The sequence below is a fragment of the Geotrypetes seraphini genome, chromosome 2 (genome assembly GCF_902459505.1).
Source record: "Geotrypetes seraphini chromosome 2, aGeoSer1.1, whole genome shotgun sequence".
Lineage (NCBI taxonomy): Eukaryota > Metazoa > Chordata > Amphibia > Gymnophiona > Dermophiidae > Geotrypetes > Geotrypetes seraphini.
Genome location: NC_047085.1, coordinates 79,931,663 through 80,003,751, shown reverse-complemented (window position 1 = coordinate 80,003,751; position 72,089 = coordinate 79,931,663).

Sequence of the window (72,089 nt, the reverse complement as noted above, 5' to 3'; positions counted from 1 at the left end):
TCTGACAATTTTCTGCTAAAAGCTATCATTCTGCTGTATTATGTTGCATTGTCTTGGGTAATATGGAATCTACAATAACTGTATAAAATGTGAACTCCAAGTGATACAATTCAGCATTCAGCAAGTGACTGGCAACCACTCAAAACATTATTATGCCACATAAAATGTCAAGCTGCAATGTTATTACATTGTATGAAGGTACAGCTAATGGCTGCATCGCAGATTTTACCATACAAGACATTTTAATCAATGTTGTCACTTCTGAATTACACCAACCATTTTAGCATGATTCAGATGAAAACTGGGATAAATGTTGCGGGATTTAGTAATCATGCAAGGCAGGAGGCGTATTATTATCCCACAATGGCACACCTCAGGTGTGTTATAAGACAGAAACCTTAAGGCCAAGAGCCTTCAACCAACTGAGAAGTGCAATTGTCTTGCCATGATGTGTGTTATGGTTATTATAAAATTGATCTGTATTAAAAGTGAAAGTTTTTCCTACTTAGGCATACTTTTAAAACCAGTAACATAGAACTTTCTTAAGAGATCAGATTCCACAGGTGACCCTTGAGGGGAGGAATGCTGGCCTAGTACCTAACCCTCAGTAAGCCTGGTTCTAAGAGAGAGGTTGTAGAGGATCTATATTAAAGACAGTTTTCACAGCAACCTGTGAACTACTTTCTGCCTCTGCCCACCCACCCTCTCCACATCCCACCCATCCCTAGGCTCAAATTACTCTTATACTACTCCTAAATTACCCTTCACATTCCTCCAGCTGATCCTAATAAGGATAATCTGCACAAACCTGAAATACCTAACCCCCAAACCCTCTCACCAGATCTGGTAACTCACCCTTTTCCCCACACTTGAAGAGGTACTGAGATGATCTGCTCTGCTGAGAGAAAGAACCCTCACAAACAAATCATCCATTGGAACATCTTGTCTGGTAGTATTCAAACTTGGGAAAGGTAAACTTAGATTTTAGTAGGTTATATTTTTGCAGTTCTCTTTTTTTATCTCAGCAAAATCAGTCAGGAAATAGTGTAACCTTTAGAGTCTGTTAGGGTTTAATACAAAACAGAGTTTTAGCCTAGATTAATGATTTAGGTTGCATCTCAGGGCATATCATCAGATTAGGGCACAAATAGCTGTTGAGGAAAGGCTCTGGTGTTAATTTAATTCTCTCCCATCCATCCCATGGCAGTGCTTTTAGATTTATAGGATCTCCAGCCAACCAGGAACTGCTTTGGTAGGATTTTTCTGCCCTTTCTTTTTTTTTTTCTTCCAGGTGTAAGTACTTCTGCACCACAGTATGGCTGGGAAACATCGTATCACCAAAGTTGCCCAAAACTTCACTAAAGCTGCACCAAAACTTCTGTCTCTGTGCAGACAGAAAATGTTACCCAGGCAGAGGGAGTAGTTCCATGTACAAGCTGTCTTCAGCTTGAATCCCTCATGAAGGAAGTAAAAGAACTGAGAGAGGAGGTGGCATGACTAAGAAACATCTGTGAGAATGAGAGGTATATCAATGAAATGGTTCATGAGGCATCAAAAATGTCCAGCAGTGGGGAAGAAGAGGCTGAGGGAAGGCAGCTGGACTCAGATTATGGAACACTGCAAGATTGGTGCTGTGACTTCCCCCATCCTTGAACTGAAGAACCGGTATGCTGTCCTGGAAGTGGAGAAGATGAGAGCATCCCAAGGAGAGGAAGAACCAAAGCTTGAGATCCCAAAAATTACTGGATCCGTGACCACTAGGAGGTGTAAGGTAGTGGTAGTTGGCGATTCCCTTCTGAGGGGTACAGAAGCATTCATCTGCAGATCAGACATGATGTCACGAGAGGTATGCTGTCTACCTGGTGCCAAAATCCAAGAAGTTACGGAGAGCTTGCCGAGACTCATCAAGCCTAATGACTACTATCCAATGCTGCTTATCCACATTGGCACTAACGATACTGCCAGGTATCCCTGTGAACGTGTCAAAAGAGAGAAGGTGAAGCAATCAGGTGCACAGATGGTATTCTTGTCCATCTTCCCTGTCGAGGGTAAGGGCCAGGGCAGAGAAGCTCACATCCTGGAGATGAATGTGTGGCTATGTGGATGGTGTCATCGAGAACGTTTTGGCTTCCTGGACCATGGGATGATTTTCCAAGGGCTGCTGAGCAGGGATGGTGTGCATCTATCAAAGAAGGGAAGAAGTGTCTTTGCTGACAGGCTGGCTAATCTACTGAAGAAGACTTTAAACTAGAAGTGATGGGGCAGGGTGATCAAAGCTCCCGGGTGAGTATAAACCGTCAGGTAAGTAAATCACTGAATATCTCTACACAGATGGGAAAAGGGGGCAATGTCTTGAAAGCAGTATATACTAATGCTCGGAGTATGGGAAACAAGATTCTGGATCTAGAAGCTGTGATGGGTGAAGAGGGGTTGGATATAGTGGCGATCATGGAGACGTGGTTCACGGAGAACCATGACTGGGATGTAGTTATACCGGGCTATAAGCTGTTCAGGAAAGACAGGGTAGGAAGAAAAGGAGGGGGAATAGCGTTATATGTTAAAGATCATATTAAAGCCACACAATTGCAGGATCTGAAGGGCAAGGAAGAGGCATTGTGGATCAATTTGGAAAGAGGGAATGGTGAATATATTTACATTGGTGTGATATACAGGCTTCCTTCACAGACAGAAGAAGTAGATAGAGATTTAATAGTAGACATTCAGAATATTTCTAAAAAAGGTGAAGTCTTGCTAATAGGTGATTTTAACATGCTGGATGTTGATTGGGGTATCCCTATTGTGGGGTCTTCTAAAAGTAGGGAGATCTTGGATTCTCTACAGGAAGAACTGTTCCAGAAGTTGGTAATGGAACCCATGTGGACTTAGTGCTTACAAATGGGGAAAGTGTTTCTGATGTTACAGTGGGTGATCTGGCATCCAGTGATCACTGCATGGTACGGTTTAATATTAAGATGAGTACAGAGAGGGCTAATTCAAAAGCAGAGGTTCTAGACTTTTAAAAAAATAACTTTGTTCGGATGGGGGTTTACGTCAAGGAATTGTCTGGGTGGGAATGTCTGGAAGAAGTGGAAATGTGGTGGGCAAAACTGAAAGCAGTGCTTGTAAGGGCGATAAACCTTTTTGTGAGGCAAGTAAGTAAAAGTAAGAGGAAAAGAAGGTCGCTTTGGTTCTCAAGAGTAGTAGCTGAGAAGGTAAGGAATAAGAGGTTCGCTTTCATAAACTACAAATGATAGCATAAAGAGGAAGACAGGCAAAAATATCTGGAAAATTTAAGAGAGGCTGGTCGTGTAGTCAGGAAAGCAAAGATGCAAATGGAAGAAAAAATAGCTGACATAGTAAAATGGGGAGACAAGACATTTTTTTTAGATATATTAGTGATAGGAAGAAGTGTAAAAGTGGAATTGTGAGACTCAAAGGTGAAGGGGAGGAATATGTAGAAGCTGATAGAAAAGGCTGAATTGCTTAACAAATATTTCTGTTCTGTGTTCACGGATGAAGTGCTGTGAGTGGGACTGCAGAAGACAAACATGAATAGGGATGGAGAAGTAATAGACCCTGATCGATTTTCAGAGGGTTGTGTTCGTGAGGAGCTAGCTAAAATAAAGGTAGACAAAGCGATAGGGCCGAATGGTGTACATCCAAGGGTGATGAAGGAACTTAGGGAAGTTCTGATAGCTCTGCTGACTGACCTTTTCAATGAGTCTCTAGAGTTGAGAGTGGTACTGGAGGACTGGAGAAGGGCGGAATTAAGGAAAAAGTAGGGAATTACAGGCCGGTAAGTCTGACTTCTGTGGTAAGCAAATTAATGGAAACACTTTTAAAACAAATAATGGTCAAGTTTCTGGAATCCTGTGGATTACAGGACTGGAGGCAACATGGATTCACTAGAGATAGGTCTTGTCAGATAAATCTGATCAATTTCTTTGACTGGGTGACCAGAGAATTGGATAGAGGATGTGCACTAGATGTGGTGTATTTAGATTTTAGCAAAGCCTTTGACAGTGTTCCACACAGACGTCTAATAAAAAAACTGAGTACCATCGGGATGGGTCCCAAAGTGACGGGCTGGGTCAAGAACTGGTTGAGTGGAAGGCGACAGAGGGTAGTGATCAATGGAGATCGTTCTGAGGAAAGGGATGTTACCAGTGGTGTGCCTCAAGGTTCTGTTCTTGGGCCTGTTCTTTTTAACATTTTTATAAATGATATTTCAGAAGGGTTGTCGGGTAAGATTTGCCTCTTTGCGGATGATACCAAAATCTGCAATAGAGTAGACATGCTGGATGGTGTGAATAACATGAAGAAAGACCTGGCAAAGCTTGAAAAATGGATTGAAATTTGGCAGCTAAAATTTAATGCTAAGAAATGCAAGGTCATGCATTTGGGCTGCAAAATCCAGAGGAAACGATACAGTTTAGGGGGTGAAGAACTTATGTGCACGACGGAAGAGCGGGACTTGGGTGTGATTGTATGTGATGATCTTAAGGTGGCCAAACAGGTTGAAAAGATGATGGCGAAAGCTAGAAGGATGCTAGATTGCATACAGAGAGGTATGACTAGTAGGAAAAAGGAGATATTGATGCCTCTGTATAAGACTCTGGTGAGACCTCAATTAGAATATTGTGCACAATTCTGAAGACTGCATCTTCAAAAAGATATAAAAAGGATGGAGTCGGTACAGAGGAAGGCTACAAAAATGGTGTGTGGTCTTCGTGATAAGGAGTATGGGGAAAGACTTAAAGATCTAAATCTGTATATTTTGGAGGAAAGGAGGGAGAGGAGAGATATGATAAAGATGTTTAAATCCCAAAAATTACTTATGGTTATCCTTGCCGTTGGAAAAAGAAGAAAAAGTTTGCACCGGTGAATCCTTTCCTGTTCTATCCTCTGGCGCCAGAGCTAAGTATTTTGCTTCCTTTCTCAGCAATTTTGTATTTGGAACTTTACATTTCATATATTTATAAAAACGTATTATAAAAATTTTAAATATATAAATATATAAAAAGAATTAAAAATACTGTGCACAGTAGTGGGGTTTTCCCCTTTTAAGATCTTTTTACATTGTACTGAGGGTGTGAATCATCAATGATTGCTGCATGCTAAAAACGTTTTTGAGGCTTTTTCTTCACTCTGTTTTTGAATTTCAATGTTGGATCTTAAAGAGGTGTCCCACTGCTGGTGAGTGACATTTTTTATAATTTTTGGGGTTTTACTGTCACTATTTTTTTGATCTTGAGAGGTTTAAATACCTACATAATATAAATGTGCATGAGTCGAGTCTATTTAATTTGAAAGGAAACTCTGCAATGAGAGGGCATAGGATGAAGTTAAGAGGTGATAGGCTCCGGAGTAATCTAAGGAAATACTTTTTTTACAGAAAGGGTGGTAGATGAATGGAACAGTCTCCTGTAAGAGGTGGTGGAAACAGAAACTGTGTCTGAATTCATGAGGGCCTGAGATAGGCACGTGGGATCTCTCAGAGAGAGAAAGAGATAATGGTTACTGTGGATGGGCAGACTAGATGGGCCATTTGGCCTTTATCTGCTGTCATGTTTCTATGTTTGTAGATAAAGACCCAAATAGTCCATTCAGTATGCCCTGTAATCACATGCATTAAAATTTCATGAATAAATTAAAATAATAATAATAATTTTATTTTTTATATACCGCCTAAGCAGGAATGGTCATACAGCGAAGAATACAACTTAAAATGGAAGTACATCAGATAATAAACATAAGAAATTCATAAAATTTTAAAAATACGACAGAATACAATTAGGATACAAATTTATCAAATAATTGGGTCTTCAATAATTTTCTAAAATCAAGATAGGAGGTAGCTCCTAGCATAATTTTTCCAAACCAACCATTCAGTTTAGCAGTCTGATAAGAGAGCGTTCTCTCAAGAAATCTTTTATAACAACCTAATTTAACAGAAGGAAATGCAAACAAACAAACTCTACAATAGTGTCTTTTTATCTTTGTTATTTCTGGACCATAGATCTTAGACTTCTACCTGGTACTGTCCTTAGTTTCTAACTACTGGAGTTGCCACTGAAGCTCACTCCAGCCCAGGGTTACCATATGGCTCCAGAAAAAGGTCTGTGATTAGTGTTATATCAAGTTATTGAAAATAAAATAAATAAATAAAAGTGGGTTACCGTTAATATGAGTTATTTTACCAGAAATTGTATTTTCTAATTGCATAATATGGAACCCTGTGCTAAACCAGACTGACTTGTGGTAAAATAACCCATTTTAATGTAGCCCATGTTGATAACATCCACCCTTATTGCAGTATCTTAAATGTTTTGGAAGCTTCATTTACTTAGATGAATTAGATCCTAGTTCCACAAAAGTCAATTTAATTATTGTTTCAATCTCATAAGTCAGCTAGACTATTGTAATGTATATATATAAGTTTGATGGCAAAACAGTAAAATAGATTTCAGTTAAAAGACACAGCAACAAGACTGCTTTATAAGTTGAAGAGATATGAGTTTAACTGTTTTCAAAATGTGGTATGGCTTTAGCACCATCTTATGCGACTTTTCTGCCTTTTTCAAATAGAGCATTGTATTCTAATTATTACCTAATTCCCCCCTCCCCTTTTACAAAACCAGGAAAGTGGTGTTTAGTGCAGTCCAGTGCGCTGAAAGCTCTGCAATATTTGGTAAAGTAGAACTCTATGATCATCGGGAGCAGCACAGAGCATTCAGCGCACCAGCCAGCGCTAAAAACCACTTTTGCGATTTTGTAAAAAAAGAGTTTTTAGATTTCCCCAAAATTAGAGGAATTAAATCTAAAAACCTACTGACTTGGATATCAAGCAGGACAGATCTGGAATTTTTTAAGGACTTCAACAATTATTTCTTGTTTCATTGTGCTAGGAAGACATCTTTTATTAACATTTTTTTTAAAATGAGCTTTAGTTATTCTTAGTTAGATTTTATATGAATAAATTTGGTTGTAACATCATAGAAAAGCCTAATTTGATTCTTTTGTAATCTGCCTTGAACTGGTACGGTAAAGACCAGATAATATGTATTTGTTATTTTACTGTTAGTAACTAAGGGGAGAATTTTTCAAAGTGTGCTACTGTTAAAATGGGTTATTTTACATGAAGTCATGCAATTTTAGCACAGGGGACCATTTTATGCAATGAGATATTGTGCTAAAATAGCACAACTTGTGGTACAATAACCCATCTTAACAGTAGCACAGATTGATGAATTCCCTCCCAAGTCTCATTGCATGAAATAGGTCTCGTGCTAAAAGAGCATGTTAATGTTGAAATAACATGCCTTAATGGTAGCCAAAAGTTGATAATTATGCCACTTAAGGTCTATGCCCCACTTCTACGACAGCATGGAATGTTGCCACTCCTTGGATTTTGGCCATGTACTGGGGACCTGGACTGGCTACTGGGCTAGAAGGGCCATTGGTCTGACCCAGTAAGGCTATTCTTCTGTTCTTACAGAATGAAGGATTGCAAACTAGAAACAGATAAAAACAGAAATGGAAACCCTGAGAAGACAGATGCTGCATGTTGTCTAGCACCAAAGACAGAGAAGAGATGGTTGAGGAAAGATATGATGGAGGTCTCCAGAATTATGAGTGCAGTAGAAAGGTTAAATGGCTAAATGTAAATTGATTGTTTAGGAAAGTATAAAACTAGGAGGCAGTAGTAAATTTAAAACAACCAGAGAAAATGTTTTAACTTCATGGATAGTTAAGCTCAGTTTCTTGTTGCCAGAGGATATGGTAACAGAGTTAATGTAGCTGAGTTTACAAAGGTTTGTACAAATTTCTAAGCTAAAGTCTATAAACTATTACCATAAGATAGACCTGGGAAAAGATGCTACTTATCCCAGGAAGAAAGTAGCCTGATTGTAAATCTTTAACCTCAGCAGCTGGTGAAAGATATTTCAGTAACCCAGTTATATGGTCAGATCATAGTAAAATGAAGTTTATTTTCTCTCTTTAGGAAAAGAGAGAGATTTAGGCCATAATTCTGCAAAGCGTGCCTAAAGTTAGATATGGCTTGGGTGTCCAAGATAGGCATGCTTTGTAGAATCGTGTTCAGCACTGTTTAGAAGTCTAATTTTTGAGACGTCCTTTAGAGAATCGGGTTTTAGGCAAGAGTTAGACATTCAAACAATGTCCCTAATGTTATAATATTTTATTATTATGATGTTATTAGAATGGTGATTTTTATGGTGTTTTTCATTATAATTGTGATACTGGGAGTTGGATCTGTTTAATGCTTTTATTTATTTCTCTTCCATCAGAGAGAGTGACTGGGAGTCAAATCAGCCACATTAGGGTAGAAGGCTATATGTTTAACCAGTGTGCTACTAAGTTACATAGCAGTTATAAAACTAGGTACTATAGGCATTGTAAAGGAAGTCTACTTTTCAACATAGTTTGGGCTTCAGATAGACCCGAGTTCTATGGACAGAACTAAGGCCCAGTTTGGATGTCCTTAATACGATCTGCTAAATAGCTCTCTGGGTTTTTATTTTTGCTTTATTAAGCTCAAAATATATTTAACTTCGAATGTCACCTAGTCTTTGTAATTTTTGATGGAGTGAAAAATCAATCCACGTACCATAAGAACATAAGAATTGCCACTGCTGGGTCCATCCTGCCCAGCAGTCTGCTCCTGTGGCAGCCCTTAGGTCAAAGACCAGTGCCCTAACTGAGTCTAGCCTTATCTGCTTATGTTCTGGTTCAGCAGGAACTTGTCTAACTTTGTCTTGAATCCCTGGAGGGTGTTTCCCTCTATAACAGCCTCTGAAAAAGCATTCCAGTTTTCTACCACCCTCTGGGTGAAGAAGAACTTCCTTACATTTGTATAGAATCTATTCCCTTTTAACTTTAGAGAGTGCCCTCTCGTGCTCTCTAACTTGGAGAGGGTGAACAACCTGTCTTTATCTACTAAGTCTATTCCCTTCATCATCTTGAATGTTTCGATCATGTCCCCTCTCAGTCTCCTCTTTTCAAGGGAGAAGAGACCCAGTTTTTCTAATCTCTCACTGTATGGCAACTCCTCCAGCCCCTTAACCATTTTAGTCTCTCTTCTCTGGACCTTTTCGAGTAGTACTGTGTCCTTCTTCATGTACGGCGACCAGTGCTGGACGCAGTATTCCAGGTGGGGGCGTACCATGGCCCGGTACAGCGGCATAATAACCTTCTTCAATCTGTTTGTGATTCAATTTTTAATCATTCCTAGCATTCTATTCACCTTTTTCGCCACCGCTGCGCATTGCGTGGACGGCTTCATTGACTTGTCTATCAGTACTCCCAAGTCTCTTTCCTGGGGGGGTCTCTCCGAGTACTGCACCGGACATCCTGTATTTGTGTATAAGATTTTTGTTACCGATGCATCACCTTATACTTATCCATGTTAAACCTCATTTGCCATGTCGCTGCCCATTTCTCAAGCGTGTTTATGTCACGTTGCAGGTCTTTGCAATCCTTCTGTGTTTTCACTACTCTGAATAACTTTGTATCATCTGCAAATCTAATCACCTCGCTCGTCGTACCAATTTCCAGGTCGTTTATAAATATGTTGAAGAGCACAGGTCTAAGAACCAAACCCTACGGCACTCCACTCGTGACTCTTTTCCAGTCCGAGTATTGTCCATTTACCCCCACTCTCTGTTTCCTATCCGCCAACCAGTTTTGAATCCACTTGAGTATTTTACCCTTGATTCCATGGCTCGCAATTTTTCAAAGTAGTTGTTTTTGCGGGACCTTGTCGAACACCTGAAAATCCAGATATACAATGTCGACTGGGTCACCCTTGTCTATTTGCCCGTTTACTCCCTCGAAGGAATGCAGTAAGTTTGTCAGGCAAGATCTTCCTTTGCTGAAGCCGTGCTAGCTGATCCTCATCAGATTGTGTCTGTCAAGGTGATCAATGATGCGGTCCTCTACCATCTTTCCCGGTACCGAGATCAGACTCACCGGTCTATAGTTTCCCGGAACTCCCCTCAAACCTTTTGTAAAGATCAGCATAACATTCGCCACTTTCCAGTTTTCCTGAATCCTTCATGATTTGATCGACAGATTGGCTATTAGTTGGAGCAGTTCAGCTATAACCCCTTTCAGTTCCTTGATTACCCTCGGATGGATACCATCTGGTCCAGGGGATTTATTGTTTTTAAGCCTATCAATCTGCCTGCATACCTCTTCTAGACTGACCGTCAACTCTGTCAGTTTCCCGTCTTCGTTTCCTGTGTATAACCAGTTGGCTTCCGGTATGTTGTGTATATCCTCTTCGGTAAAAATAGACGCAAAAAATGTGTTTAGTTTGTTGGCGATGGCTTTGTTCTCCTTTAGCACTCCCTTTATTCCATTCTTGTTCCAGGACGCTTTTGGACAACAACTGTCCTCTTAAGGACAAAATTAAATCAAATTGTTACTTTTTACCCAAACCTACTGTACTTTCCCTTTATGTTGCACTCTCCTTTAATAATTGTAGTTCTTCCCCTCTTTCCTATTGTTTTAAGTAGGTCCGTAAGACTTATCAGTGCTTTATTTTGACACTTGGATTTTATTCAGTATCCCCTGTTTTAATGTTTTTATGTAATTTTATATTGTACACCGCTTAGAAACCTGATTAAGCGGTTTAAAATTTTTTTTAATAAACTTGAAACTTGATGGTCATCCAACAGCCCCACTACTTCCTTCGCAGGTCATTTCCTCTTAATATATCGAAAGAACAGCTTGAAGTTTTTTGCCTCCTTGGCTATTTTCTCCTTGTAGTCTCTTTTGGCCTCTCTTACCGCCTTATGGCACCTGCTTTGATGTAGTTTGCGCTTTTTCCAGTTTTTGTCCATTTTTGATCTTTTCCATTCCTGATCGCTTCCTTCACCACTGCAGTGAGCTACACCTTGTTCTTTTTCCTCTTGGATCCTTTGTTGATATGCGGTATATATAGATTTTGCACCTCGGTGACTGTGTTCTTAAAAAGGGACCATGCTTGCTCTAGCGTTTCTAGTGCTTATCCTCTTAATTTTCTTCTGCACCATGAGTCTCATCCCTTCATAATTCCCTTTTTGGAAGTTGAGTGTCATGGCCGTTGCTCTGGATCGATGTTTTGCCTCTGTGTCCAGGTTGAAGTGGATCATATTGTGATTACTGCTTCTCAGCGTCCCTTCTACTTCTACAACTTGCGCCAGTCCTCGTAGTCAATTTAGAATTAAGTCCAGAATTGCATTTCCTCTCGTATTTTCCTTGACAAGTTGTTCCAGGAAGCAATCACCTACAGCATCCAGGAACTTGGTCTCCTACTGCAGCCAGAGGTGCCTAGGTTCCAGTCTATCCCAGGATAATTGAAGTCGCCCATGATAACTGCGTTGCCTCCCTTGCAGTTGCGTTTAATCACGTCCGTAATTTCTCCATCAGTTTTTTCGGACAGCCCTGAGGGTCGGTAGTAGATGCCACTCTTCGTTTCTGTTCCATTTGTTCCCAGAATTTTGGCCCAGAGACTCTATCTTATTTTTGTTTCTGGCGTGTTCTCTCCAGTAGACTCAATTCCCTTTTTGATGTATAGGGCAATACCCCCACCTTTTTGACCTACTCTGTCTCTGCGGTATAGTTTGTATCCGTTTAACTCATTCCACAATGTTTCCGTGATGCCGACAATGTCATGGTCATCTTTTTGTGCCATAGTTTTCAATTCCCCCATCTTATTCCTTAGGCTCCTTGCATTCATGTACATACACTTGAGTTTGCGGCCTGTTACTTTCTTGCATTTCCTTCCCTCTTGTGTCCCTTTTGATCTGTCAGGATTTCTGTCTTGCCTATGATCTGGTGAGTCTTCCCCGAAATCTTCCTGCATTGTTTCCTCTGGGAATACTGTTTCCCAAACCATTGACTCTTGGTCGACTATCGGCTTTCCCCTTCTTCCTAGTTTAAAAACTTCTCAATTTCTTGTTTGATGTTGCTTGCAAGTAGCCTCGTTCCGTCTCCGCTGAGGTGGAGTCCATCCTTCCTGTATAGCTTGCTCTTCCCCCAGAACGTCATCCAGTTGCGCACACCACTCAGGATATTGTAGACTTCAATCATATCTCTGGATGTCTTAACTTTTAGTATGCGCTAAATAGGTTAGCGTCCCTTGATGAATTCCCTCCTAAATATCTTTTTCCCATTAAAGTGAATAAAAAAACAAACAAGTTTCAAAATGGAAAATCTTGGTGGAATGACTAAGGAGAAATGTTTGGTTTGAATATTAGCTTTGGAAAGTGGCGTGTGGGAAAGATCTAACAGTTCCTTATGCTTAAAATTGGATTAAATCCATTAATCAGTGCCACTGCTGAGCTTAAGCCTGCAGTGACCAACAGAAAGTTGTTTGATTTGAAAGTGGTGTAATCAGTGTGAATTGGCTCAGTGACTGGCTGTGGGAGAGATATTTTGGCTGAAGTGCTAGATGAGAGGCAGCAGTGTTTAATTTGGGGAAGAGTTGCTTATCTGGAGGGGGAAGGGGGTTGAGAAGGCTGGGTCTGCAGCATTGGCAAGACTCCTATAGAGCAGAGAAAATAGTAACAGAACAGGAACTCATTGTTTGGAACAATAATTTTTATAGAGTTAAATAGAGAGCCCACATTATTCAGTCCCAGGAAATCTGTGTCTGCTTTAAGGGAAAAGGGAGTTAGGGTTTTCCTTCTCTTTTAATTATTTAAAATAACAGAAAGTCAAACTTCTGAGGTTAGCAGCTGAGGCATCGCCTCTTTGGAGCAGCAAGGACCCCTCCTTCATGAAATACCAAAGCCTGTGTCAAGAGAGACTTTACCTGTATTAGAAAGATAAGGTATATTATCAGAAGAAGGCCACCAGGAGGGATGTGGTCAAACAGAGCAGAGGCCCATTGATGCAGTCACATGGCATCAGAGAAGTACCCTTGAACCACAACGATACAGATGCTTGCAGTACTACTTGTCTTATACTGTATATGGAGTCAGGCCTGGGGTGGGTTAAAGCCAATATAGGTAAGACAGGGTTGGAAACTAGGACATATCACCTTGCTCAGTCCGTTAACCCTGTAGTGCCTCAATGCAGTCACGTTCTAGAGTCACTGAGGATCTGCTCCAGTCCTATCAATTTCATACCCCATACACAGCAGACTGGAATAGGAGGAGATGCTAACAGGTCATGGAAGGAGAAAGAACAGATAGAAGACAAGGAGGATACAAATTATGAGACAGGAAAAGGAAGGGGAAAGGATATGTGATGGGGTCATTAAAAACCCTAGTGCTACATATAATAAGTCTCTGAGAATAATTCAGTATACAATGGCAAGCATAGTAACTAGCTCCATAAGATGCTGTGGGTGATTGATTGCCCCCAATATTGAGCAAACTCCGTGTGTTCAGAAAGGGGTGATTTCCATTGGGTTTAGCACCCCCAATCATTTTGAAATATTGGTTCCTGTGATGGCAAGGTATTTGTTGAATGTTAGCTGGGTGATGTATACCTTTGGAATGTACAGTATATGCAGTTGGCTTTCCCATTTGCAAAGTCATGGGAGAGAGAGATAGTATTGAGAGAGGGAATATTGTCTGTGTCTTAGGATGAAGAAAAAAAAATGCAAAAGAGCTCAAATAACCCTGGTCTCCAAGCTTTGATCGATTAAGCCAGGAGTCCCTAAAGTCCCTCCTTGAGGGCCAAATCCAGTCTGGTTTTCAGGATGTCCCCAATGAATATGCATTGAAAGCAGTGCATGCACATAGATCTCATGCATATTCATTGGAGAAATCCTGAAAACCTGACTGGATTCGGCCCTCAAGGAGGGACTTTGGGGACCCCTGGATTAAGCCCTGATTAACAAATCTGTTGGGGTTAACAGAGGTCTGGAAGGAGGAAGACTCAAGAGTTAAGAGAGAAGATTCCTAGTTATGATAATCTGCCTTTGTGTGTTTAGTATACAAAGGTCAGAGTGTCTGACAGTCAAGGGTCCTGAAAAACTGAAGAAGCTTAATGACGATCCTAACCAGCAATGATTCTATGCCATGACCTGTCCTAAATCTGGACTAGTAAAATTCATTAATATTATTTTCTTGTGAAAAGACATGGGACTAGACTAGGACCACCTTAAAAAAACATAAAGAACTAAAAATCAGTTAGAAACATAGAAACATAGAATATGACGGCAGAAAAGGGCCTACGGCCCAACAAGTCTGCCCACTCAAATAACCCTCCCTTCTAAGTTCCTCTTTGAAGCGAGCCCACGTGTTGATCCCATTTGATCTTAAAATCAGTCACGTTACTGGCCTCAACTACCTGAAGTGGAAGATTATTCCAACGGTCAACCACTCTTTCAGTGAAGAAGTACTTCCTAGTGTCACCATGGAATCTCCCACCCCTGATTTTCAGCGGATGCCCCCTTATCGCCGTAGGGCCTGTAAGGAAGAAGATATCTTCTTCCACCTCAATGCGGCCAGTAACGTATTTGAACGTCTCTATCATGTCACCCCTTGAGAATTTTCTAACAAAGCAGTTTGCATGTGTGTGTATAAACTAAGCTGGGAAATGAACCAGTGTTTGCTAGAGCAGGAGTAATATATGTACATAAATTCCATCAGGTAATTTTTAAAATGGATATAAAAGCATAATCTGTTTTGAAAATTTGCTGATACACCAACAGGGAAAATACACACACACATATTATTTATGTTAGTGCTCAGTTACACAATTACTCGCTATATAGTTGTAGATTTTAAAAAGCAATAGCAAAGATCCTACTGTACTTTTAAATACATTTTTGGAATACTTCCCCTATACTTGGTTCATAAGTATAGTATCAAAGAATCCCTACAACTCTTTTAGTCCTAAAATATATGTTCTATATTAGAGCTGGTCTATTTGTTAGTTTTCTTGCATATTTTATCCGACTCTCAAGATTATAACTCAAACAGAATTCAGCTAAGCATTGATTTGTAAAGCTGAGTGCTTAAGACTATTTCTTTTAATGATCAATAGCAGCCTCAGTTTTCAATTCCACAACTCAGCTAACTGACTTACCAAAATGACTGTTTCCTACTGAGTCTCAGTAAAAAAAATAAAAAGTATACTACACACAGTGAGGCCTAAATTCTCTATTACTGCGTTTAACTTAGGCGTGCTTTGGACGTCCGCTGCAAGTGAATAATTACGGAGTTAAGGGTCTTAATTGATGTTAATTGGGTAATTAACGACACATAGACGTCCCTAGGTAGTACATAACGAACTAACGTCTATTGAACGCATAGTCCCGTCTGCAGCTCTGGACGTGGGCGTTCCATGGGCGTTCCGTTGGGCGTGCCAAGTGGGGACGCTAGATAGGCGCTACTTGGGCGAACGCGTGCGTCTAAATCTCGTGAATTATGTAGACGTAAGAAACCCTGGTCTAGCTTGGATTTCAATGCCGTTTCAACTATCGTAATTGCGGCTCTTTGTTAGACGCGAGGCAGACGTCCGCTGTGTTTTTCATCAATAATTCCAATAGTGAATTTCAATAGGTATATTTCATCTTTTCTCTGTCCGAATAAATATAATGACACCATAACAATGGAACACATTATATTGCATGGATAACAAACCACATTTCATCCCAAACCATAATATAATTTTCACATGGCTTTTACAACCCCCTTTTTTGTCTCAACAAACAGCACTGCAATCGGCTCTCTTTTGAAAGCAAAGAAAAACCAGCACACATTATCAGCACTTAAAAAGAGAATAAACAGATACACACCTTAACAATCCAGCTTCCCTCATTGCAAAATGGAGGTGTTCAGTTGCACAAAACTGACCTCATTGTGACCTCATCAATCTGCATCTTCCAGTAATATGCCACAATTAAAAGACGTGGTGGGTGTTGAACCCACAACTTCTGGATGTTAGCAGCACAGGCTGGGCTCCTAACCGATAGAGCTACAGCTGCTTGACTTAACTGTCCGTGCTTCATTAGGTATCATGTCAGGATGAACTCAAATAAGTTTAAGCAAAGGAATGGCTAAAGATTTGGAACGTTTTCAAGTAGAAAACAAATATGAAATATGTATTAAAGAATTGCAGCACAAAGAACGCCTAAACGGAACCGATTATTTACAGTCCTATATGCATTAGTACAGTGCTTAGAATGAAGATTAGCGTGTGAGAAAAACGGAGCTCCACCTCACATGCATTCAAGCACACTTGGGAATATGGGTTTGGGGCTCAGTGAAAGCAGCCTACTATGACATTATAGCTAAACTCCTTTTCCCTTAGCACTTCACTAAGATATGATATGACAAGGGAACCAGAGGAATTGGAGCTGTGGGTCAGTGAGGAAAGGCACTCTCTACCAATTGTCCGGCCTTTGAGGGTTCAAATCCCAGCCTGTATTTTACTTGTGGCGTATCTGCCTTCCAGGTGCACTTTGATGATGCTTTCCACTTCTTATAGGAGTTGAATATAACATTTCTCCATTTAAACATGGCATACGTTGTTAGTTTTTATCGTGGTAAAGTATACATTTCTGAAATGGTGAAGAAATGGCAGAAAGCGGTATAAGCAAATCCAAACTGCTATAAGCACAAGAAAGCATTTGTAGCTCAACACGCTAATGCTCCTTTTCTGAGCTTTGCCAACTAAAACTCCCCAGTTCGACTCCCACCTTTGCTAATTTTAATAAGGTCCTAGTTTTTTGCTATTAGCTCTTATAACATTTCCCTTTGCAGGCAAACCTATTTTCAACTTACCATGGCTCGGACATCCTAAGCAGTGATGAGAGCACATTAACCAGGCGATCCACAAATGTCATCTTGCTGTCAGAGGAAAGGTGTCTCTCATCACTGCTTAGGATGTCCGAGCCATGGTAAGTTGAAAATAGGTTTGCCTGCAAAGGGAAATGTTATAAGAGCTAATAGCAAAAAACTAGGACCTTATTAAAATTAGCAAAGGTGGGAGTCGAACTGGGGAGTTTTAGATGGCAAAGCTCAGAAAAGGAGCATTAGCGTGTTGAGCTACAAATGCTTTCTTGTGCTTATAGCAGTTTGGATTTGCTTATACCGCTTTCTGCCATTTCTTCACCATTTCAGAAATGTATACTTTACCACGATAAAAACTAACAACGTATGCCATGTTTAAATGGAGAAATGTTATATTCAACTCCTATAAGAAGTGGAAAGCATCATCAAAGTGCACCTGGAAGGCAGATACGCCACAAGTAAAATACAGGCTGGGATTTGAACCCTCAAAGGCCGGACAATTGGTAGAGAGTGCCTTTCCTCACTGACCCACAGCTCCAATTCCTCTGGTTCCCTTGTCATATCATATCTTAGTGAAGTGCTAAGGGAAAAGGAGTTTAGCTATAATGTCATAGTAGGCTGCTTTCACTGAGCCCCAAACCCATATTCCCAAGTGTGCTTGAATGCATGTGAGGTGGAGCTCCGTTTTTCTCACACGCTAATCTTCATTCTAAGCACTGTACTAATGCATATAGGACTGTAAATAATCGGTTCCGTTTAGGCGTTCTTTGTGCTGCAATTCTTTAATACATATTTCATATTTGTTTTCTATGAGTTAAATCAAACTTCAGAGGGCTTGGACAGGTGTTGAAGAATGATCCAGTTAGGGGGGGATGTTTTTGGTGGGGGGAGGGTGTTCAGCATGAGAGAGAACAGGTTGCATTAACTATTAGACAATGGGCTGCACATAATAAAAGCTGAAGCAAAATATTGATATGTAAAGGCAAGGCTAAAGAGTTACCAGGTGTCCTGGCTGAGAAATGAATATAACCTATTTGCTAACCTTACTCAAGACTTGAACCCCCTGATGTATGGACGATGAAAAAAAGCAATGCCTTAAGGCATAGAGCTATAGAGGTAACTTTGTTTAGAACATAGAGCTTAGAGATGTGAAGGAAATGACTACAACGTCACTACAGCTGTATATTGCAAAACCACATCCAATGCACATCCAATTAGATTTGAATCCTAACGGTTTCTATGACGTCCGCCGCTAATTAGGCGTGCTTAGTATATAGAAAGCTTTGGCACAGCCATTTTCCCTATGTAAGACCCCCTCATGTGAGTTGGTGTTTGTGGTGTTCCGTTTCCTCAATGATGAAACTTTGTGCTATGAAACTTGCCTGTTCTCCTTTATACTCCCTTCTGCCTTTGACACTCCTCCCCACCCCCATTATCTGTATTTCTTTCGTTTATGGATTTTTCTGGGTGTTGGTGTGAGGGATTGTTGAGGACTTAAATTTTGTGTTAAGTGTGGAGGGGAATCAATTGTTAGGGAAAAGAAGGGGCCAGGCCAGGTTACACACAGATGCCTACACCCACCACTCTCCCTGCTTTCAAAATGTCATGGTCTGCCCCACTTCCATTTTCCATATCTGCAACTCTCCATGCAAGAAATTCGATTTCCGTTTTGGAGCCATGTTGTAAGGTGAAGATATCTTTTCAGGCTACTTGTAGAACACGTTCAAACACACCCCCATTAGAATAGCCAATGAGGTGTGATAGGCGTGGTTAGGAAGCGGGCCAAGGAACCGCACCCGAACGGTGCCCAATAGGCATTGAGAAACCTTTCCCGTCCTACTGACGTCAGACGTTAATTAGGCGTGCATGGGTATAAGAAGGTCCAGGTGAGCAGTGTTTCTTTTCTATTCTGTTCTATTCCTTATGCAGATGTTTGAGACTTTACTCTGTCTTAGTCTTTTACTTTTTTTTTTCCTATCTCTGCCTCCCATTTCTCTCTATTCCACAGAGCCATTAACAAGCTACATGTCATTCTAATATGTTGTTTTATCTTTTCTAGAAGTAGCTCAGATAGTAAGTCCAGGTGAGAATGATATTTTGTAAGCTACTTAGGTGTCCTTATGATAGAACTAAAGAAACCAACCAGCAAAAACTGACTTCTCTTTATGGGCTTTCATTGTGTGCTATTGTTTATAATAGTTATTTTATTTCTGATATCTCTTACTCTTCATTCCACAGGGCTGACAAAAATGACTGAGAAGACTGATAAAGACCATGCTGGTAGAAATTTTGCTGGTAGAAATATGGATATATAAGTAAAATGGATGTGTTCATACATCTGAGAGGGTTTACTCATAGAGCTAAAGTTAATTCTTTGTAGAATCAAATTACAGGCAAGTTAAAATCAGGTGAGGAATGGTTCTGTGTACTAACTCATTGATAAGAACAGGTTGGGTGTGTTGGGGGGGGGGAACACTGCCATTCAGTGGACATCCAATCAGTGTACATGGTTCAGGTGGAAAACTCCTAATGAGTGGCTAATGGCTGCCATTTTTAATAAGGAGTCTAAAGGTATGTTAGCACTTCTGTTACTTCTAGGTGTGTGTTCTGCCACAACTTCAGTGTTTCATTTTGGAGACATAGATCTTTGTTAACAGTTTCTCTATTCTTCATTTCAGGTTAACTCTGCTCATCAGCTCAGCACACCAGCTTGCACCTAGCCAAACAGTTGTAGGTGAGAATGATACTCTACTATTCTTCACTTGAGTCACTCTTCTGATGAGTGAAATAAATGTTTCACACTTCTATTGTTCTCTTCACACAGGTATCCTTGATGACTTTCAGGAACAATAGTAAATTGATAATGTTGGCCTCATAGAACACCATGGCACGCATTCCTGCTGTTATATGCACACAAACAGCAGCTCAACATAAATGAGGTTAACACATTGCTTCAGGGAAGGGAGGATAGATATGGACCTTGGGGTTGAACCCCCTGTTTGTGAACCTTGTGTAAACCAGCTTCTCCTCTTTTCTGTTTTCAGGTGTCTTAAACAGGCAACTGCAGTATTGTCAGATGGAGTTTTGTATTACTGAGAGCAGTGCAGCTGTGAGCATCTTTGTGGTTTCCACACCTGCTTAACCAAAATAGTGCAGCTCAAGAACCAGGAGGATAGATTGAGGTATGTGGCCTTTACTTCCATCACCTTCCGTGAAAGGAAGAAAAACCCACATGTCTCATTTGGATTCTCCTGGTGTGGAGCCAACTCTTAGTAGCAGTAACCCTATTCCTTAACAACAAATCTACCACAGTGACTTATATTTTCTTCCTTATGTAGCCATTTACTTTGGAACAGGGACTGCCTTATTTTGCACATCATAGCTGAGATGTCGTTATCTACCTATAGTTGCATATACCCTTGCATTCACTTACTTTTTTCCTAGATTCTGCAATGATTTGACATCAGAGTGGCTAGCAGGTAATAGAATGAATGACAGACCCCAATAAAGATTGTCAAACTTTCTATATGTCACCTTCTTGTATATTGAAAAGGGCCCATTCAGCAGTCCCTCCTGAACCCCTATCTACCTTGGACTCTGTCCACTAAACTGCTGATGCTACATGGTTAAAACCACACAGGAAAGTTTAAACTATAACCAACTTTTTTATTAAAATATAAACTTTTTAAAACTTTTAAAAACTTAAAACTTTTTTTTAAATAACTATTTACATACACATAACACAGGGAAAGAGGGTAGGTGCCCCCCAAGAGCAGCTTGAGCTACCTCAGGCGAGGGGGGCGGAAGGAGGTGCAGTCAATGAGAGGGTGTATGGCTGCTGGCACCATGCCCTCTTTCGGCTACCAGCCGCAAGAGGGCATGTTCCATCCTCTCCACACACCCTCTCATTACCTGCACCTCCTCCAAGATGGCAGAGTAGGCCGCCATCTCCCTGGCTGCCCCCTCCTGAGGCTGGTCGGGCTGCTCCTGGGGGGGAACAGCAAGGAAAGGGGGTGGGATGGGAACAGGAAGGGCAGGAGAGTGAGGGGAAGGGCTGTGGGTGGGGGAAGGGGAAGGTCCAACAGGGGATGGTGGTGGTGGTCCAGGAGGTAGTGGTGGGGCAGGCGGTGGGGGTCCAGGGGGCAGTGGTGGGGCAGGCAGTCCAGGGGGCAGTGGTGGGGGCAGTGGTGGAGGTCCAGGTGGCAGTGGTGGAGGTCCAGGGGGCAGTGGTGGTGTGGGCGGTCCTGAGGGCTGCCAGGCCTCCTCCTCCTCTTCCTCCTCCTCCATCTCCTCTTCCTCTGCTGAGGACCAGGGTGGGGCTCCCTCCATCACCTGCGGGGCCTCCTGAGGGGGTGCCTGCGGTGCTGCTTGACAAGAGAGAAATAGGATACAGTCAGATATGTCAACAACACTTTTGAACATGACATTATTTACTACGTTATTTTCTTCAAATGCTAATAACAGGATGCAAAGCACCTACTCCACTGTAAACATCAAAATGTAGCGTAAGTAAGTGAGGCAAGTAGAACACCATAAAGCCATTGTGACATGATATCACAATAGCAGCTTTACTGCAGATTTTATGATTAAGAATGGTTGACAGCTACTCAAGCATTTTCATCTATTTATTCTGGTAGGCTGATCACAAAGAAACACACGCTGGACTCATTACTCACCGGCTTCAGCGCGCAATTCCTCCCTCACCCCCTCAAGGAAGGCCCGCTCCTGGCGCCTCAGCAGCCGCCCCCTTTTCCTGAGATCCTCAACCTAGATAATAGAGAGAGAGAGAAAGAACAGAGAGGGAGGGATATGATGAGTGCCATCTAGCACTGTGGCATAACATGTTTACTTAAGTATTGACCTCTATAAGCACATAAAAATGGAGCACGCTGCCCTCCAAGAGCCGCTATCCGCTTTGCTGCCTGCCTCTACCCCCTTCTGCCACATGTTTTACATGAATGTATTCACGTACTCCAGCTCTTTCCCCTTTCTGTGCTGGAGGCATCGCTATCTCTCTACTGTACCTGGGACAGTGGGGGGGGGGGGGGGGGGGGTTTGAGGTGACATGGCCAGCATCACAAGGAGGAGTGTGGGATTGAACTCACAACCCCAGGGTGCTGAGGCTGTAGCCTATCAGCACTGCCCCACATTACAGCATGTCCTGGTGAGCTTACAATCATACAGCAGGGGCAATAACATAGTTTGGTCAGAAGGAGCAGCGTGGCTTGAAACCCCTGACGTCAGGGTACTGACGCTGTCACTTTAAACGTCATGCCACTATCTCCCTAGACCAGCAGATTGATCCAGGAAAGGTGAAGGTATTTGAAATGACATAGCAGCAATTTGGCAAAGTTGATTTCAAGATGTTTCTATTACAAATGCGAAGCTTGTGACCCAAAAATTAGTTGTGTGCATGTTGTGAATGGAATAGATGCCTTCTAGGAGCTGAATTTGACATTTGAAATCCTACTACTGCTCCTTTGGGATGTGCTTTAATTTCAGTATTCAATGTAAAAGATTTATTATGCACAATTGTAGTTTTTAAAAGGAATCAAAATTTGCCCACAAAAACATGAACAATTTGATTGAGACAGGTTTCCATCATTACATTTTACATGATTATTTGTGAGGGCCTGACTTGGAATACTTACTTCCCTGGGACAGGAGGCTCTACGATTGAACCGCCGGGTCAGGCGGGTCCAGGAGTCCCTGAACTGCAGGTATGACCTGCGATGGCCTGCCACTCTAAAATAGTGGTGCTCATGTCCTAAAAAGAGCCTGGCCAGCAGCCTGGAGTCCTCTGTGGAGAAATTTGGCTGTCTCCTAGCTGCCATTTTAGAGGAAATAACTGCGTATGAAGAACAGCCGATTCTATGATGTCACAACGCAAAAAAAACGCGATGACGTGTTTGTGCCGCTTGGGCGTGCTTACGGTGGCAATTCCGCACTACATCAACACTGTTAATTACATCCTAAACCACGCCGATATCGCTGTTATACAAAAAAGTACAGCAGAATGAACCACCTCCACCAAACACAATGACAAATTAAATAAGTGAAGATTGGGAAGTGAGGTTCACATGCATGTTTGGGTGGGTGGAAAAAAAAAATATTATGTCTTTGGTAACCTTAGTCAGGACTTGAACTCCTGACCTTTGGAAGATACAGGCAGTGCTTTTAAGCACTGAGCTATGGTGGGGACTTGGGAATGGGAGTCTCCAGAAATGGCTTTAGGTACAAGATTTGACAAGGGGTAATCATTGCATCACTAAGGTATGCTTTGACAGGGGAACCAGAGACACAAGTGTAGGTTAGTGAGTAAAAGCACTATATTGATCATCTGTAGGTTGTGAGTTCAAGTCCCGGCTTGTCTTTTACTTGTGGTATATCTACCTTCCAGGTGCACCTTGATGATGTCACAATGAGATCAGCATTGTGCTGCTTGCTATTTCCTCTTCCTGTGAACTGGAAGCCACATTCAGGTTTAATCTGTGTTTTGATTCTGTTTCTTGTTGTGAAGAATGAGCTGATAGTAGGAATGTTTTAAGACCAGGAGAGTGTTCTTTGGAGCAAGATATCACTTCTAAACTATCCTCTCTGAAATAATGTCTCTGGCAAATCGAGAGAAAGCTTATTGGATGACTTAGGGTGCCTTTCCTGCCAGTCTTTGTGGAAGTTAAACGAAGTTTATAAAAAGTCTATATGGTGTTCAAAGTCCTATCCTTTCCACTTCTAATATGAGGTGAGTATGACATTCTTGTATAGCTTTCTGTGTAGCACACATCTACTGGTTCCCACCTTCCATTACTGATAATGTAAGTTCAACACCCACTCGGTACGTTTCATTTTCTAGTTTTCCTTTGAAACATAACATATTTCTTTTCCTTGTATTAATGGTAAATTGTACAATTCTGATACAGTGTTTTAGTTATGTTTTTCATCATCCTATACTTATCAATGCTGAATGTGTGATAATAAAGAGTATATATAAAGTATAATTTTTAAAAAAAACAAATAACAAATTAGAGACGGTTCAGAAACCTGCGTCTATTTTGCGCACGTCTATTTTGAGGGACGTCTATTTTGCGCGACGAGGGACGTCTATTTTGCGCACGTCTATTTCGCGGGACGTCTATCTCACGCCTAAATATAGTTAATTGGTATTTACGTTTACCGGACGTCCAAAGCACGCCTAAGTTAAACGTACTAATAGAGAATTTAGGCCTGAATGTCCACTTTGTAATTTCAGCTCCACTTAGAATCCTTTACTTATGCTTTGACCCACTGTAGCTCCATGCAGCAGTTAATACTCAAAAGTTACATATTGCTTGGAACAGTGAACTCAGTGGAAATACAAAAGCATTCCTAATAATGTCTTTTCAATTCATCCTTTGTTTCTAGGGATTCATGTTAAGCATGGTCAACATTGCGATTAACATATTATTTATTAGTTGTGATTTAAAAAATTTAAATGTATAAGCCATGATTAATCACACTGCAGTGTGCCTCCTCCCATTGTCTCTTTTTCTCTCCACTCCTACCTTCAGTGTGATCTGGCATCTGTGTCCATGATTCAATATTTCCCTGTCTCTCAAACCCCCCCTCCCCCCCCAATGGGTCTACCTTAAAGCTGATCTTCTGTTCATCTCCAGGAGCAGTGATGCACATAGACTGCCTGCAGCTTGCTCCAAAGTTTTCCTTCTGACCTGCCCCGCTCCAGAGGAGGCAAGATGGATCAGAGGGATAGCTTCAGAGCAGGCTGCAATCAGCATATGTGCATCACTGCCACGGCTGAGGATGAACAGACCATCTTTAAAGGTAGGCCAGGGGAGGGGGTTGGAAGAAGAGATGCCACACTGCAGTGTTTCTCAACTCATTTATTTATTTAGTTGAATTTTTAGCCTGTCCTCCCAGAAAAGCCCAGAATGGGTAGAAGGTTGAGCAACAAGGTTACAACTTTCCATACCGCAGGGGAGTGTGTGGTGCAGTGGTTAAAGCTACAGCCTCAGCACCCTGAGGTTGTGGGTTCAAACCCATGCTGCTCCTTGTGACCCTGGGCAAATCACTTAATTCCCCCCCCCCCATTGCCCCAGGCACATTAGGTAGATTGTGAGCCTGCTGGGACAGACAGGATAAATGCTTGAGTACATGAATAAATTCATGTAAACCCTGGGAGAGCGTTATAGAAAAATAAATAAATATACAGAACATATTAAAAGCAGTAGTAGAAATTTCTATGTACATGTTTTAGGTACTGAGGACGGTAGCGTGGGAAATGATGGGCAACAAGAATGCAAATTCACATATATGATATACAGAATAACAGATTAAAGGGAAGAACAGCAACAGGGGGATAGTTCTTATGAACTGCATGGAGAAATGAGTACATGCTTTGGGGGCTGAGCATAGTAACATGGAAAACGATAGGCACTATAAGTATAGGAGCTATAAAAGGTAGGTTTTTATTGCTTTCCTGAAGTTTAGTAAACCTGTCAGTGATCTGATAGGTAGGAAATAGGAGTAGGAGTGTTTGTGGATACTTTCCAGAAGGAAGGTTCATGCTGGTGGGGTGGACAATCTTCTTTCGGCTTGAGATAGCAGGGGTCGGTTGTGGATGTAGATTGTTAGGGGGTTTTTTTGCCATGTAGGATGGGACCATTCTGTCAAATAATTTGAAAGCTTTAAAGCTTTAAAGATGCAACGTTTCTGGATGGGTAGCCAGTGTACAGCAGCCAGTGGCCAGTCCTGAAGTACCCTCTTGCCAGTCAGGTTTTCAGGATATCCACAGTGAATATGCATGAAAGAAATTTGCATATAATGGAGGCAGTGCATGCAAATCAAGTTTATGCAGAAAAGGTTCAAAGAAGAGCGCCGCTGCTTACACTGAGCCGTGTAAGCAGCGGTGAAGAGGCAGGGGAGCCGGCGAGAGGAGCAGGAGGGCAGGAGAACCGGTAGGAGATTGATTCCAGCGGCGGGTAGCGGCGAGAGGAAGCTCCGCCCACCCCACCGCGTCAGCGTAGCGTCATCGCCCGGGCTCCCCCTTAAGAGGAAGGGAGCCAATGGCGCTCAGCCGTTCGGCGCGCGACGAAGGCGAGCGGCAAAGGCGCTCGTCTTAGCGAGAGCGCCTTTGCTAAGGGCCTCAAGAAGGGCATTAAGGGAGGGCTATCAACTTTAGCCGGTCTCTCAACTTTTCCTACCAGCTAATTAACCAATTGACTTCAATCTTTCCTAAACTTTCTTCTAAATCCTTCCACTTTCTACCTAACCAACAAGCAAGCTAATCTTTCACACTAAACAGGTGGAACACACCAATCACTCTATTCCCAAACCTTTTTAACAGGCAGACCACGCTATCCTCTATCATACTCTCACATTTACTCTCTCTCATTCACTCTCTTCTTTTTTGTTATGGCAGGGCGGACAAGGAGTGTGAAGCCTACAAGCAAGATTGGCATCCCCTGCACTGAGGTGATCTGGGAGTTGAACTCAGCCTACGCGCAGACAGAGGAGAACACAGCCCCGGGAATGGACGTCTCCGTGCAGACCGAGGCCATCCCACAGCAGTACATTATGGCCTCTACACAGACAGAGGAGGTCGATCAGAGGGATGAAGACATCATGCAGGAACTAAGAAACCTCAGGGAGGAGGTGAAACGTCTGAGAAGCATTAGAGAGGATGAGGCCTACATCGATGGGATATTGCAGGAACTATCCCAAGTTACAGAACGGGCCCGTGACGGATCTCCCATGATGACTCCAGGGCCACCGACAAAGAAACCAACTGTTGCAGTTCAGAAGATGGATGGAGACACTGACTCCTGGCAGTTAGTGACCTCCTCCACAGGTAAATGTAGGAGACCCCCCCCCCCATTTACAATATACTCACCTTCTCTCTCTTTCTCTCAACAAGGCAGCTCCACATCAACTCCACAGCTGAGCCTAAAGAACAGATTCCAGGTCTTGCAGGAAGAGACTACCGACGTGGAGATGGACCAGGATCAACGCATATCTCCATCTCCGGGGATGATGGATCGACACCCCCAAAAGAAGCGTAGAGTAATAGCCATTGGGGACTCCATGTTGAGGGGCACTGAGGGACCAATATGCAAACCGGATATGCAGTCGAGGGAGGTCTGCTGTCTACCCGGAGCCAGAATAAGAGATGTGACCACCTGTCTCGATAGACTTCTCAGGCCCCAAGACCACTTCCCCATGTTGCTCATCCACGTTGGAACGAATGACACTTCCAAGAAAACCCTGGAGGACATAGCTAGAGACTTCAGAGCTCTGGGAAAGAGGCTGAAGCAGATAGGAGCACAGGTAGTATTCTCTTCCATTCTTCCTGTTAGGGGCAGAGGAAGGGACAGGGACGATTGCATCCTGAAGACGAATGAGTGGCTACAACGATGGTGCCAGGAGATGAACTTCGGATTCCTGAATCACAGAGAGACACTGCAGGGACTACAGGGACCAGACGGACTCCACCTGACCAACAGAGGTAAGAATGTGTTCGGACACAGACTAGCCCGCCTACTTCGAAGGGCTTTAAACTAGGTAAGTCGGGGGTGGGTACCGGAGCAGTAAGTAACAATCCTGATGTGGAGAACCAACACTACGCTTCTAAGTCTGAGGTAAGTACTGTGGGACCGGGATCCTGGCGAGACCTAGTAACTCCACAGAATCCCAGTCTTGGCTCGAGCGTAACCGTGGTGGGCCACAGCTGGCCTGGTGCCTCCCATAAACTGCACACCACACTGGCCGGGCTTTTTGTCCAAATATATCACTTTTATTTATCCACAAGAAAAGTTTCAAACAAAAAAGGTCAAAATTTGGCATTCAAAGTAAAAACCCAAAACATTCCAATTTTCTCTTGTTCTGCTTTCTTTCTCTCATGTGCCAGTTCTTTTCACTGCACCCTCAGTGCTGGCCAATTCAAGTTCCCAAATTAAGAACATAAAATACAGATCATGTTAGGGGTTATTTCCCCAAGCAGTGCTAGAACCGTACCTGCCTTGGCAATAGTTAGGCTACCTGGTTCTAGGCACTAATTAGGCTTCTGGTAGATTTGAGTGGCAGTTCCCTTTTCCTAGGAGCAGAGAGACTTGTACTCCCACAGGTGTGGCCCCTGTTCCACTTATCTAACCCAACAGTAAATTCAGCAGCTTCCAGCCCAGGTTGAAACCAGGATACAAAATCCTTCACAAGACATAAAACTCAAAAAGGAAGAAACAAAAACAAAACCCTTTCACCAAGGAAAAAGGACATTCAGGCTTTCCTAAACCTATTCCCATTCCATAGGGTGTTCTTCCCCAGAAGACATAGCATTACTCTCTAACCAGTCCATGTCACAAACCTCAGATTGTGTTTCAGGGTTTTGCATTTCCCTATCCTGGTGAGAACTTCTGAAGGCTGGCCAAAAGTTAGCTGCTGTAGCTGGTTTCCTTCTCAGCTTCCCCTGAGCTTCCAGTCCCAGCTGTCCCTCCTCTCTCACTGACGAGGGAGCTTCAGAAAAAGGGAGACTCGGCACATAACCACGCCCCCTCACAGCAGCTTTAGCTAATTCCTTAAAGAGCCCTGTCCTTTCCGTTCCAGCCTGAGCTCTGTGAGCTATTAAAGGGACAGGCTCTCTCTTAACCTTGTGCTCAGGATTTTCCCTATATTCAGGATATTTCTTCTCCTTAGTCCCTGGCACATTATCAATGCTTCCCTGCTCTTTTCCCTGGGCTTTTCCCTGGGCTTTATTAGGACTAGCCAGATCCCTGTCACATTCCCCCACCCTCAAAATCTTACCCCGGGTAAGAGAAGGATTCTGTGACGATAGTTCCGACAGACGCGAGAGAGTGTCTACATTGGTATGCAGCTTCCCTGGCCTGTGAATCACCTGGAATCGGTATCCCTGTAAAGCTAAATACCATCGCGTGAGCCTAGTATTGTTATTCCTCATGGAGTCCAACCACCGTAAAGCAGCATGATCCGTGACCAAGGTAAAAGCTCGTCCACTGAGGTAATGGTTGAGACTGGTCACTGCCCACTTTACGGCCAAGCACTCCAATTCGACCGTAGCGTAATTACGCTCGTTTGGTAGCAACTTCCTACTAAGGTATAACACTGGATGTTCAATGCCCCCTCGTTCTTGTGACAATATAGCTCCTAAACCTGACCCCGAAGCATCAGTTTGGAGTACAAATGGTTGTCGGAAATCAATGCCCGCCAAAACGGGCTCCTGACACAAATCATTTTTGAGGCTTTCCCAGGCTCTTCTCCCTTCAGAATCCCATTGTAACTTCTCAGGACAATTCTTTCGGAGCATGTTGGTCAAGGGTGTGGCCCTGGTAGCAAAATTAGGAATGAAACGCCGATAATATCCTACCAGACCCAGGAATCCCCTCAGCTGCCTTTTGGATTCAGGAATAGGGAAGTCCCGTATGCATTGCACTTTGTCCATTAGAGGGCGCACCTGACCATTCCCTACCACGTAACCCAAATATGCCACTTCTTTCTGCCCAAAAGCACATTTCTTCGGATTCACTGTGAAGCCTGCCTCCCGCAGTGCTTCCAAGACCTCCCGTAAGTGCTCCACGTGCTCTCCCAGGGAACCCCCTTCCACCTCCTTCCTTACTTCTTCAGGTGCACCTCCCTGCATACCCGAAGAGCCAAATCCGTTTTCACCCCGAAGTGTTGGGGATAAATGAGGCCATTCTTGCAAACGGGGTTTACATAATCGTTCACATACTAACTGAGCTACCTTGTCCCCCGCCTGTATAGAAAAGGGTTCAGTGCCAAAATTAAATAACAGGACTGAGAGATTACCCCTATAATCAGGATCGATAACTCCCGCCCCTACATGAATCGCATGACGGAGCGCTAAGCCCGATCGCGGGGCAACCCGTAAATACGTCCCTGGTGGAGGTGACACTTGGAGATCAGTTTGTACTAAGCTTCTACCTCCAGGAGGAATCACTTCCTTCTGAACGGCATACACATCATATCCCGCTGCGCCCTCATAAGCTTGTGTAGGTGCTCTAGCCTGGGCAGACATACGTGCATACCGCAAAACAGGGTGTTTGTTCTCCCTTCGTGCTTGCTGTTTATAACGTTGGTGGATTGTTCTAACCCCCATAACTACCTGTGGGTCAGGTCTCTCCCTCCTCTGGGGTCTTGATATCTTTTTACCCCCTATTCCAAGTCCCCTAGAGAGATCAGGCCAGTCTCTGCCCAACAGTAGCGTAAAAGGCGCATCTTTAATTACCGCCACTAGCAGAGAGTGCCTTCTGCCTTCATATTCAACTGTGAGCAAATGCTGCGGGCAAGATTTCGTAATCCCATGAACACACATAATAGTCGCCAGTGTCTGACTTTGGTAGGGATTTTTATTTCCCCGTATCTTTTGCCAATATGTGCTTGATATCAGGGTCTGATCTGCTCCTGAATCTAACAGAGCCCATACCGGGTGTCCCTCCAGAGTCACTTTAAGGAGATACTGATTCCTCCGCCCCGTACCCCAAGTTGTTTGGGAACTAAATTCTTTCCGGACTCTACACTCTCTTTGTAAGTGTCCTACTTTTCCACACCTATAGCACACCACCTCCCTCTTAGGCCCCCCTCGCTTATTAGGCAAGGTTTTAGGCACTATACCGGGAGCTGCTATTCGTCTGATCTCATTCTCCATATAAGCACCCCTTGAGGTTTTAGCCCCACTTTCTGTACCAGGGTAGGAAGCCGTGGCATCCATAAAGTGTTCTGTTGCTTCCACCACTTGTGCCAACTCATCTCCTCCTAGCTTCTTGACCCAGCCACGAACCATCTCTGGTAGTGCTTCAATAAATTGTTCCTTTAGGATCTCAGCAAATAATGCCTTAACGTCAGTTAAACAAGACTGTAGCCACCTCTCCGCCATGCGTTGCAGGCGCTGCAGTAGTGTTTTAGGGCGCTCCCCTTCCAACATATGGGAACCCCGGAATTGCTGACGGTAATATTCCTTCGTGAGACCTAAAGTTTCCAAAATATGGGTCCTAACTTGATTATAATTGGTAACATATTCAGGATTTAAAGTTTGGTATGCTGACAAAGCTTTCCCCGCCAGACAAGGTGCTAATCTTACGGCCCACTGGCTCTCTGGCCATCCAGCCGCCGTAGCAACACGCTCAAAAGTATTAAGAAAGTCATCAGCCGCATCCTGCGGACCCATTTTACATAGCGTTAGAAATTGTAAAGGTTGAGGTCCCACCAAACTCTGAACCCCAGCACCTGGCATACTTGCGTCCATAGGTGTCTGTCCACCCGCAGGTCCCAGACTAGAAGTTCTTAACTGTGTTGAAAGTACTTTCACCAGTTCCTCATGCCGGTGTTGTGCCGTCTCCTGGGTAGCTCTCCATATTTCTTGGTTCGCACGAATCACCGCACGCAAGTCCTCAGTCAATTGTTGTCTCCCGGCATCCATTACCGCCGCCAACTGCTTGACATCCATCCTGAAATAAACAAAAGGACAGGAAACACCAAGTGCGGCTCCTTAAATCAGAGATTCTCCCTCCCTGGCTAAACTGGGAGACCACTTCCCTTTAGGAATCCTCTTCAGTTTCCCCCCTAGGTACCTCTTACCTCAGGGACTGAAGAGTCTACGCCTTTGGGATCTCAGGGCGTCCCAAAACCACAATCCTGTCGTTCCTCCGTCTCCTGGATCTGCACTCTCGATCATTCACGCCTCAGCCTGCTGTTGTTCCCACGTTGTGATTCTCCACCGACTCCGCCCAAGCGTTGTTTCCTCATGAACAAAATCCTCTTAGCCGATAGTTGTTAGGCCCCAGCAGACTGATCGCTCCTCCGAAGAGTAGCAGGAGAGAAAAGAAAGCCAAAAACCAAAAAAAAAAAAAAAAATTTTCTGTGTCCACCTGGAGGCAGTATAATCCCCTCTGATACCACTTGTGGGACCGGGATCCTGGCGAGACCTAGTAACTCCACAGAATCCCAGTCTTGGCTCGAGCGTAACCGTGGTGGGCCACAGCTGGCCTGGTGCCTCCCATAAACTGCACACCACACTGGCCGGGCTTTTTGTCCAAATATATCACTTTTATTTATCCACAAGAAAAGTTTCAAACAAAAAAGGTCAAAATTTGGCATTCAAAGTAAAAACCCAAAACATTCCAATTTTCTCTTGTTCTGCTTTCTTTCTCTCATGTGCCAGTTCTTTTCACTGCACCCTCAGTGCTGGCCAATTCAAGTTCCCAAATTAAGAACATAAAATACAGATCATGTTAGGGGTTATTTCCCCAAGCAGTGCTAGAACCGTACCTGCCTTGGCAATAGTTAGGCTACCTGGTTCTAGGCACTAATTAGGCTTCTGGTAGATTTGAGTGGCAGTTCCCTTTTCCTAGGAGCAGAGAGACTTGTACTCCCACAGGTGTGGCCCCTGTTCCACTTATCTAACCCAACAGTAAATTCAGCAGCTTCCAGCCCAGGTTGAAACCAGGATACAAAATCCTTCACAAGACATAAAACTCAAAAAGGAAGAAACAAAAACAAAACCCTTTCACCAAGGAAAAAGGACATTCAGGCTTTCCTAAACCTATTCCCATTCCATAGGGTGTTCTTCCCCAGAAGACATAGCATTACTCTCTAACCAGTCCATGTCACAAACCTCAGATTGTGTTTCAGGGTTTTGCATTTCCCTATCCTGGTGAGAACTTCTGAAGGCTGGCCAAAAGTTAGCTGCTGTAGCTGGTTTCCTTCTCAGCTTCCCCTGAGCTTCCAGTCCCAGCTGTCCCTCCTCTCTCACTGACGAGGGAGCTTCAGAAAAAGGGAGACTCGGCACATAACCACGCCCCCTCACAGCAGCTTTAGCTAATTCCTTAAAGAGCCCTGTCCTTTCCGTTCCAGCCTGAGCTCTGTGAGCTATTAAAGGGACAGGCTCTCTCTTAACCTTGTGCTCAGGATTTTCCCTATATTCAGGATATTTCTTCTCCTTAGTCCCTGGCACATTATCAATGCTTCCCTGCTCTTTTCCCTGGGCTTTTCCCTGGGCTTTATTAGGACTAGCCAGATCCCTGTCACAGTACACTTATTGCAAAAGAATCGCTAGGAGACACCTTGACTCAAATGGGGGGCTCACTACAGGAGGTTAGTAAACAGAAAGAGTGGAGAGCTATGTATGTTAACGCACACAGCCTAGGGAATAAATTTCTACAACTAGAAACAGAAATAGTTAATGCAGACCTAGACATAGTAGCAATATCCAAAACATGGTTCACAGACTCTCATGGGTGGGATATAACTATACCAGGGTACAACCTGATTCGACAAGACAGAGAGGGTAAGTTAGGAGGTGGGGTAGCACTTTACATCAAAGAGAACATTAAGACAACCAGGATCACGGATGTCAAGTATACTGGGGAATCTATCTGGGTAAACCTGGCCAGAGGCGGAGAAAAATGCCTGTACCTTGGTGTGATATACAGACCTCCAAGACAATCGGAGGACAAGGACGCAGAATTAATTGAAGACATTGAGAATATCACCTTACGGGGGGAGGCTGTACTATTAGGAGACTTCAACATGCCTGATGTAGACTGGAACACACTATCAGCGACAACTTGTGATAGCAGGAGGATATTAATGTCCATGAAGGGAGTACGGCTCAAACAAATGGTACTAGAGCCCACTAGGGCCCAGGCCATCCTGGACCTGGTACTTACGAACGGGGAAAGCATCTCAGAGGTCTCGGTGGGAGAGACGCTAGCCACCAGTGACCATAACATGGTATGGTTTAACCTTAAGAAAGGCTTCCCTAGATCACAAACAAAAACAAGGGTACTCAATTTCCGGGGCACTGACTTCGCACGCATGGGAGATTTCGTCTATCAGACGCTGCAGGTTCAAGAAGTAACTAATAATGTGGAAGCTATGTGGTCAACCTTGAAATCGATCCTTCATGAGGCAACTATCCGCTACATAAAATCGGTAACCAAACAACAAAGAAAAAAGAAACCCCAATGGTTCACAGATGAGGTATCGTACCTCGTCAAGGAGAAGAAAAGAGCATTTCTTTCATACAAACGCACGGGGGAAAAAGAAGCAAACATTGAATACAGGAAAAAGTCTGCAGCGGTCAAAACAGCAGTCAGGGAGGCCAAAATTCATATGGAAGAAACTCTAGCAAAGAACATTAAGAAAGGGGACAAATCCTTCTTCAGATACATTAGCGACAGGAAAAAGAACACAAACGGGATAGTACGCCTTAGAACACCAGACGGGAATTATGTAGAAACAGATTCCGATAAAGCCAAACTACTGAATGATTACTTCTGTTCAGTCTTTACCTGCAAGGCACCAGGGCACGGGCCTCGGCTAGAAGCAAAGCAAAGCATGGAAAACCCATTTCAGAAGTTTGAGTTCACACCAGCTGATGTTTACAGAGAACTGTCAAGACTCAAGGTGAACAAAGCCATGGGACTGGAAAATTTGCACCCAAGAGTGCTAAGAGAGTTATGTGATGTTTTGGCTGAACCGTTAGCAATACTCTTCAATCTCTCCCTAAGTACGGGGAGAGTCCCCCTGGACTGGAAAACTGCCAACGTGGTTCCTCTGCACAAAAAGGGTTGCAGAGCGGAGGCCGCGAATTACAGACCAGTGAATTTCACATCAATAGTGTGTAAACTCATGGAAACTCTACTTAAAGGGAAATTAGACACGATATTGGATGAGGGGAATCTGAGGGATCCCTGTCAACATGGATTCACTAGAGGCAGGTCATGCCAGTCCAATCTCATCAGCTTCTTTGATTGGGTGACAGGAAAGCTGGACTCGGGAGAGTCTCTGGACATAGTATACTTGGATTTCAGTAAAGCTTTTGACAGTGTCCCACACCGTAGACTATTAAACAAGATGAAATCGATGGGGTTAGGTGAGAAACTAACTGCATGGGTCAACGATTGGCTGAGTGGAAGACTTCAGAAAGTGGTGGTCAATGGCACCCTCTCTGAGACATCGGAGGTGACTAGCGGAGTGCCGCAGGGCTCAGTCCTGGGACCATCACTTTTCAACATATTCATAGGGGACTTGACCCGAGGGCTTCAGGGTAAAGTAGCGCTGTTCACCGATGACGCCAAACTGTGTAATATAGTGGGTGGAAGCAATCTCACGGATGATATGACGCAGGCTCTGATCAAGTTGGAAAACTGGTCCTCGACATGGCAGCTGGGCTTCAACGCTAAGAAGTGTAAGGTCATGCATCTCGGCAGCAGAAATCCATGCAGAACATACACCTTGAATGGAGAAACACTAGGTAGGACTTCAGAAGAACGGGACTTGGCAGTGATCATCAGTGCAGACATGAAGGCTGCCAAACAAGTGGAGAAGGCCTCATCCAAGGCAAGGCAAATGATGGGATGTATCAATAGAAGCTTCGTCAGCCGCAAACCTGAAGTCATAATGCCACTGTATAGAACCATGGTGAGACCTCATCTGGAGTACTGTGTGCAATTCTGGAGGCCACATTACCGTAAAGATGTGCTTCGAGCTGAGTCGGTCCAGCGAATGGCCACTAGGAAGGTCTCCGGACTCAAGGGTCTCTCATACGAGGAAAGACTGCGCAAATTGCAGCTCTACTCTCTAGAGGAGCGCAGGGAAAGGAGTGGCATGATTGAGACTTTTAAGTACGTCACAGGTCGTGTCGAGGTGGAAAACGATATATTCCTTCCCAAGGGTCCCTCAGTCACAAGGGGGCACCCGCTCAAACTCAGAGGAGGGAAATTTAGTGGTGACACCAGGAAGTATTTCTTCACAGAAAGAGTGGTAGATCACTGGAACAAACTTCCGGTGCAGGTAATCAAGGCCACAAGCGTGCTCGACTTTAAGAATAAATGGGACATCCACGTGGGATCCCTACGTGGGTCGAGCAGCACTCAGACTTAATGGGGTGGGTCAGTAGAGTGGGCAGACTTGATGGGCTGTAGCCCTTTTCTGCTGTCACCTTTCTATGTTTCTATGTTAAGATGGTAAAAGGGATGGAACTCCTGTATGAGGAAAGACTAAACCGGTTAGGGATCTTCAGCTTGGAAAAGAGACGTCTGAAGGGAGATATGATTGAAGTCTACAAAATCCTGAGTGGAGTAGAACGGGTACAAGTGTGGATCAATTTTTCACTCCATCAAAAATTACAAAGACTACTGGACACTCAATGAAGTAACAGGGAAATATTGAAGAAAAGATGGGTAGAGGAAATAGTCTCAGAATTACCGAGAGTCATAGAGCAGAGATTGCTAAACTTGTCAGTTTATAAAATACTCAAAAGACTTCCTTGTTATTATTTTTGTGCTCTCCTTGGTCCTTTGAGTCACACACACATATGGATACCTTTGAACTGTGCAAAAATAGTGTTAGACGGAGTGAGGGCAGGAGGGGGAGTCGCCGCCATGGTGGTTGCCATTGGCTCTGTTCCTCCGTGCCTCTGCATGCGCAGTAGAAGGAGCCATCATCGCCGAGGGAGGGTGATGGGGAAACTGCCACATGCTCCTTGTACTGTGCATGCATGGTACGGAAGCATGGACGCAAGGAGACACAGAGTTTGAAGTGCGCATGCGCACTCACGGGTTTTATTATTATGGATGATTAGTGATAAGAAGAAGTACAAAATTGGCATTGTGAAACTCAAATGTGAAGGGGAGAAATATGTGGAATCTGATAAAGAAAAGGCCGAATTGCTTAACAAATATTTATGTTCTGTGTTCATGGCTGAATAGGGATGGAGGAGTAATAGACCTTGACCGATTTTCAGAGGGTTGTGTTCGTGAGGAGCTAGTTAAAATAAAGGTAGACAAAGTGATAGGGCCGAATGGTGTACATCCGAAGGTGCTGAAGGAACTTAGGGAAGTTCTGGTAGCTCCACTGACTGACCCTTTTCAATGAGTCTCTAGAGTCGGGAGTAGTATCGGAGTACTGGAGAAGAGCGGATGTGGTCCCTCTCCACAGAAGTAGAAGTAAGGAAGAAGTAGGGAATTACAGGCGGTAAGTCTGACTTCTGTGGTAAGCAAATTAATGGAAACACTTTTACAACAGAGAATGGTCGTTTCTGGAATTCTGTGGATTACAGGACCGGAGGCAACATGAATTCACTAGAGCACGTTTTAGCCACCATGCTGTGGTTTTCTTCAGGGTATACTGGAAGTCTGAAGTGTGACTTTGTAAATAGTTGGCTCACTGACCTGATTGGGAACAGGGCAGTCCACCAATTTGAATTTTGGCGGGAAAGTCAGTTGGTCAGAAATTTGAGCTTTGTTGTGAAAGTGCAAAGAATGGAAAAAAGCCTCTGGTAGGTTTAAAGATGTTCTCTCCATGGAGCTGGATTAGATGTTCTCTCAGGGTTTCCGCAGCTGGCATTGTACTTGTTGCAAGTTTCCGGGTTTCACTGCGTCTTTGAATCCTTTATCCATTCTTTAAAGAATGTTTTTTTTTATGGCTCTAATAGCCTTTTTCTCTTCACCTTTTAGCCATGCTGGATCTCATTTCCTCTTCTTTCCACCTTTGTTAATACATGGAATACATCTGGTCTGGGCTTCCACAGTGGTATTTTTAAATAACATCCATGCCTTGTTTACATTACTAACCTTTGCCACAAATCCTTTTAGTTTCTTTTTAACCATTTTCCTTATTTTATCATAGTCGCCTTTTTGAAAATTAAGTATCAATGCAGTAAGCTTCTTTAGTGACATCACTCCAGATATCAGCTCGAATTTGCTCACGTTATAATCACTGTTTCCTAGCAGATCCAACACAGTTACCTCCCCTACTATGCCCTGCCTTCTACTAAGGACGAAATCTAAAATAGTTTCCCCTCTTATATGTTCCTTGACCAGTTGTTCCAGGAATTTTACCTCCCTAGCACTTGTTAATTTTAGGGAACTTGTACATTAATTATTTGTGAAAGGTAACACTTCAGACACATCTGTGGACTCTTTCAGACAATGCGATTCTTTTTTGCCCTATCTATATTGGCTACCAGATCAAGATCCTCTCTACCAAACTTAAGGCTTCTGTCTTAGAGGAGCATTAGAAATATTAGTATTAGTGGCGGTAGCATTAGCAGCTTTTTTTCACTTTTTCTGTGTACTTTGTCTCTTTATCCTTTCTCCTGTCTTGAAGTATGAGCTTTCAAGCACAAGAGTCACTTTGTCAGCTTTCAAGGACTCTTAGCCTTGAAAACTCATGTCTCAATCAATTGGTTGGTTAGTTTATAAGATGGCACCAGCTTCTGTTTCTTTGACTTCTTCTGTCTAACCCAGCTATCCTACTTCATGCACTTTTGAAATGACTGTGCAATTTGACAGTTCCATAAAAAACCCAAGATTTTTTTCACAAGTTAATGCAACTACAAGGCATTTTAGAAAAGATAAAATAAAATCACAAATAGCAGAAATATTGAAGTAGGAGTTTACTAAACACATTAAGGTAAAAAGGAAAAAGCATCTAGTTGATATTCAAAGTCATTTGGGAGTATGTGGTACAGTGGTTGGAGCTACAGCCTTGGCACCCTGAGGTTGTGGGTTCAAATCTCACACTGTTCCTTGTAACCCTGGGCAAGTCACTGAAGGGCAAATTCTATAAAAAGCGCCAAACTAGGCACCGTTCAGCACAATTCAAGTAAAATTGGGTGCTGTTTAGTGAATCACGTTGAGCGGCACCTATTTTGGAGACGCCCAATAAATAGGCCAGCTTTAGGCACAACTAAAAGTTAGATGCCCAAGTTTTTTTTCCCCCAATGGGTGGTGGACACCAGGAATGTGCTTCCAGAGGGCGTGATAGGACAGAGTAAGGTATTAGGATTCAAGAAGGGATTGGATAATTTTCTGAAGGAAAAGGGCATAGAGGAGTACAGATAGAGGACTACTACACAGGTCCTGGACTTGTTGGGCCACCGCGCGAGCGGACTGCTGGGCATGATGGACCTCTGGTCTGACCCAGCAGAGGCACTTCTTATGTTCTTATATTCTAAGCATACTTAAGAGCAGTGATTCTGTAACAAGGTGCCTAACACAAAGCCACGCCCACGCCTAACATGCATAGCACCTATTTTTTGAAGGCCGTCTAAATTTTTAGAGGCGCCTTGTTACAGAATCGTGCTTTCTTGATAGGCACCTATACAGACAGTCGTCGACTTACGACCTATCCAAGTTACAACTGCTCGACCTTACAATGCAACTTCCACTCTCTGAAGTCTCACTACACAGCATGATAACATACGCAGGGGTGTTGTTTTGGTGATTTCATGCAGCAAAAATGACAACGAAGAGGAAATTGTCTCTGTCCACTCCTCAGCCTTCGAAAAAGGAAAAAAAAGGCCATAGATCTAGACACCAAAATGATGATAATAAAACAGTATTACATTACATTACATTACATTAGGGATTTCTATTCCGCCTGTGCCTTGCGGTTCTAGGCGGATTACAATATAGAAATATCTGGGATATTCCAGTAGAGTTACATTTCAGGATAAGAGTAAGTTACAGGAACAGTAATGAGTTATGATACTACAATTTCACAGAAGATAATACTTGTTACAGAAGATAATACATATAACGGAAGATAATGCATTTAACAGAGGTAATACATGTTAACTCGATCGGTTGAATCGGGTGTAGTGTAGCAGAATTACAGTACATTCTAGATCGCAGATAAAAAGATAATATAGGTGGGTATTTCTGAAGTCGTTGATTGAGAGGTCATTGGGTGGTGGTTAGAGTGATGGGAGATATTTTTTGAACAGTAATGTTTTTATTTATTTCTTTGCGGAACTCTTTTATGTCTGTTGTTTTGGTCAGTAATTTTGAGATGTCAGAGTCTATTTTAGCTGCCTGTGTCCCCAGGAGGTTGTCGTAAAGTTTCTTACGACGAGTACCGTTGAGTGGTGGGTAGGTGAAAAGGAAAGAAAGTGAATGCGATCGCATGTGATATAAAGTTATCACACTCTACTGTGTCGACTATTATAAAGGCCAAACATAGAATTTGTGAAGCTGTGAAAGGTTCTGCACCTGCTTGGAGGTGTTCAAAAAATATCTCCCATCACTCTAACCGCCACCCAATGACCTCCCAATCAACGACTTCGGAAATACCCACCTATATTATCTTTTTATCTGCGATCTAGAATGTACTGTAATTCTGCTACACTACACCCGATTCAACCGATCGAGTTAACATGTATTACCTCTGTTAAATGCATTATCTTCCGTTATATGTATTATCTTCTGTAACAAGTATTATCTTCTGTGAAATTGTAGTATCATAACTCATTACTGTTCCTGTAATTTACTCTTATCCTGAAATGTAACTCTACTGGAATATCCCAGATATTTCTATATTGTAATCCGCCTAGAACCGCAAGGCACAGGCGGAATAGAAATCCCTAATGTAATGTAATGTAATATCAATGGGTTCAAGCTGAAGCCCTTATTAATTTACCATTCTGAAAATCCACATGCATTTAAGAATGTGAACAAGCACACTTTGCCAGTTTATTATAGATCAAGCCATAATGCCTGGATGAACCAGGCTTTATTTGAGGACTGGTACAGTAATTGTTTTATTCCTCAAGTGCGTGAGTACTGTTTGGAGAAAGGAATCCCCTTCATAATTTTACTGTTGCTTGATAATGTGCCTGGACATCCACATCACTTAGCTGATCTCTATCCCAATGTGAATGTGTTGCACCCGAACACTACACCACTTATTCATCTGATAGACCATGGGACAATTCCTACTTTGAAGGCAAACTATCTCAGAACCACTTTCGCCCAAGCCATAGCTGCTATAGATGCCGACCCTGAACTATCACTACGTGACTATTGGAAACAGTATAACATTCTTAAGTGTATAAAAAATCTTGCTACTGCTTGGGACTCAGTGACGGAAAAGTGTATGAATGGTGTATGGAAGAAGTGTGTTAAGTGCTATGGGTTCATAATAATAAAAAAAAAAACAACACGTCTAAAAAGTGTCCTAAATGGCTACTTGGACGATCAAAAAGCCTGATCGTCCAAGTACCCATAACCAAAGCTGGTTTTTAGACGTATCTAAAAACAGCTTAGGCCTTTCCCCTGCCTCTAAACGCACAGAGAGAAAAGAGGTGTGTTTAGAGGAGGGGAAAGGGCGGGTAGTGGGCGGGAGGTGGGCCGACCTACACCTAGGCGTGCAGCAGGTATAACCAAAACCTTAGGCAGGTTGCCTGGTCGGCACTTATACCTTTTTGACTTAGACGAAGTCAAACCAGGTCTAAGTGCCGAAAAAGGGGCTGCTGAGCTGATTGTGGCTGCTGCGATCAGCTCAGCGGCCCCAGCAACCTGCCTACCCCTCCACCGCAAGTATCGCAGCAGGAGAGATGCCTCATCTCCACTATCGCGATGCCATCACTCCTCTACCCAAACTGCTGCGACCCGTCTGATCAACTTACGTCCTGATCAACTTACGACCTATCAGTCAGAACCAATTGTGGACGTAAGTCGACAACTACCTGTATTTCAATCAGTGCTGTTTAAAAAGCTTAATTGAGCTTGTTCTTCAGTTTTGATAGGCCCCTATCTAGTTGGGTGCCTCCGAAATAGGTGCCTAACTTTAGGCGCTGGTTACAGAATTTGGGCCTTATTCCCCATTGCCCCAGGTACACTAGATAGAGTGGGAGCCCACCAGGACAGTTAGGGAATAATGCTTGAGTACCTGAATAATTTGTAATCCGCATAGAAGTGTAGGATATGTGGAATATAAATTATTATAAATAAATTTTAAAAAATTTAAGGGGAAAAGAGAGGCTCCTGCTTGCTTAAATTGCTAGTGACTACCTTTTCAGTGGAACTTAACTGGTTAGTGCTACTGAATATTGACTCTAACAAGCCATGTTGGAAGTGAGCAGATAGGGGTGTTAAAGGAGGCAGAAATGGAGATATGCTGGCAGTTATATGGGTCCGGCAATATCCAGTGTCAATATCTGCATAGCAAATCAAGCATATAGGATTGCATAAAAACCAGTCCTAAATATACCAACCTAGATAGATGCTGGTACTGAATATTAACTGGCACCCACATAACTTCTGGGTTTTGGCCTGAGGTTGCCTCTGACATTTTATAATACAACAAGGGTACTGTTAGAGGTCAGGGCAGTCATTTTGAAGGCAGAGCTGTGACAGTCAGAAGTGAGTGGGCATTGCTCCTGCTTGTTCCTCCACTAGACTACTGGGAACCAGGCAGGCAGACTTTGGGTGCTGAAGGAGGCTGGTGCTGATGTCCTTGATGTGGGAGGGAGTGAGGGAGTGAAGAAGGCCTATTGACATTTTAGGGAGTAGGAGAGAAGAAGAGAGAGGGGGATTGGAGCTGTTACCGCCACAGCCAGAGCTAAAAACCATGCTACAGTTTTGTAAAAGGGGGTGGTGGGTGGTTAATAAATAAATAAGTTAAATTTATTTATTAAATTTGTTTTCTATCCTGTTGTCTCTAACGGGTTTCAGGTTAACATACATAATATACAGTTAATGGGTTACAATTTGCCATAGTTATAGTATAAGTTTTTTCAATACAAGTTTTTATCCTAACGCGACACATACTAGGGATCTACTACCAATATACGTAATATATAGTTTACAGGTTACAATTTGCCATAGTTTTTTTATTTATCCTAACGTGACATATACACTTCTCCCTCTGTATTTGCGGTTTCAGCAGTCGCGGTTTCGATTATTCACGGTTTTTTAGCTTGCTGGCTCCTCCCCTCAAATTATGTCAGCTTGCATAGAGAAATCGCTGATTTCAAGCATTTACAGAGAAAAATCGCTGATTCCCAGCACTTTCTTCACCGTGTTTTGCCTCTCCTTCAGTAACAGGCCAGGTCTCCCCACCATGTTATTCGTGGTTTCACCACATTCACAATGGTTTTTAATAGAAACAGCGAATAACATCACAGTGAATACGGAGGGAGGAGTGTACTGAGGATCTAGTACCAATATATATTTCTTTGTAATCGACTGGCCATAGGCAGGGGAGTTAGGTGAAGAGGTAGGTTTTTAATGCTTTCCTAAAGTTCAGGAATCCTTCAAGGGATCTGATCTGTGGGGCCAGTTGATTCCAGTGGCTTAGTATGAAGTGGGAGTAGGAACGTTGTTTGGTGGTTTGCAGTTGAAGTTAGAAAAATCATGTCTAATTCACACTATTGATCATGGTAAACATTAATTAGGGCAGAGATCTCAAATGAGAATCTTTAGGAGATCCAGGCCAGTTGAGTTTTTAAGGATATCTCTAATGAATATGCAAGATGAAAAAATTGAATACAATGGAAGCTATAAAAATACAGTCTCTCTCATACATACTCATTACGGATATCCTGAAAACCTACTACTATTAATTATTTCTAGAGCGCTACCAGACATACGCAGCACTGTACAGAGTCACAAAGAAGAGAGTCCCTGTTCAAAAGAGCTTACAAATCTAAATAATTCCAGCACATGCACATTGTGCTGCATGATTTATATTCCACTGGTGTCGCTATGCTCACATTACCACTCTCTTTAAGTCCCTACCCATTTCCTCCTACAGTTCAACTCCTCTTATTCACTTACAAGTGCATTCACTCTGCAGCTCCTCAGTATCTCTCATCTCTCATACGCCTCCATGGGAACTCCATTTACTGGGTAAGTTTCTTTTACCTGTACCCTTCTCCTCTATTGCCAAATCCATCCTTTCTATCTTGCTGTACCGTATGCCTGGAACAGACTGCCTGAGTCAGTACATCAAGCTCCATCTCTGGCAGCATTTACATCTAGGCTAAAAGTACACTTTTTCAAGATTGCTTTTAACTCTTGACTCCCACTCACTTGTAAAATACATATGTCTGTTTTATTATTCCCTCTGTGAGAAATTCCCTAACCTCTATTTGTCCTGTCTGTTTTAATTAGATTGTAAGATCTATTGAGCAGGGATTGTCTCTTACATATTTAGGGGCAAATTCTATAAATGATGCCTAAATGTTAGGCATTGTTTAGACGTCCAGCACTAAAATGCTCAGTGTCATTCTATTATGCATAGATGCACAATAGAGAATCACACACAGCAAACCTAAGTGCATCTATATTGCCCAGCGTCCTTTACAGAATCAGGTGTTTTTTTTTGTGCGTGCTTTGCAGAATTGCTGTTTAGGTGTCACATAGATGTTCTGATGACTCTTAATGACGCAAGTGTGTTTCAGTGCCATGGCGTCATTAGAACGGCAAAGTTATGCTGTTATGTTGCAGACATTAAAATGGCATGCAGGAGATAGCCCAATTTCACAGAAGAGGACTCCAGTCGGCTGGCCAGGCTGTTCCTCCCCAAGGAGCACCACTATGTGGTCCTCCCAGGTCAGAGAAGAACGTACATTCAATACAGAAGGGCCTGGGAGAGTCTCACAAGGAAATACAGCCGGCATGCCTCCTTCCCTCATGCCGTATCAGTGTAGCTATCCTGCTACAAATAATAATGTTAAAAACACCTTCTTGTTTAAACATGTATAAAGTAGTTCACAGAAAGCCTTTTTATAAACACTTGCCCAAGGAGTAGTACTGGGATTTGATCTTACAACCTCTCTTGAGGTAGCAGCTCTGACACTGAGCCATTCCACACCTGCTTACTCTCACTCCCTGGTAAAGTAGACAAAACATATAAATATGTGTGCAGCTAGGTGCCATGGACCCAGGTGCAAGTTCTGGAGGCTGTCTAGTGCCACCAATATGTTTCATTATCTCTCAACAATTGGTTTATAATGGGAACATAGTACAATGAACTCTCCCAGAAAAAAGTAAAATGTGCTCTGCTGCCTGACTGCCCTCCTTCACCCCCTATGTCAATTCAAAGGCCAAGCTTATATATATTCTCTTGAGTCGCAAGCATTCATTTCTCTAGAATACATATCAAACATGTACCTTCAACACTTGTCCAGTTCCTCTGCTGTTTTCCAGAACAACTTTCACACCAGCACAATCTGTGACCTGAATGCTTCTTCTTCTTTTTTCCTTTTGGCCTCTGCATTCCTTAATCACTCTCACACATTGCAGGTGTGGCCAGGGAAATTTGGAGGCTGTGGACTGCATTCATTACAGGATCCAGTTCCTAGGAAACCCGGTTGAATTCTGTCATGTCTGCAAATCCCTATAAAGGAGGCAGTGGTGTAGTAAACAGGAGGGAGGGGGAGGTCTGCCCCAGGCACCATCTTGGTGAGGAAGCAGGAACCCATCCTCCTCTGCCCCCCCACTGTCACGCATACATACTGCTTCCCTTCCCCCACACCTCTATAGTATTCTTTGCATGAAACAGCAACCTCCAAGCTGCTGTCATGCCAGTGTCGGCTCTTCCTCTGATGTCACTTCCTGGATCCGTGTCTAGGAAGTGATGTCAGAAGAAGAGCTGATGCTGGTGCAACAGCAACTTGGGAGTTGCTGCTCACCGCACAGCTTGGGAGTTGCTGCCCACCCCACAGGCCTCCACCAGCCAGAGGTCTACCCCTGGTTCGTTCTTCTTTTATACATTTGAAATCACTTCATACCACGAAACAGTTTTGGAGGTTCTCAGAATAAAATTGGCAAGTCTATGTGCAGTTTATTAGTTTGGAATAATACTTTCATTTACCTACTAAGTAGATACATTCAGGATCTAAATACACCTGAATTGGAAAATGCCACTTTGATATTCTGTGTGTGTGTGTGTGTGTGTGTGTGTGGGGGGGGGGGGGGTCATAATAATCCCAATCTATTTTCATTAGAGCATGGTCAGATGTCTTTAAAAATCCAATCTCTGTTCTGTGGAATGGGCTCAGGAAAGACAATCCAAAGATGGAAAGGTGTGCCATGAATCAGTTGGATCCTCCTAAGTTCTTCAAAGTAGGAAAGATCTTTAATGACATTTGGTCTACAGATCTTCTAAATATGGGTTTAAGACTGCATTGACATCTCCAGGTAATATAAGCAAGGAAATCAGGGTGCTATACTAGTGTTAACAAAAGTCCTGAGTGTACATTTTATGGAGTACAGACATCTAGACCAGGATTCTGTAACTGCGCTGCTGTTGGCGGCTGCCTTAAAAGCGGCCGCTGATCAAGTGTCAATCACGTGATGTACCGGGTAACCTCAGGAGGGTAGTACTCTTCCCTCAGATAGTTCAAAAGGAAATATCTCCCCAATGGGTCTGTGAGTATTTTATAAAATGACAACTTTAGCAACCTCTTCTCTATGACTCAGTAATTCTGAGACTATTTCCCCTACCCATCTTTTCTTCAATATTTATTGTTCCAGACAGACAATCTGGGCTTTATGTATACAAAGTGCCTTCAAGATCTTATAATACACTATAGGAGAACTTATGCCTGAAATATCTCAAGAAATAATATGAAGAGAGGAAACACTCATTGTAGATCAAAAATTATGTGCAAACCACAGTATTCCTCTTCACTGAACTGGCTTATAAGCTCAGCCAACAGAGTTCAGTACTCAGGCTTGATCTGTTTATATAGCCTTTAAGCGCATCTATAATCTTAACGGCTGCTAGTATTCCCAAGATCCTCACCCATTCATACCACAGATCATCAACACAACATTCAAACTTGTAAATTATCCTTTGGACCCATACACAGCCCATGACTGCTACAAGAAGCAACATATTGATATGTAGGGTTCACTCCTTTGCCTGCCCCATTTGTTCATTAGAAGAACATCCTAGGCTAAAACAAATTTTGCAGTTTAGCTTCTAACATAAAATTAGTACATTTCAAAAAAAGGGGAATTCAGCCTAACCACAGCCTAACATAGATCCAATAAACATAGGATTCCACGTGATTTGTTATAAAGCACTGCCCACATATATGGTCAGAAAGGTAAGCAGATTGTTTCTTGGCTGTTCAAGAACTTATAACTTAGGCAGCAATCAAACATTATTGTAGAGCCATAAGAAGAAAAAGCCCCTTAAGCAAATGCTGGACTGTACTCTCGAATATTATATATTGCATTTTTTATGAAGAGATGCACCCACAGCAGTTTACAGTGCACTGAATAGTAATCAGGTACTGAAGTATTTTCCCTATCTATCCTGGACAGTCCTCCTGAACAGGGGTCTCCTGTGGGCCACATCCTACCCGCGATAAGATTTTATCGGGCCTGCGGAAAATTGCGTGGAAATGCGCTAATTGGACTAATTTTCCAATGAGAATCTGCAAAAAACAAACAAACCCATGGGGTGTTGATAGATTTCAAATGCATTAAATAAATTGTCTTCAAAATATATTGATATTGATATTCCATATTGATATTCCATATTCCCTGTTAATATTAATATTATTCACAACTTTATTTAATACTGAATCATAATTGTATACTTCGCGGTATTTCTTCGTACTTGTTCGACCTCAATTGACAGTATCAATTTGGTTTAATAAGATTTTTAAAACACAAAAACAGTTCCATCATTCACATTAATGGTTTTATTATAATTTGTGATGAAAATATGGGAATTTGCTGGTAGTGTTTGTCATCATTAATATACGATAATTTCATCTCACATACTCTGTAATTAGTTTATAAAATTTTCTGCTTTCAATAAAACTCATATACCTAGAGTTATTTATCTTTTTTTTTTTATTTTTTTACTACAGCCTGCTGAAAAGTACTGAAGTACCCAATGTGGCCCTCATGGTAATAAGTTTGGAGACCCTGCTCTAGTATATTATATATTGCATTTTTTATGAAGAGAGTCACCCAAAAAAAGTTTACAATACACTGAATAGTAATCAAGTACTCAAGTATTTTTCCTATCTATCCTGGCAGAATCACAATCTAAATGGGCTACCTGGGGCAATGCAGGGATTTACTCCATCTTTAACTAAACGCGATAGTGAGAGCCAACATTGTAAATGCTCTGACTTTGAATGGGCATTGGAGCATTTGCCATGTAGCACTCACTCCTACAGCTTAGTAAAAAGGGGGCCTAGATGACTTGCCCAGAGTCACAAGAAGCAGACTGGGATCAAACTCACAATCTCAGGCTGCTGAGGTAGCATTAATAACCACTAGGCCACACAGTATGTCCTATAACCATATCACATGCCAACAATTTTTAAGAACCTAGGTGGGATTAGGCAAATTTTAGGTAAATCTGGCCATCGCAAATGTAACAACTAAATTGGACATAATCCCTTATTAAACTGACACTGCTTGGTCTCTGCATGATGCAGGTGTATATCACTCACAGGAAGCAGAATGAATTCCAAAAACCTTGGTAGTTATAAATTGTTAAGCCTTTGTGAAGAGCAGTTTTTATGTTTAGATATATTTAATTAAATTTGTGCTTTATCTATCTATTTATTTATTTATTTTTTCATCTTACCAAGTACATTCTTTGTTCTGTGTTCATGAGAAACAGATTGCTTCACATACAGTACTTCAATCTTCTCAGGATTTAATTTATTTGGCATCACCCAGCTCCACATTGCAGACAGGGGAGAGTTGGTGTTATCTGAAATGGCCTTGAAAGCAGTTTTGATTGATATATAGTGCAGTATGTGATCAGCAAGAAGATGGAACTGTAATCTAAAACTTCTAATAACTTCATCCATAGATTTTAAATTTAAAAGAGGGATAGTATTGCTCTCTGAGGTGCCTCATAAGAGAAGGGGAAGAAGATTTGGACTTAGTCTGTACCTTTTCAGCAGTAGTTCAACACAGGTCATCTTCAGTATTTCCATGTTTCTGGAGGGTTTATAGTCTAAGGGGCCATTTCTCGTATAGAGCTGGGGTAAGCACTGGTGCGTGCTTTCCAAAGCAAACTGTGGCATATTGCAAGTTGTGCTGAGGCATCTCTTAGTTCAAAATAGTGTGCCAAATTTACAATGTTCTTCACCATGAAATTCCATCTTACCTGTCCAATCTAATTTGTGCTTATACTCCTGCAAGATCTCTCCATTCATTAGACACCAAGGCCTGTATTCTATAAATGGTGCCCCACTGATGCCTAAGTAAGAGGAAACGTAACCATAGTAACAAAAATGCATTCACGTGACTTATATTCAAAACACTGTGGCACCTTGATGAAGAGCTTATAAGCACATTTAAATATTTAAAAGCCTTTAAATGTTATATGATCATATTATTTGAGAAACTTGCCCAGTATTGATGAGAGGGGGTCTTTTGTGTTTTGTTCTATTTTGAAAATATTGCCCCTCAAGTGGACTGTAATTTAAAATCCCCGGTCTGTTTGGATACATCTATCTTTATCATTATCTTTTAACATTCAACTTTCATCCATTTTTCTGCTTTCTTCTCAAAATCTACTTTCCCATGAATTCCCTTCCCATCTATCCATATGTACCATCTCCTCCGTCTTTCTTCTCCCCTACTCCCATCTATCCATAAGAAGTATTTCTTCTTATCTCTCCCCCTTCCCCTCCATCCCTATGCACCATCTCATCCCTCTCGCATGGTCAGACATCTCTGTCTTCCCCCTTCCCCCCTTATATGGTCTGGCATCTTTCTCCTCTCCTTCTCATAGCCTGGAATCTTTCTCCTCTCCCATGGTCTGGCATCTTTCTCTCCTTCTCTCCCTCTTCCCAAGGTCTAACATCTCTCTCCTCTCCTTTCTGCAGTTTGGCATCTCTCTCTCCCTCCCCCTCCCCTCCTTCCCTTCCATTCTGTGGTCTGGCATCTCTCTATCTCTCCTTCACATTCCAATGGTCTGACATCTCTCCTCCCTCGCAGTGTAACATTTCTCCCTCCCTCTTTTCCACCACTATCATGTTCAACAATTCTCCCTCTTTCTTCCTTTCCCCATATACATCATCTCTCTTTCCTTCTCACGACACATACCTATGTCCAACAATTCTCTGTTCCTTTTCCCTCCCCAACTGGCAGCATTTCTTTCTCTCCCTTCCCACTATTCCACCTGTACAGCATCTCTCTTTTCCTCCTTTCCTAACCCCCCAGCCCGTGCATTTGTCCTTCCCAACCCTCTCCCAGTATGTACAGTATCTGTCTTTCCCAACCCCCTGAGCATCTGTCCTCCCTGCCTTCCCAACTCCCTATTCCTGCCTCTCCCTGCCAGGCTCTGTACCCAGCTCCCTCCCTCCACTGTCAAATTCTGCACCCAGCCACATCCACCCTCCCCTCCCAGACTCTGCACCCAGCCACCCCGTCAGATTCTGCACCCAGCCACCCCTTGTCAGACTGTGCACCCAGCCCCCTTCCTTCCTTCCCCATCAGACTCTGCACCCTGCCTCCCCTGTCAGACTCTGCTCCCTTCCCCTGTCAGACTCTGCACCCAGCCTCCCCCGTCAGACTCTGCTCCCCTCCCCTATCAGACTCTGCACCCAACCACTCCACCCCTCTATTTGACTCTGCTCCCAGCCCCCTTCCCTTGTGCACTCACTATGCACCCTGCTCCGTCATCCTACCTCCTCTGGCCTGGCCGGTCACGACTGGTTTCGTCTACTGCTGAGGGGCAAAGAGCGGGAGCGCACTTTGACGCTCTTGATTGGTGCTCAGAAGTTTCTTTGACTGGCTCCTGCTCCTTGCCACTAAGCAGCTGAAGAAACCAGCCATGACTAACCGGGTTATCAGCGGGTTCCTGCCCGCTGCACCTCTGGACCACCAAGGATAAAAGTAAGTGAGTACATGGCGAGCTATTAAATAAAATTGAACTGTGAACTGTGGGCTGGAGTTAATGTTGACAAATCAAGTATGCTTATGTAGTGATAGTATCACATCCAACTTTATGAATTTAGCTTGTTGGGCAACTGGATGGATTGTATGAGTCTTTATCTGCTATCATCTTGCTAGAATCTCTTGTTTAGAAAATTGTTTAGTCAAGGAAGAAGAGTCACATGCAACCCCATTTCAGTTAAGTGATGAACCTAGTAAACAGATGCTTAGGAAATGGAATATACCCAATCCCCCATTGCATCACATACAAAATTCTGTTACCCACCTATAAAATCAAACAACATCATATCCCCACCTTTATTGATAAATATTTAATCCCTTACGCCTCAAGTCATACACTCCACTCAAATTATCAAGATCTTCATGTTAGCCCTTCCATCTGAGAAATCTTCTACGATACATCGCGTAATTCCATCTTCTCAGTCATGGCGCCCTCTCTTTGGAACACTCTTCCTATGCATATAGAACAAGAGTACTCTCTCCCTGTATTTAAGACCAAACTCAAAACTTTTCTCTTCAATGATGCCTACGGTACCTAATCTAGGATCCCGTTTGCTTTCTCTGGCATAACTCTCTCTGCAGGTTTTTAAATCCATATGCCTCCCTAGAGGTGAACCATCCCCTCTTGTTCTACCCTCCCCTCTCCTACATTTATATTTTTTTAAATCTCGATGTATTTTTTGCAACCTCATGTACTTATCTTCCCTGTGATGTTAGTCTTAAGTTATGTAATCCCCCCTTCACTAAATTTGGTGATGGGTTTTTCTTTTTCCTGATTTTTTAAAATTTGTTTTTAAATTCATTTGATTGATTGTAAACCGCCTAGATATCCTCTTTGATAGACGGTATATCAAGAAATTAATAAACTTGGAAATTTGGAAAACAATATCAGCTATAGTGGACACCTGTACCCATAGCTACAAACCTTGAACTGACCAAAGTAGAAAACTTCAGACCGGTAACAGGGATCCCATGGCCTGCCAAACTACATGAATTCTATGTAAATATGAAATTAGCTAAATTTATAGACCAAACAGATGGCTTCCATAAATCAGAAGTATATTGGGCACTTGGATATATCTTTATAAGGCCAAAAAATCTAAGAAGCATCAAAAACTAAGCCTCAATTAGAGTTAATATATTCGTTTATGACCTCAGCAGTACAAACTGTGAGAAAGACTTCATTCACAGTATAGCTTACACTAGAGTCTTCATCGGTCAGATTTTTTATCTCAAATCTTATTAGTTTATTTATTTTTATTTAGTTTCAAAATAACTTAAGAGATAATACTCATCTCATTATCAGAGCATAGCAGGGGTTCTTCACCGACATAGGCTATGTTTCGCCATACAAGGCTTTGTCAAGGTAATCCCCTGATAGAGAAGAGAAATATATCGTAATTAGTAGAAATATTTTTACCAACACCTCATAGGGTAACGTTTCTAACCCATATAAAGTAAAGGGAGATAAAAACTAGGTTATATCTTACAGCAATAACTTATTAAATACCTTTCTTATGCCGATTCCACATTCGCTGCCATCATTGTAGTTTAGTTCAAGCAGAGCAACATGGCCGCGGCGTTTTTTATACAAAGTAAAAGCGTCATGATCTCATAGCTACACAACCTATCAGCATCCAGAATAAGCCCCGAGGTTAATTAGACTAATGTCATCCATTCTACTTCTGCGTTTAGACCATTAGGTTTGACAGTATTTAGTGTGTAAATCGTTCTTTGTTCCTTAAAGTTCAAACGTTCAATATAATTTCCTCCCTCCCATCCCATATCAATATGGTCAATAATTCTCCATTTTAAATCAGTAATTTTGTGTTTCTGAGTTAACCAGTGCTGTACAAGGGGTGCTTCAAGCCTACCAGTATTTATTCCATAAATCAGAACATAGCTTCAGACCAAGGCATAGTACTGAATTCCTGTTACTTGAATTAACATCTAAAATAAGATATCAACTCAGCAAAGGCAAGCAATTGATAATGCTACAATTTGACATCTCTACAGCGTTTGATGCAGTGGATCATTCTCTCTTCTCAAATTAAATGAACTTGGAGTATAGGGTGTGGTACTATAATGGCTTTCACAATTCTTAAAAATAGACTATATGAAGTTTGAAAATATGACAGATACCATCAATGGAAGGCCAACTGCAGTGTCTCACAATACTTACCGCTACCACCTTCGCTATTTAATATCCATTTAAGAGCACTGGGAAATAACTTGCCTTTGACACAGGATCACATCTTCTCTTATAGAGATGATATCTTCATTCTTTGCATAGCCAAAGAATCCTTCAATTGCACTCTAGATTACCTGAAAATACTATCAATGACCTCAGTGCTTGGACAAAGAGAAACTTCCTCAAACTAAACAAATTTAAACAAGAATATTATGGTTCGGAGGCTACAACTCACTACCTAGCACAGAACTAGAACTGTCCACATGTGAGATCCTAAAGATAGAAAATATCTTCAAAGTACTGGGAGTTACACTAGACTCAAACTTAACCTTCAACACACACACATCACCTCTCTAGTGAAAAAATTATTCTTTAAGATGAGGCAACTGAGGACTATTAGACCTGTCTTGACTGAGACTAGTTTCAGGACAGTAGCACAATTAGTCATAATACCATATCTAAACATTGCAACTCACTATATTGTGGCATTACAGAAAAAGAACACAAAGGACTACAAAACATGGCTGCAAGACTAATTCTTAAAAAGAACCAATACAAGAGGGCAAGTCTATTATTACAGCAACTGCACTGGCTGCCGGTGAAAAAGAGAATCTAGTTCCAGATACAGAAGCCTGCATGGTTCACAAAGCGATCTGTAGAGAAAACTCGGAGGGACTAACTTCTGATATTAAAGTCCCATACTCCTTCTTTAATTCACGCACTACGCAATGCTACAAATTATCCTTTTCATCACCTCAACAAGTATGACGGAAGAGGATATTTGAAACTATATTTGAATACCAGGGACTTCTCATTTGGAACAAACTGCTAATACATCTAAGACAACCCACCATTTACCTTGAATTCCAGAAGAAACTAAAGACACACATCTTCTCACTATAGCCATTTTCCAATCCTTTACTTCTTTCTTCTAAAACCAATTCTCCTGCTAACAATGTAACTCAAGAGCTTGATCCAAATCTTATTATAAACCACACAGATTCCTTGCAGAAAATTGTGATATATAAGAAGCTGTATTGTACTGTATTAAGTGAAAACTTAATTCATAAATTACTCATATGTAACCCTTTCTTGCACAATGAACATCAGGCAATTTACTTTTAGTAAAATATAACAGTTTGTAGGAAAGTCAGGATTGAGACCAGCCTTCTTCAGGTGGCCACTGTCATAGATAACCTACTTGATTCATACTCATCTTTCTCTCAATAAGACAGTCAAGGCCCCAATTTAAGTTATGAACCAAAAGGGTTTACTTAACTTGAATTAGTGGCAAAAAGATGGCAGATGGCAGATGAGCTTCAATGTAGAGAAATGTAAAGTCTTGCATGTGGGGAAGGGGAACCCAATGTACAGCTATACGATGGGAGGGAGGGTACTGGGGGAAGGCAGCCTAGAAAAAGACTTGGAGGTATTGGTGGATAAAACAATGAAGCCGGCGGTGCAATGTGCAGCGGCCTCAAAGAAAGCGAACAGAATGTTGGGCATAATCAAAAAGGTATCACTACCAGAACAAAGGAGGTTATTCTACCACTGTATCGAGCGATGGTGCGCCTACATCTGAAGTACTGTGTCCATTACTCCAGCAGGGCACCTGATCACAGTTACACTCCTCCCCGATACAGCAGGGGAGAATACTTTAAATATATATTTTTTATTTCTCTTATACTTATTTTTTATCTCTATTTTTTATTTATTTTACTTATTTATTTTTAATTCTATCTTTAAATTTATTTATTCATTACTTGGTGGAATATTCATTTCTATCTCTATCTCTGTCTTTATATTTTATCTTTATTTTTCTTAAATTGTCTCTTCAGGTACTTTAGTTAGATTGTGAGCCTTTGGTACAGTTAGGGAATTTCCAAGTACCTATCTTATTTATTTTTATTTATTGTATCTTTTAATGCATTCATTTTTGTAAACCGCTTAGAAACCTCACGGTTATTAGCGGTATATAAGAATTAAATTAAATTAAATTACTGGTCGCCCTACCTTAAGAAGGATATGGCAATACTTGAGAGGGTCCAGAGAAGAACGACAAGGATGATAAAGGGCATGGAAAACCTTTCATATGCTGAAAGGTTGGAGAAGCTGGGGCTTTTTACCCTGGAAAAGCGGAGACTTAGAGGGGACATGATAGAGACTTATAAAATCATGAAAGGCATAGAGAAGGTGGAGAAGGACAGATTCTTCAGACTAATTGGGCCAACAAAAACAAGAGGGCATTCAGAAAAATTGAAAGGAGACAGATTCAAAACGAATGCTAGGAAGTTCTTCTTCACTCAGAGGGTGGTGGACACCTGGAATCAGTGTTCCCTCTAAGCGGGCGGGTGTTGTGAGCAAACTTTTTTCACCGTGAGCCAAAAATATCGGGCGCCAGCAAGTTATGAGCCAACTCGCCCGATTCTCCTCTCGCCGCCCTGCCATCTGCCGTACGCCTCTTCCGATCGTGCGCTGTGACGAGAAACGTGTGCGCTGCGATGTAATATTTTGTGCGCCAGCGCACGCCAGCGCAGCTTAGCGGGAACACTGGTTCAAATGGTTTTATTTATTTCCCCAAATTTATTTTTGTTATACGCATTGAAAATATTTGATATTGCGTTTAAATCAAAATCTCAATAAACTTGAAACGAGTGCCCGTGAGATTGTGGGAGGGTTAAATACTCAAAACTTAGAAGTTTTTGCTACGCCAGCTTTCTGGTATCTTTACATACAGTGGCGTACCTAGCATATGTAACATCCGGGGCCCATCATTTTTTGGCACCCCCCCCCATCTGTAAGAAAAACATGATTTTTAGTAACAAACCACACGTCACACATGAGTACCTAGGAAAAGGCAGCATCTTACATATTGCAGTGAGCAGTACATCAATACACCCATTGTAAAACTAAACAAGCCAGACCAGCACAGATCAATCCTACACCGTCAATCCTAACAGAAAACCATGTCTTTCGAACACACAGAACACAGAAAACACCTTCGCCTAGTAAGGAATATGTAATCACAAACTAACCCCTCCCTCTTTTACAAAACTGTAGTGTGGATTTTAGCTACGGAGGTAACAGCTCTGATGCTCATAAAATTCTGAGCATCAGAGCTGCTACCACCAAGGCTGGTGCTAAAAACGCTTCACAGTTTTGTAAAAGGGGGGATAAAATAAAAATACATAGACAAAGGTTAAATTGAACCAGCAAGAAGCTGGACTCTGCATACAATGCTTCACAGAAACAGTGACACGTCTCCTAAAGCAATAAATAAATAGAAATTTTTTTCTACCTTTGTCTTCTGTGGTTTCTCCTTTCCTCATCTTCTTGTAACTCTCTTCCTTCCATTCACTGTCTGCCGTCTCTCTTCCCCTATATGGCATCTTCTCTCCTTCTATGCCCCTTCCAGAAACTGTATGCCTCCCCCTTCCATCTCTCCTTTCACCCCATTGGTCTGGCATCTCTCTCCTCGCCTTCCCTCTCCCACACCTCTCCTCATAGTCTGGTATCTCCCCTTCCCTGATTCTCTGGCATCTCTCTCCTTTCCTTTTCTTCCATCTTTCGCTCCCCCTCCATGCTCTCACATCTCCCCCTTCCTTTTCCCTTAGACTGGCATACCTTCCTCCTACGCTCCAAGCCCTGGCATCTCCTTTAATTCCCTCCCTCATCTTCCTTCTCCCTCCAGCTGGGTACCGCAACACTCTTCCCTGCAGCTCTGCACTTCCCCACAATTGCCATGCTTCGGTTCCTCTTCTTCCTTCCTTCCCCCCCCCCCGCGGGACCCTGCGGCACCATCAACTCTTACTCCCTCTAATGTCGGCCCTGCAGCTCCAGACTTCCTCGCACCTTCTCCCCTCCCCCTTTGGATCGCTATTATTTTAAATGTTATAGCCGCGGAGCTGTATCCATCAATGGAGATGTCTAACCTCGGCCTGCCCCGGAACTCTTACTGCAACAGTGACTTCCTGTTCCTGCCTAGACGGGCGGCTGCTGCAGTAAGAGTTCCGGGGCAGGCCGAGGTTAGACATCTCCACTGATGGATACAGCTCCGCGGCTATAACATTTAAAATAATAGCGATCCAAAGGGGGAGGGGAGAAGGTGCGAGGAAGTCTGGAGCTGCAGGGCCGACATTAGAGGGAGTAAGAGTTGATGGTGCCGCAGGGTCCCGCGGGGGGGGGGGGGGGGGAAGGAAGGAAGAAGAGGAACCGAAGCATGGCAATTGTGGGGAAGTGCAATCCCCCCAGTGCGTCCCCTTACCTTACCGACGCGTGTGTGCGCTGTGAAGAGAAACTTTGCGCTGCGATGTAATATTTTGTGCGTGAGCGCAGGCCAACGCAGCTTAGCGGGAACACTGCCTGGAATGCGCTCCCAGTGGAGGTGATAGAGCAGAGTACAATATTGGGCTTCAAAAAGGGATTGGATGACTTCCTGAAGGAGATGGAGATTGAAGGGTAACTATATAGGTACTAAATGAATAGGGAATAAAGAATTTAGGTTAAGGACCACTTACAGGTCACGGACCTGGGGGGCTGCCGCGGGAGCGGACTGCTGGGCACGATGGACCCCTGGTCTGACCCGGCAGAGACAATGCTTATGTTCTTAGTCAGGAAAAACAGCAGGACAACTCTCAATATCAATTATATAAGCAGAGATAAAGGAGAAAGTAGAGCTTCCAATTCTTAATGCCTCTAGTATTGAAACATTGAAACATAATGGCAGATAAAGTCAAATGGCCCATCCAGTCTGCCCATTTACAGCATCCACTATCTCCTTCTTTCCCTAAGAGATCCCAAGTACCTGTCCCATGCTTTCATGAACTTGGACACAGTCTTTGTCTCTACCACCTCTCCCAGGACACTATTCTACATATCTACCACCCTTTCTATTAAAAGGTATTTCCTTAGATTACTCCTGAGCCTATCACCTCTTAACTTCTTAAGGACACTAAGTCCTTTTATAGTTTTACTTTCTCAAGGGGGGGGGGTCTTCCTTAGAAAAAGGCTTCTCTGTTTCAGTCTCTTATCAGCTCTTTAAGGGGTCTCGAAGTCTTATGGTACAAGTCCTTAGTAGGTGGTTCTTCCCATGATGAAAACTTAGCTTCTATTGTTCTTCGTCCTGTAGAATTTTGAAGACTCTCCTCTGGTCCCTTTCTGTTCTATCAGGCTTGCTAAATCAGGATTTCTTACTCTTTCTCCTTGAAAAGAGATGGTGATGGGCTGAGTCTCATTTTAGCTATCACCTGTGACTAGTATAGCAGCTCAATAGCCTCTGTAATTGCAGTCCCTCCTTCTCTCTGGCCAGGAAAGTAGGCATCAAAGACAAGGGATTTGAAACTGTGCTAGGTATTTATACAAGCAAAGTTTACCTCCAACAGGCGTCTCCTCCTTCCATTGTTAATCATTGACAGGAAAGCCATCCCTTTGTTAAACATAAGAACATAAGTTTTGCCATACTGGGACAGACCAAAGGTCCATCAGGTTCAGTGACCTGTTTCCAACGGTGGCCAACCCAGGTCATACTGAAGGTACCTGGCATGATCCCAAGGAGTAAAACAGATTTTATGCTGCTTATCCTAGGAATAAGCAGTGGATTTCCCCAAGCCATCTCAATAATGGCCAATGGACTTCTCTTTTAAGAAATTATCTAAACCTTTTTTAAACCCTGCTATGCTATCTGATTTCACCACATTCTCCAGAAATGAATTCCAGGGTTTAATTACACATTGATTAAAGACATATTTTCTCTGTTTTTTTTTTTTTTTAAATCTACTACTTAGTAGCTTCATCTTTTGCCCCCTAGTCCTAGTATTTTTGGAAACAGTAAGCACAATGATTCACCCTTTCCACTCCATAATGTATTTTATAATATTTTTCAGGTAATTTAGAGTGCACCTGAAATGTATCTTCTCCAAGCTAAAGAGCCCTAGACACTTTAGCCTTTCCTCATAGGGAAGTTGTCCCATCCCTTTTATCATTTTCATCACCTTTCTCTGTACCTTGTTCCAGAAGCTGTGTGGGTGTGTAAAATTCAAATTTCATTATTCTGGTAGAGTCATTGGCGGGTTCTTCAATCCTATATGAAACAGTATCCTGTCTCTATGCACATTAACATAGGGGTGATAACTGGATAGGAGAGGCTCCTTACTGGTTAGCTCCCTGGATTTTCAGCATTGCATAACTGGATAGTTATCACCAAAAATTGGTGGAAATTGCCATGTCACCATCTGATTAGCACCAGAGCAGTATAGGGATGGAGTCAGGGTAGGGCCAGAAGTTATCTAGAAACTGCCGATATTCAATGCTGGTGTCTGGATACTACCCAGGCAAGTAGGATCACAGAAATAACTGTCCTAAGTATCCTGGATAGTTATTCGGGTACCAGTGCTGAATATTAGGCAGAGCCTGGATAACTTCCAATAGTCAGGGAAGGCCCAGATAGTCAGTAACCCAGATTAGGTCTAGCATTAAATATCTGGGTCCAATTCTGCCCATGGCAGTCAGTGCCTTAAAATCGCTGGATGCAGCAGGTTGAATATCAGGCTTATAGGAGATGATAGCAGATAAAGACTAATTGGCTCATCCAATCTGTCCAATATTAGCTATAATTAATCTATCAGCCCCCCAAAATCTCAACTGTAGATTGCAGAGTCAAATCCAAATAAACATTTATTATCTTTACCTTCAGTTCTTTACAGTACTATGAGTAGATAAATGAGCGTACAAATTCCCCCAAACAAAAATCAAATCCCTTAAATCAGCAGTAAAGCAATGACCAATCTCATAACCAAAACTTTCCCTTGTACATTATTTCTGTTGATTTCTGAAATCCCGTCAATCCTTCTTTAAATATGCCATTAGTATTTTCTATCCTAGCACAATTTTTGTATAGCCAAATTTTTGCTCCTCATACTGCAATGCTTACATGCTGTTTATTTGTTTTTATTATGAGTCACCCTATTCCCCACCAGCAGGATTTCGGTTAGATTGGCTCTCACACTAGGGTCATAGTGTTTATTTTCCTCACCGCCCATTGAGCCTTTTGTCTTTATTTCAGAGGTCAGTGATTCATAGATCTAGACACACACACACATACATACACACCCATATATCAATAGCATGCTGTATTTATTTCACTGTGCAAGTGACAAAGACAAAAACCATTTTACTGCAAACACTTTCAACATGTGTAACATCTCCTGAACTAGTGATGTGCGATTCTTGTTAAAAGAGGTTAAACATTCTGCTTTACAAACCCTGAAAAATCTGTTAATATGTGGATCTAATTTGACGACCCTCTTTTAATGAAAAGACCACATCTGAGGCAAAATCTACTTCATATTCTCAGTTAACTTAGGACATATTTGAAGAAACCAACTTTGAAATTTTCAGTTGCAATATAGAATATGGTCTCCTTGATATTTTCCCTAAAGATTCATAAAAAACTTAAGAACATATATCATTGCTTAGAGGTTTTCAAAGTTTAAAATTAGAAACAATTAAAAAAGAGATTAGGCTCTTACTTTGCTAATATCTTTTCTAGTAGTTAGGTGTGTAATTCTGGGCAGCAGAGCTTTCTGGTGAAGTAGGAGGGATCCAAAAGCCGGATTGGATTCCTTCTGCACAGCTTGAGGGCACCCATCCATCCAGAATGACACACCTGCAGGAAGCCAGATTGAGCTGCTGGTAGGATACCTCAGTAACATGAGGAAAGAGTGGGTGACCATCTTTGAGCACCTTAACCAAGTAAACTATGATTAAAAGAGACATCGAGGAGGGTGAGGGAAAGCTGTGTGTGTAGCAGCCCCCCCCTTCTCTCTTAATTATGTATGGATGGCCCTAGGATTGGGAGGAAGGTGTCCCAGCTCTGCCTCTGTTGAACAGGAGAGGGAAAGACAGACAAAAGGAGAGTGAGGAGGCCCAGGACAGATAAAGGGGGAGGAGTCAAGTTCAGGAGAGTCACCTGCAGGAGCAAAGACAAGAATGGTGGTAAACTGTAGAAGGTTAGCGAGATGGTCAGCACCCACATCTCTTCTTTTTCCCCTATGCAGATGATGTAAAGTTGGGGGCACTGACAGGAACAGGTTCTGCATGGGGTTGAGAACACACAAAGGGGGAAGGCACAGGAAAGAGACAAGGGGACCAGGGGAAGGAAGGAGGCACAGGGATTAAGGCACAGCTTCCCTTGTGATCAGGGTCTCTGTGTATCCCCCAGCATCAGAAATCTACCCTATGGAGAAAGAATGAAGAGTCTGCTAGTTAATGCTTCCAGGTGCTGTAGATAACAAACTATACATGGCCATTCCAGAGTTCAGGTGAATCAAACATTCGAAAATAGTATCTAAGGGCTGGGATCTCCTATAGATGTTTATCTGATTTGACCATAATCAGAACTTTGGGCATCCATATAGAAAACATCCATCTACCTGAAGCTGAGACGATTAGAAATGGCTATATAAACGCTCTAAATGCCATTTTCAAAAGCTTCAGCTTTCATAGGTGATGACTCCAAAAAAGCAGAGAAAGCAGGAGCAGCCAATCAGCTACATGGTTAATTTTTCAGATGCTGAAATGGAAGTGCTGGGTCAAGAGGTACAGGCACAAGGAGTGGCTGCCATTTCCACATGCCTGTGTGGTCCAACACAACAACAGGGACATTGAGGACTGTGAAAGGGCGTGGAGGCACTCCTGTGCTTCAGTACCAACAAGGGGAGGAGTGGCAGGGAAGGCTCAGAGGGAACATGGGAAAAGGAAGGGCCCAGGCAAGGTGAAGAGGAAGTAGGCAGGGGGCCATGGATGTAGATCTTATTGTGGGGGGTATGGTGGGGGAAGGTGGTGGTGGTTGTATTGGTGGGTGTTGTGAGAGCTGCACACCATAAATAAACCTGTTCATTGACCTTTACATTAAGTTTGCATCAATTGTTGCCTGGCATAGACCCCCTCCTGGTCCCTGTACCCTGGTCAGCTCTGAGGGGATGAGGGAGCTCCTCATCCAACCTCTCAGATTTTGCAGACACACACAGGTGACACAATCAGCACTCACTCTCCAGCTGCAAGCACAGGATACAGACATAGAGAGATTGCATAGCAACACAGAGTAGGGTGTGTGACTGGGAGTGGAAGTAGGTAGGGGGCAGAGTTTAAACATGTATAGTGTGGGGTGAGAGAGGTAGCAGACAGAGGAGCAGAACTGGCAGTGGCATACCAAGGGGGAGTGGGGGGGACGTTCCACCCCGGGTGCACGCCCCAAGGGGTTGCACAGCTGGCCACCCACCGGGGAATAGGCTGCCGCCGGGGAAAGGCTACCACTGCTGCCATTGGGAACAAGCCAGCGCCAAGTTCTCCCTCTCTGCTTTTCTTCCCCACGGGGCTGACCAACTCTCGCCACCCGACATCAATTCTGATGTCGGAGAGGACGTTCTGGGCCAGCCAATTGCTGCCTGGCTGGCCCGGAATATCCTCTCCGATGTTAGAATTGACGTCGGGTGGCGAGAGTTGGTTGGCCCCTGTCACACCTGCCCAGCTCCTGTTCACGGCAGCGAGCTGGAACACTGTGACTGTTCCTGTCCATACGTGTACCCTTTAACCAGGGTACCCTTCAGGCCTTCTTAGGCGTCTGCCTAAGGTATAATATCAGATTCCCTGACATTACCAAAAGAAAAACAGGCAAGGGAAAAGAAACTCACACACCTCAAAATCCAGTATAGTAGAATAATCAAACAAAGGTTGTATTATGTTCACTGGTTGCATTGAACAAAAGGAAAAATGCTTCAGCTTAGCAGACCTCAAAACAAGCACTCAAAACTATGAGGCAAAACACCAACTGTTCAAACAGAGCAAAACTTTCAAAGAAATCCAGTGTCCAGGTTTTTGGGTGTGTCTCATCTTAACCTATCGTTCCACAGCCTCTGGACTTTGTTAGTACAGCTATAAACAGTCCTGTTCACCAGAGTAGTTTGGATTTAGTAACTTTCACTAAGCTGCTTCAGCTCCAGCAGCTGGGTCATTTCATAGGCATGAAAAAATTCAGAACAGAAACACACTTTAAACCACAACTGGGCAACAAGAAACCTGGCCAGCATGTCACCTGGTTTTCACAGCCTAATGTGGCTTATCACATACTGTAGCTCTGTAAACCGTATTCTCTTCTTTAGCACAGAATTCACAAGGTCCGTGCAGGCTCTCAGCACAGCTCCCTGCTGTGCCTTTCAAGTAATTAATTATGCACAGCTGTGAGGAAGAACGCTCTCGGCTCAGCTTGGCTGCTAGCAGAGAGAACAAAAAAAATGCTAAAACCTTTTGCTAGCTTTACAACTAAAGCTTTCAAGCAGCAATTAACAGTTCATTATCAGCAGGGAGAGAACTACAACTCCCCTTTAACTATCACTGGCATAACTAGTAGCTTCACTACTGTGGACACAGGCAATACACATCCCCTTACTGCTTATCAATGTCCATGGACACCTCCGGTCCTACCAGACTCTCCTGGATTTCCATGGGTTCCCCTGGGGTTCCTTCCTCACTCCCTGGGTCAGCAGTAAGCTCTTCTGTGTCCAACATTTGCCAGTCTTGATTCAGCTCCTCAGCATTCTGTTGAGGAGGAGAGGGTTCTCCACTGAGCACACCCTGAAGCCTCCTCGGCTCCTCCTCCTCCTGACTCTCTCTCAGCTGCTCTGTTTTAACCCTCTCTAAATCGCCCCTCCCTGCTCTGCCGAGTGGAAAGGGAGAGAAAACTCTCTGCAGCTGTGCCTGTCTCAGTCACAGCTTTCTGTGCTGAGACTGGCCTTCTGGGAGCTGTAGTTTCTTAGCTCCTGGGATAGTCCAAGTGAAGTCAGCTTTTCATATTCTGCAGGGCCAACCTGACCAGCTCTCCTGCCTCGGGGACTACCTACCTTCTTCACCACTGTGTCAAAGCTAGGGATAGCGCTAGATTTGTCACACCCCGTGGGGAAGAAAAGCAGGGAGGGAGAACTCGGTGCTGGCCTGTTCCCGATGGCGGCAGTGGCAGCCTTTCCCCGGTGGCGGTGGCAGCAGCATGTTTCCCAATGGCGGTAGCATGGGGGAGGGCAGGGAGAAAGAAAGAAAGAAAGGGGGCACGGAGAGAGAGAGAAAGAGACAGACAGAGAAAGAAAGGGGGCATGGAGAGAGAAAGAAAGAAGGGGCAGGGTGAAAGAAAGAAAGAAATGGGGCACGGAGAGAGAAAGACAGACATACAGAAAGAAAGGGGGCATGGAGAGATAAAGAAAGAAGGGGCAGGATGAAATAAAGAAAAAGTTTGGGGAGGGAATGAGGTCTGGAGGAGAGGAAGCATACAGGAGGCTGAAAGAAGGGAAGATATATTGGATGCACAGTGAGAAGAATAAAGTGTAACCACAGACTGATGAAATTACCAAACAAAGGGATGAAAAATTATTTTATTTTCAATTTAGTGATCAAAATGTGTCCATTTTGAAAATTTATATATGCTGTTTATATTTTGCACTATGGCCCCCTTTTACTAAACCGCAATAGTGGTTTTTAGCGCAGGGAGCCTATGAGCGTCGAGAGCAGCGTGGGGCATTCAGCGCAGCACCCTGTGCTAAAAACCGCTATCGCGGTTTAGTAAAAAGGGAGGAGGTATATTTGTCTATTTTTGTATAGTTGTTACTGAGGTGACATTGCATAAAGTCATCTGCCTTGACATCTTTGAAAACCCGCGGAATATAAATGATAATTAACATTTTCTCTGCGTACAGTGTGCTTTGTGTTTTTAAAATTTTATTGTTGGTAGATCATTTTGATTTGGCCATGAAGGTATGGGGGAGGGAGGGAGGGGAGCTGCTGAAAGACATCTAGTAATCCTTGCAGGCTTGACTGTGCAGGGAATTATTTTTGTAAAATCATGTTTCGTTATGTGACTGGCATTATTTAGACCAGGGGTGCCCAACACGTCGATCACGATCGACAGGTCGCTCGCTCAGGTGACCCCAGTCGATCGCAGAGCGGGTTCCCTTCTTCCCTTCTCTTTTTTCCCCTCCTGACTGGCCTGCTCCTGAATTCTGCTGCTGCCTCCGCTGCTCAACATTAAAAAAAAAACAAAAAAAAAACGGCTTGGAGAATTTATGCTCCGGGGGCTAACGTGTGCTTGTACCGGCTTCCCTTCTCTTCCCTCTGAAACCGGAAGTTATGTCCGGGGGGGGGGGGGGGGAGAAGGGAAGCCGGCACGCACATGTTAGAGCCCCATTCGCGGGCTAAAGTGGGAGGCAGGTCAGTGAAGCTTGCGATTTGCTCTTCTTGCTGCCAGGTCCTGCCTACTTTCTGTTTCCTCAAAGGCAGGATCCGGCAGCATTTCTCCTAATAGGTCGATCTTGGGCCGATCAGCCTTCCTCTCCCCGACGTCAATTCTGCCGTCGGAGAGGAAGTTCTGGCCAGCGGAACTTCCTCTCCGACGGCAAAATTGACGTCGGGGAGAGGAATGCTGGTGGGCCCGAAGCAAGGAGAGCTTGGCTGGCGGCGGGCGGCTTTGGGGGCCTGTTATCCGATGGCGGCGGCAGTGGCTTGGGGGAGGGCAGGGAGGGAGAAAGAGGGCAGGCAGGGAGACAGAAGGAAAGAAGAGAAAAAGAAAGGGGGCATGAAGAGAGAAAGAAAGAGAGGGCAGGGAGAGAAGAAAAAAATGTTGGGGGGGGGGGGTGAAATGAGGTCAGGAGGAGAGGAAGCATACAGGCTAAAAGAAGGGAAGAAAGATTGGATGCACAGTCAGAAAAAGAAAGTGCAACCAGAGACTCCTGAAATCACCAGACAAGGTAGGGAAAATGATTTTATTTTAAATTTAGTGATCAAAATGTGTCTGAATTTATATCTGCTCTCTATATTTTACAATATGGTCCCCTTTTACTAAACCGCAATAGAGGTTTTTAGCGCAGGGAGCCTATGAGCGTCGAGAGCAGCGCTGGGCATTCAGCGCAGCTCCCTGCCCTAAAAACTGCTATCGTGGTTTAGTAAAAAGGGAGGGGGTGGGTATTTGTCTATTTTTGTATGGTTGTTACTGAGGTGACAGTGCATAGAGTCATCTGCTTTGACGTCTTTGAAAAAACCCCGGAATAGGAATGATAATTAACAATTCTATGCGTACAGTGTGCGTTGTGTTTTTTTAAAATTTTATTGTTGGTAGATCATTTTGACTTGGTCATTTTAAAAGTAGCTCGCAAGCCCAAAAAGTGTGGGCACCCCTGATTTAGACTAATTTCTATGAATGACTAGAATGAAAATGATATAAAATTACTTGCTTGTTTTTATGTGCGTGCTGAAGGAAAGTGGAGAGAGAGTGGGCTGAGGACGCTGAAGGGAAATGGGGAAGAGAGAATGGGGAGAAGATGCTGATTTATAAATTGACAATGGTACAGAATATTGTTTCTTTTTATACTTTAATATAATAAGTTCAATATAAAACAATTCAAGGCTTGTATGGATGGAATCAGGTGGTTTGCGAGGATGGGGACCGAGCTTACGGGCATTAGTCCAATAAAATGGAATTTTCTTATTTCTCATTATTTGTTTTATTTTTATTTGTTAATTTGTAAAGTGGTGATTGTTATGTATCAGTTTTTTCAAATTTACATCTACTGTCTTTATATTTTGCACAGTATTAGTGGACATGTATTACTGTTTTTGTGGTGTTGTGGTGTTGCATTGTATGCAGAGTCTGGTTTCTTGGTGGTTCAGTTTAACTTTTGTCTACATATTTCTATTTTTAGTTTGTGATTATTCCATATTGGGCGAGGGCGTATCTGTCTGTGTGTATGAAAGGGACATGGCTTTCTGATAGCATCGACTGTACAGGATCAATTGACTGTGCAGGATCTGGCTTGTTTAGTTTTACAATGTATGTGTTGGTGTTCTAGTGCTCACTGCAGTGTTTAAGATGCTGCCTTTTCCTAGGTACACTCTTGTTGTGCGATATGTGGATTGTTACTAAAAATCATATTTTTCATATAGATGGGGGGTGTCAAAAAATGATGGGCTCCGGGTGTCACATATGCTAGGTATGCCACTGAAAACTGGTAAGGTGAACCGTTGTGAAAGGGACACAGACAGACAGGCAATACAGCACTCAGCAACTCTCCAGTAGTTCGGACAAGCACCCAGTTGTTGCTCTCCACTCTCCAACACAACAAAAGATAAATTGTTACTCACCTTATTTACTTTTAAAGTAGGTCTAATGCTGGGTGTGTTTTGGAATCCATTATGGTGCGAAGGTGTTCATCTGCTAATGCCTCCGTATCACTCTTGAAATGCCCACTTTTTGGACGTCTTTACCTAAGCATCTAGTGCCATAGAAAACATTTTTTTAAATATTTGATTATATGCTTTGATTTTATGCCTACATGTCTATCCAAACCCTCCCCTGTGACAGTTTTTGGATGTTTTTCTCTTTTGAAAATGAGCCCCTTAGTGCAGATTTTCTCAACACGCAGGTGTACACAAGATACTTGTTAGGGGTACACAGCACTGTGTGGGTCTCCTGTCCCCTTCCTCCTTAATGACTGCCACTGCCAGGGATCCCATGCCCTCCTTCCCACCAAAGCTGATCCAGAAGGCTTTCCTCTGATGTCAGAGCTGATGTTGGAGGGAAGCCTTCCAGGTCAGTGGGGGATCCTGGTTACCTCCTTCCAGGTGGGCTGCTCCTTTCTGCCTTCAGCAGCACTCTTTTTAGGGATGCAAGCAACGGTTATTGCACGCTGCACTTGGCTGACCCGGAAGTCTTCTCTCAGAGGTCAAAGCTGATATCAGAGGGAAGGCTTGTGAGTCAGCCATGTGCAACATGTAAGAGCCATTGCCAGCATCCCTGCAACAAGTGCCGCTGAAGGCAAGAAGGAGCAGCCTAGCTGGATGGCCCTGAAAGAAGCGAGTGCTGCCCTGGAGCAAGCAAGTAAGGGAGAGAGGGGACATGATTTGGGACAAAGGGAAAAAGAGGGGGGAGAGGGGAAAGGAGCACGTTGAGATATAGGAGGGGGACGATCTGGGACAAAGGCTGGAAGGCAGGGAGGGGGGCATGAACTCGGGACACAGAAGGAAGGGTGGGGGCATGAACATATGACTCAGAAGGGAGGGAGAAAGGGGGCACTAACTTGGGACATAGGAGGGAGGGAATAGAAAGGGAGAATTGTTGGGCATGAGTGTGTGAGTGACAGGGAAAGAGATGGTGCACATAGGGAAAGGAAGAAAGAGGAAAATTGTTGGGCCTAGTGAGAGAGAGGATTAAGCTAGAAGAATAAATGATTTATTTATTTTAAAAATTTCTATCCTACTTATCAGCTAAATAGATAACAGTTAGCACTTACATAAAAACAAACTTTACAAATCCATTAATATATTATCAAAATAAAACACTTATTAAAAACCATCTTATATCCAAATCACATAGAAGTGGTTCATTATCTAATAATTTCAGAACGATCATGTAATAAAGACTCAGAATAGGCAGGTCTTTAGCAGTTTTTTAAAAGATTTAAAGTCTGCACATACTCTTGGGACCTCTTCCACTAAACCGCGCTAGCGGTTTTAGCACAGAGAGCCACGTTGGATGGCCTGCGCTGCTCCCGATGTTCATAGGAACTCAATGAGCGTCGAGAGCAGCACGGGCCATTCAGCGCAGCTCCCCATGCTAAAACCGCTAGCGCAGTTTAGTAGAAGAGGGGAGTTAATGTCCCTTTCATTGAGTTCCAAAGTCTTGGCCTGCTACCGATACAGCAGCCATACTGGTTTCTTTGTAATGTACTTCCTGATTCTTCTCCTAAATTAGTCTCATAGTTGATTCCGACTGTACATTTCGATTTGGAATATACCTTCTCAAAAGTTGAATCAGGTACCATAGTGCCACACCATAAAGCACAAGACGTATTTTAGTCAAAACTTTATATTCAATTTGAGCCTCGATCGGCAGCCAATGATAATTAAACAATAATTAACATTTTATCTGCGAACAGTGTGCTTTGTTTTTTGTTTTTAATTTTGTGGTTATCATTATGTATTAATAAGATTATATTGTGTGTATATGAAAAATGAATAGACGAAATTGAATTACAATTAGCACTATTATTATAGGGGAGGGGTTTGGGCCGGGGCTTGGGCAGGTCTGGGGTTGGAGCTTGGATGATATTTGTTAGACTTAGGGGGTACTTGGCTTGAAGAAGTTGAGAAACTCTGCCTTAGGGCTCCTTTTACTAAGGTGCACTAGTGTTTTTAGCGCATCCAGGATATTACTGTGCGCTACACCGCGCGCTACACGGCTAGAACCAATGCCAGCTCAATGCTGGCATTAAGGTCTAGTGCATGCGACAATTCAGCGCGCGCTATTCTGTGCGTTAATGCCCTAACGCAGCTTAGTAAAAGGAGCCCATAGTGTATCCCATCCACCATCCCAGATGCCAAAGATATCTCCATAAGAGAAAGGAAGATGATTTTTCCTAATTAATCCACTCAACCAAAAGCAAATAGAAAAAGAAACATTTTTGAACCTGTTGTGAAGTTATTCAAGGAAGATTCATATTGTAAGTTCTCCAGTAAAGAATTTTAAAAAAGTGAAGCTATTAATGAAAAGATCATAATTTGAATAAAATCAAAGCATACGTATATATCTAAAAGATGGTATCACCAATATGCTTTTATACAATGATCTTAATGCATAATATAACATATAACATTGACATAATATAACTTTATTCTTCTATACCGCCATAACCGACTGATTTCTAGGCAGTTTACAGCAAAGAAGACTGGACAATCAGTAAAATACAAGATGGTAAGAAGGTCAAAATATTTCTTATAAGTACAAATATTCTTTAACAAATACTATATAAACTTTTAATTAGAATAACAGTTCATAATGGCACAACCACACTAGGAAATGAGTGTGACCAAGGTACATTGAGCACAGCATTTTGTCTTCCACAGTAGCTACTCAGGGTCTCAAGTATCCAGTATATTTTAAAAAGTAGATATATTTCTTATAGTTCATTTTAAAGGATGAGGACCGACTCTTCCGAGTCTATCTAGCTAATCATTTTTATGGACTTTTCCTTCAGGAACATGTCCAAACCTCTTTTGACTTCTGCTATGTTGGTCACCTTGACTACATCCTCCAGCAACAGATTCCATTGCTTAATTATATGCTGCATTAACCCCCCCCCAACTTTCTATATATATATTTTTATTTTTCAATCTGCTGGTCATTAATTTCATGAAGTGTTGTTTTGTTTTTGTCTTATTTGATTGGTAAGCAACTGTTCCCTATTTAATTGTTCCACCCCACTCATGATTTTATATAAACTTCTATCATCTCTCAGTTGTCATTTTTCCAAGTTTAGCTTAAGTTTGACAAGTTGCTCATACATTCCTGCTCTCTCCCTGCCATATGCTTATTTTTTTCCCTCCCCCCCACCTTTTACTAAGCTGCGGTAGAGGTTTCTACCATGGCCTGGAATGCTACATGCTCTGATCCTGCTCTGATGCTCATAGAATTCCTATGAGCGTCAGAGCCGTGTCAGAGCATTTATCGCTCTGGGAAGAACTCTCAGTTGATAAAAAAAAATAAAGGTTTAAAGTCCCAACTGTTTCAGCAAGCATTTGGGGTTTTGTTAGAAGCTAAGTAGGTTTTATAGAGCATTAGAATATTCTGTGGATGTATGAACAGTTGTTGGGAATGCTGTCTTTACTGGGGAGAGGTTTTGCGGGGGGGATGTTGTCCTGTCAATATTTTGGCATTCTTTCCCCCCTTTTTATTTTTTTGTATTATACACCATCATTTTTTCTTTGATTGTAATGGTGAGATATACCAAATTGAATAAATCTGTAATCTGCTTTTAAGTCAAGGTTTTATTGGCCAAATACCAGCACCTAAATTAGGTGCCTACCAATGCTAAGTCCAAGTTAGGCATCTGGGCACAAAACACACCCAAGATCCACACATGATCCACCCTTAGAGGCTCACCTATTTGAAGTGTCGTATTAATAGCATATTTTATCTTTCTAGTTTTTTTTTTTAGGTTTTATATTTTGTTATATATTCTGATCTAAATTACTTGTGAACCGAGTCGAGCTCCTTCTGGAGATGACCTGGCATATAAACCGAAGATTAGATTAGATTAACCATGCTCACTTTCTGATAGGCGCCTTGGACTAAGCGCCTACCTGCAATTCATAGGTGCCTACCACCCATAAGAACATAAGAATTGCCGCTGCTGGGTCAGACCAGTGGTCCATCATGCCTAGCAGTCCGCACACGTGGCAGCCTTCAGGTCAAAGACCAGTACCCTAACTGAGACTAGCCCTACCAGTGCACTTCTTGTTAAGCAGGATCCTGTCCAACCCTGTCTTAAATCCCTGGAGGGTGTTTTCCCCCACAACAGATTCTGGAAGAGCGTTCCAGTTTTCCACCACTCTCTGAGTGAAGAACAACTTCCTTATGTTCGTCCGGAATCTATCTACTTTCAACTTTAGAGATTGCCTTCTCGTTCTCCCTACCTTGGAGAGGGTGAACAACCTGTCCTTATCTACTAAGTCTATCCCCTTAAGTACCTTGAATGTTTCGATCATGTCCCCTCTCAATCTCCTCTGTTTGAGGGAGAAGAGGCCCAGTTTCTCCAGTCTTCATTGTTCGGCAGCTCCTCCAACCCCTTAACCATCTTGGTTGCTCTTCTCTGGACCCTCTTGAGTAGTACCATGTCCTTCTTCATGTACGGCGACCAGTGCTGTACGCAGTACTCCAGGTGAGGGCACACCATGGCCCGGTACAGCGGCATGATAACCTTCTCCGATCTGTTCGTGATCCCCTTCTTTATCATTCCTAGCATTCTGCTTGCCCTTTTTGCCGCCGCACATTTTGCAGACGGCTTCATCGACTTGTCGATAAGAACTCCCAGGTTCCTTTCCTGGGAGGTCTCTCCAAGTACTGCCCCGGACATCCTGTATTCATGCCTGAGATTTTTGTTACCGACATGCATCATTTTACACTTATCCACGTTGAACCTCATCTGCCATGTCAATGCCCATTCCTCGAGCCTGATTATGTCACGTTGCAGATCTTCGCAGTCCCCCTGCGTCTTCACTACTCTGAATAACTTTGTATCGTCTGCAAATTTAATCACCTCGCTCGTTGTACCAATGTCCAGATCGTTTATAAAGATGTTGAAGAGCAAGGGTCCAAGCACCGAGCCCTGCGGCACCCACTGGTGATGCTCTTCCAGTCCAAGTACTGTCCATTTGCCCCCACCCTCTGTTTCCTATCTGCCAGCCAGTTTTTAATCCATATGAGTATTTCACCTTCTGAAAATCCAGATATACAATGTCAACTGGGTCGCCCTTGTCTATCTGCCTGTTTACTGCCTCAAAGAAGTACAGCAAGTTTGTCAAGCAAGATCGTCCTTTGATGAAGCCGTGCTGACTGGTCCTCATCAGATTGTA